The 72,089-nt window shown below is 44.4% G+C and overlaps 3 protein-coding genes across 6 annotated transcripts; all 3 read right to left on the bottom strand.

Annotated features, from left to right (window-relative positions):
* Positions 1 to 638: 638 nt before the first annotated feature.
* Positions 639 to 9,297, bottom strand: LOC139412846 (POU domain, class 2, transcription factor 1-like). Of its 3 annotated transcripts, none has more exons than XM_071159593.1 (13): positions 9,232 to 9,297; positions 6,269 to 6,331; positions 5,903 to 5,985; positions 5,070 to 5,261; positions 4,850 to 4,958; positions 4,671 to 4,759; positions 4,365 to 4,541; positions 3,924 to 4,065; positions 3,622 to 3,776; positions 3,198 to 3,444; positions 1,955 to 2,189; positions 1,798 to 1,856; positions 639 to 1,568 (listed from the first exon to the last, which is right to left on the bottom strand). In XM_071159593.1, exons 1-13 carry the CDS (start codon positions 9,275 to 9,277, stop codon positions 1,300 to 1,302), a joined length of 1,866 nt encoding a protein of 621 aa, XP_071015694.1. In that variant the 5' UTR covers positions 9,278 to 9,297; the 3' UTR covers positions 639 to 1,299. The 3 variants fall into 3 exon arrangements, with proteins under 3 accessions (XP_071015694.1, XP_071015693.1, XP_071015692.1); XM_071159592.1 differs by having other exon boundaries at positions 4,832 to 4,958; positions 9,232 to 9,282; XM_071159591.1 differs by having other exon boundaries at positions 1,786 to 1,856; positions 4,832 to 4,958; positions 9,232 to 9,282.
* Positions 9,298 to 10,032: 735 nt separating this feature from the next.
* On the bottom strand, positions 10,033 to 22,106 carry LOC139412850 (serine/threonine/tyrosine-interacting-like protein 2). Of its 2 annotated transcripts, none has more exons than XM_071159597.1 (6): positions 21,982 to 22,106; positions 20,526 to 20,692; positions 17,913 to 18,031; positions 15,316 to 15,547; positions 14,426 to 14,643; positions 10,033 to 13,336 (listed from the first exon to the last, which is right to left on the bottom strand). In XM_071159597.1, exons 2-6 carry the CDS (start codon positions 20,636 to 20,638, stop codon positions 10,581 to 10,583), a joined length of 3,438 nt encoding a protein of 1,145 aa, XP_071015698.1. In that variant the 5' UTR covers positions 20,639 to 20,692; positions 21,982 to 22,106; the 3' UTR covers positions 10,033 to 10,580. The 2 variants fall into 2 exon arrangements, with proteins under 2 accessions (XP_071015698.1, XP_071015699.1); XM_071159598.1 differs by having other exon boundaries at positions 20,526 to 20,663; positions 21,982 to 22,055.
* Positions 22,107 to 36,583: 14,477 nt separating this feature from the next.
* Positions 36,584 to 60,135, bottom strand: LOC139414074 (prolactin receptor-like). Its single transcript, XM_071161957.1, has 8 exons — positions 60,026 to 60,135; positions 48,150 to 48,291; positions 45,016 to 45,185; positions 42,599 to 42,777; positions 41,673 to 41,826; positions 41,440 to 41,527; positions 41,123 to 41,192; positions 36,584 to 39,139 (listed from the first exon to the last, which is right to left on the bottom strand). Exons 1-8 carry the CDS (start codon positions 60,114 to 60,116, stop codon positions 38,414 to 38,416), a joined length of 1,620 nt encoding a protein of 539 aa, XP_071018058.1. The 5' UTR covers positions 60,117 to 60,135; the 3' UTR covers positions 36,584 to 38,413.
* Positions 60,136 to 72,089: the final 11,954 nt, after the last annotated feature.

Raw genomic sequence — 72,089 nt, forward strand, 5'->3', positions numbered from 1 at the left:
ATATGATTCTCTGCTGTCGTCACCATTTCAAACGTACAGCAAAGCAACAAAAAGACAGGTCAACATTTCTACATTCTTAGAATTTATGGTTTCAGTTTTGCTTGACTATATTGTTTTCTTGCTGCTGAGGTATTTCAATATATTATGTTGAGTCAGTACTGAATGCAGTACCCGGGGCTCTAGTGGCAGCATATTTGGTCTTACGAGAAAGAATAAGCTTAGAGAAGGCCAGACCTGGACAATCTTCTTTAACTTGTACATGCAGTGACTCACTGGGAAATGGCTGTCCTGAGAATTACCTCAAGATCATTACTCTTGTAAATACCTTCTTGAACTCATGTAATCCAAGGCAGATTCACTATGGGCCATGCAACCCCACTATACTACTGACACCTTACCCTACCTTCTCCAGACGCTCTTTTTGGTATCCTGCCTGTCTTCTATAGACCTCGGCATAAGGGAGGAGAATATCAGAGAGAAACATCTTTGTTAGTCTTTGGAAAGTCCCCTTCAAAATATTGCATTAATCTCTCCCGCTCTGGAGAGGTCCATTAGATAAATCCCTATGCTACATTACACTAGGGTGATGATAATATAGAGCTAAGTCTAGTACACTAATATTTTTTGGTTGGATAAAAGGTTGGATAAAGGACATTCCAAGTTCTCTTGAAGTCCGCTGTTTGTAACTCTTCCCAGAGACTGCAGTAAAGCTCTTCCATAGCAAGTCTGCACCCAGGCTCTCTCACGGCCTAGTGATTCTTTTAAAGAGTTGGTACTATGTTGAAAAACATGTTAAAGCAACAAAACTTTTAATAAAAGTTTTGAAAAATGTACAAACGGCAAATATCAGAGCACACAACTAACCGCACAAAGAACATTTTAGGTCACATGGAAAAACAAGCAGAGAAATCTAATCTTTAGTTGTAAATCTGATGTCAACGGTCCAGGCCTGTACAACATGCCCTCAAGTAAAACTTTAAATTAGAGAACCTAACACACAGATCATCATGAAATCCCTCTAGAAGTTAAACCATGTCAGTTTCATTCAATACTCAGCAAAATAAAATCAAACGCACATTTTTGGTTTTAGAAGCAGTTCTGAGGAAAAAGAGATTCTATTGCCAAATCTCAATCAATCTTTGAAAGGACCGTTAGGACCCCTTGTGGCAGAGATAGGGAGGAAAACATCTTAAGAATATTTTTCCAACAACAACTTTTTGGTGGTAGCAAAAAGAACAAAGATTAAATAACAACCAATGAAGAGGAAGAAATGGGGAGCGACCCGCCCCGCGAGTTCATTCATTGGGCCTTAGAGGCTCTGACGATGGTATTGACTGGTGTAGTTGCCGTGGTGATGGTGTTGGTGCCAGCGGTGAGTTGCAGGCTGAGGGCACTGGCAGGGATAAAGCTGACAGGGTTACTACCCAATAAGGACAGGCTCTGGGGGTTCAGGAAGAGCGGCGTGTTCACCATGCTGGGGGCGGAGCCAGACATGCTGGTGTTGGCAAATAGCAGATTCCCGTTCCCGTCCAGGGTGGTGATGGGGAAGGACCCGCTGGAGGCCAGAGCTGTGAGGAAGGAGGAAGAGGGAAGGTTAGACTAGCATAGTGACTGGGGATCATTTCTCCCTGATAAGACAAGAGAAAGCAAGGGTTCCACATCCCTTCTTGTAACCAAAACAACCCTATTTCAGAGCTCTAGTGACTTTTAAACAAGCCAGAAAAGACACATTAAATGCATATTTAAGTATGTATATAAAGGTGCATAGTAGCAGGGTGTACTTGCCACTCAACACACCTTGGATGGTGGCTAGCGCTCCTCCAAAACTTGCAGTAGTTAGGTTCAGTAAGGCCCCCCTGGAGGAGCAATGAGTCACTTATGTGATAATGGACAACACATCTTTTTCACTTAGATACCGAGTGGAAACAGCACTTTGTGTCTGTGTGAGCCTCACCCTGTGTTGAACTGCGACGAGGGCATGAGACCCGGGCTGATTCCCGCCGCTGCAGCCGCCATTGCAGCCAGACCCCCGCCGTTGCTGTAGAGCATTTGCCCCGCCTGCGTCATGGTAACGGCTGGCTGTGACATGGTTGTCACGGAGGAAGAGGGTGTAAGGGACATAGTGGGGACTGTAGGGGTGCTGGAGATGACCGATGCTGTGTTGCCGGTGGCTGGCACCAGGGTCCTGTCTAGAACACAGGATGGTCAACATTACACCGTATAAATAATATACTATCAACATCAAATAAATAGCTACAGGACAAAAGACAAGTCTGCATCACCTTCGGTGATGAGGGGAAAAAACTATCAATAGTTAGTCTGGATATTATTTTTGACGGCACATCGTATTGTTTTGATAATATATTTTTTGCGCTAGTTTGCTCTACCAGCACGATTTTTCCTTCATAGCTTCAAATCAAATTGTGTTTGTCACATACACATGTTTAATAGATGTTGTGAAATGCTTGTTCTCCATCTTCTATTTAAATAGGAAGCCAATTTGTTTTCAGCACTTTTATTTCCCTGACTGATACAGCGGTTCTCATGTCTCTCCCTCATCCCTCTGCAGCAGACATATGGTGAGCAACATGTTTGGAACATCGAAATCGCAATAAAAATCATAGTATCAAATCGCAATACATTGAGAAACGCAATACATATGCTATGTATGGTGATAATATGGTATCGTGAGGTCCCTGGCAATTCCCACGATCTTAGTCTGGATAAACTAATGCGGAACTGCTACTACCCATCAGTGTTGGGATTAGTTACTTGAAAAAGTAATATTACTCATTACATTTAACAAAAGTAACGGTTTATATTACTTTGCATTACTTTCATGAAAAATATCTCAAAAGCTCAGTTTGACTGTGGGAGAGAGGAAGGCGAGCAGCTCGCTCTACTTACTACCTCGGCTTTGATCACTAGTTTCTCCTTTCATCCGTGGCGCTGCCTTCCTGTGTCAGTCTAAAAGTGCTGCACTATACAGTATATGGGCTGCTTAATTAGCCATATATAATGTAAGCCAAACATCAGCTATCAGTTGTGGTTATAGCCTGCACGTATATGGACCCATAGAGATGCAGAGGACACACTTCCACTAGATGGTGAAGCCCTCTTTGGGCTTTGCCATCACAGAAACTATCAAATGGAAAGATCAGACGAGTACACCCAAGACTAGAAAATGACACACGTACCTGTGAGGCTGAAGCTGGTGACAGGCAGAGAGGGGGTGACAGTCACAGTGGTCTGGGGTACAGTGTTCACCAGGCTGGCAGTAGTAGGGGATGAGAAGATGGACTTCTGGAAAGCTGAGCAGCTGGGAGGGTTGATCCTCTTCTCCTTCTGCCGGCGGTTACAGAACCACACCCGGATCACCTCCTTCTCCATGTTCAGCTGGTCTGCTATCAGGGAGATCTCGTCTGACGACGGCTTCTGGTTTTGCTGCAAGGGGACAAAGAGCACCAGATTCAGTGAGGGAAAGTAGACACCTAGTGCTGGCTGTGGTCTGTAGACACCCCGACTACAGTCAAACATCCCTTATTTGGGTCGAGCTCTTCTAAAAGGCATCTAAATCTCGCCTGAACAGGTACAATCTTCTTTGTTAGAACCAGGTCTTACCTGGAGGAAGCTCTTCTCCAGGGCCACACGGATGTTGGTGTCGATGCTGGTCCTCTTCTTGCGGCGCCGGCTATTGAGGTCAGACGCCAGGCTGGGTGACCCGTGACCAGAGCCCAGGGGACTGAGGCTGGGGCTGGACTCTGAGCTCACATTCTCTGCAGCCAGGGGGACAAGGAGAGTGGGTCAGAAAACACAGAGGGAGAAAAACTCGCAGATACACTACCCAAATATAAAAATGTACACAATGACAGCATTTAAAAATGTAAACAAATAACACACACACCTCCCTTATGAGGACCTACCTGCGTCGTTGAGCCACTTCTCCAGCAGCGGTTTCAGCTTACACATGTTCTTGAAGCTCAGGTTGAGTGCTTCAAAGCGGGAGATGGTGGTCTGGCTGAAGTCATTACCATACAGCTTCCCCATGGCCAGCCCCACGTCACCCTAGAGGGAGAAGAGAGGGGGCAGGGAAAGTAAGACTGACATCAACCAGGTTGGTAGTATATAGGGTGAGTTCCCTTCTTTAAAAATGTAGTTTGAAGCACTGAGTATTTAGGAAAAAAAGCTCAAGTACAATATAAATGCAATCCCTGGAACTCTTTCATATCTTGTTTCTATGGCAAAATAATGGAGGGAAGAAAATCAGTTTTGCATTAAATAATTTATCACAAACACAAAAAATAAAATGGAATCTATTATGAGCGTATTACAGCGGAAACCAGTCCAGAGTCCCTGGGCCATACCTGTGTGAAGCCCAGTCTGATCCTCCTCTGTTTGAAGGCCTTGGAGAAAATCTCCAGCTCCTCCAGATCATTGGCATCCTCCAGAGTGGGCGTGCCCAGACCCTTAGGGGGCGGGGTCTGGCTGTGGATGAGGAGCTGGCCAGGGGTGGCAGTTACGGTCCGCGTGGGAGCGGCCGGCTGTGTGCGATAGGAGAGAAAGATAGAGGGAGGAAGATTAGAGAGATGTGCATGGTCTGTGTTCCTGTCCTGAAACAACCCACAGCCACTAACAATTAGGCTATTGTGAAAAAGTGTGTTTCCCCTGACCTGTGGGGCAATTGTGATAGTTGGAGTCTGTAGGAGGTTGGCTTGGCTCTGAGGTAGTTGAGTGAGAAGATTTTGGGCTTGCAAAAGATCTGTCAAATGAGAGATGGTTTAGTGAAAGGTCCTGAAACATGAAACTACTTCAGTGCTGGTGTATAGCTTACTATGATACTGAAACATACTGGGCTGTCCCTGTGGAGTCTGGGAGATGAAGAACTGAGGCTGTAGCTGGGTGGCCATGGAATGACCTGGCTGGACCAACACAAACTGCTGCAGGCCCTGCTGCTGGAGCTGAGAGAGAGACAGAGAGACAGAGAGAGAGAGAGAGAGAGGAGCCTGTGTTAGACAAGTATGGAGTCACTGTGTGTGAGTGAGTATATAACACTACAGTAGATCTCTTACAGGAGTGATGTGTATAGGCTGGGACAGTGGTAGTTGGGTGGTGATGGGGGTGGCTGCGGAGGCAGAGATGGCGGCCCCCGTGGTGCTGCTGTTCTGGGCCTGGCTGGCGGAGTGCTGCTGAACGGCTGCTGCAAGGAGCTGGGCCTGAGCCTGCTGGAGAAACAGCTGCTGCTGCGCTGGAGACAAGGTCAACTACACAAACAAACACAAACAGGGTGAGAGACAAGAGAAGAGATTGAAGGAGAGAGTGTGTGTGTGAGTAAGATAGATAAAAGGGGGCATGTACGTGTGTATCAGAGATTTAATCTGTGGCTTAAACCCTACTACTTTTAAATTATAAAAAGCCAGTGCAACCTATGGGGATATGACTGCAGAGAGAAGGTGGGAGTATTATAATCAAAGACTGGTTATGAGGCACATGTAAATTGGCATACATTTGCATATCCACCCCCACCTGTTTCTAAGCGACAGTTGGAGTGGGCTAATTAGCATGCAGCAGACAGCGCGCTGGTTTTTTGTTTCAGCGAGAGGAGGCATGCCAGGCAGCAGGCTGCTGTACTTCCATTTTAACGGCTAGTTCCAAGCTGGCGCCAGGGTAGCGGGCTAAAGGCGTCACCATGGCAACACTGGACGCAATGAATGGACCCCTTGAGTAGCCAAGGGGACGGGATCTTATCCGTCTTGCCTTGGTGTTAGCATCATGTTGGCTATGGAGCTAACTGACTGATGGCTTGTAGAGTATTAGAGACTAAAAGTATGCAAATTAGCATTTCTGGCTTTTGTTAAAAAATAAGAAGAAGAATATGAGTAATGCGTGGGAGTGTGTGTGTTACCTGTTGCAGCAGAGCCGGTGACTGTGCGTTGGTGAGGGACATGACCGTCTGCTTCTGAGAGTCCCGGCCATTGGTCAGCACGCCTAGAGACAGTCAGTCAGTCAGAACAACACAGTCAAAATCCTCCAACATACATCTTTACATTGGACCAAATATACAGACTCAAAGTTGTTACTACTCTGTTACCACAGTACAGCACCGAGGACAACACCATCAAACCTCAAGTCAGTTCAGGACTACATTTTCTGTGATGGAAATTAAACAGGCCATAATATATAAAGACGGCCAAGCTCAATCCAAGAAACACATATTCCATGACATACTAAAGGCTCTAGTTGTAGTCAAAGAAAGGCTGTAGAAACTCACCTTTGACCATGTCCCCGTTCTCCATGGTGCTTTTACTGGACACTGACAGGTTGATTATCGCGTCTGAAACAGAGAGGAAAATAGAAGCTTGTAAACCAGACAGCTCGGAAACAACACATGACAATTCAATTTATGCCTTCAGAAAACAAAAGAAAATGGCAAATTCAAAGGATCAACAAGTGTAGAATTCCACAAACCATCACAGGTGTTCTGGAATACTCTATTGTCATGACACGCGGTCCAATACCCATACTACTAGCATACCAATTGAATAGCACTGTATCCAAACCCAAAACATTGCTTCATTCAAGTGGTATGTGGTATGTTAGTGTGGATATTGGAACAGATCTCTCACACTGCTCTGCTCACCGGCTATTGCAGAGTCCACAGTCTGTGGCATCACCGGCGTGCCATCCAGGCCAGCTGGCACTGACCACGCTCAGTTGGGCCCACTGACCAGGAGCAATCAGAACCCAGAAGACTGGCACAGCCAGGTGTGTTAAACAGAACACAACAGGAGGAGATCCGTCTAGTGTTCTCTCTCGCTCACTGTAACAACTAGCTGCTCGGCACACCGCCTCTCTCACTGTAACAACTAGCTGCTCAGCACACCGCCTATCTCACTGTAACAACTAGCTGCTCAGCACACCGCCTCTCTCACTGTAACAACTAGCTGCTCAGCACACCGCCTCTCTCACTGTAACAACTAGCTGCTCAGCACACCGCCTCTCTCACTGAAACAAATCAACAAGAGTGTGGCAAAACAGTATTCCTGTCTTTTTCTCCTCATTTTCTCTCTCGCTCTCTCCCTCCCTGTGGAATGGAACAGAAACAAAGAGTGCAGCTGGCAGCGTAGCGCCCATAACGAAGCAGCGTAATCAGTATTCAGCTGATTAGAGCCGTATGCAAATTCAGCCCCCCGTTTCTCATTAAGCCAAGGCGTGTGCTTTGAAGTTGCGGAGAGCAATTCATTTCACACAGAGCTCCGAAAGCTTTCTGCATAATTCAAAAAATCTCTATAAATATTTATTAGCTAATTTGCATATTAATTGGATAGCTTTTAAGGAGTACGTGGCATGTGCCAAATAAGTTCACTCTTGTGCGCACTCTCTCCCTCGCAACTCTTATAATTTGAGGGCGAGGGGGATAAATTACTTCCAAGCTGTAGGCCCCACTTTGCCATTTGATAGCAAACTGATAGTAAACTTTGTTTCCAAATCCAAGACATGAAGGCGTGAGTGAGTGTAGGACTACGCAAACCCTTATCATGGCCTTCTCTTCAACGGCAAATCTCCAAAACAAAACATATGACATTGAATTTGTATACGAGACTGATGGTTGTAGGCCTACACGGAAAATGTTTGAGCTTCAGCAGACAGTTGTGGATAAGAGCTTTGAGTTCCATAAACCTAATTGGCACACAATGCATTATGCAAATCATTCAATTAATAGAATTTCAGATTAGCAATGAATTATGCTTTCATGTTATTGAAAGCCCAAATGCATAATGCAAAGTAGATAAGGGAGAGAGAGCGCACAGGAGAGACGGGGCAGAGAGAGGAGATGGCAGAGAAAATGAAAATTCAACGTATTCAAATAACAGACATCCAAAATATGCAAAACATCGATCATATTCTGTCAAATTGGAGCTGAAAAATACTGCATAAGATTCCTCCTGACCATTGGAGGCCTTGACGCAGGGCTTTACGACACTGTAACATTCTATCAGAAGTCGTTTACCTTCAGGTAGACAACTACAGGACTAGACGGTAGTAAAAGGAAAAATGTGAAAGGAATAGGCTAAGTCAAAAATGTGATTGTTTTCAAAGAGACTAACTGATGGATAGCCTATGTGAGGAGTAGTCTACATGAGATCCACAGAAGACCTTGTGCTTCCATCAACCTCTAGTACTACTAGTACACCGTGGGGTGGCTAGGGAGGGGTCTCTTTACCCAACTGTGTCACATTTACTCTTCAGAAAACATAGGCTGAGCTAGTACAACTATAAAAGTTATTCCACTGGCATGCCTAGCGGGGAAGACACAAACAATGACAAACTTGGCCATTTCAATTTCAGTCTGCTTTCACTAGCAAACAGAACAAACCAGTTGGGAACAGTAGCCCTCTTTGCACAAAAAGTATTCAACCTGATAGCTAGTCTGTGACCTTGGCCTGGAACAGGTACGTGGCAAACTCCACTCCAAGCTGTTTAACATTTTATCAAAACGTTTTCATTCAAATGTCGAAGAGAAGTTAGGAGAACTACGCAATAAAGATGTCAACGTTTCCATGGATTTTTTTCGTTGGTGCGATCTCATTGATACAGTACCCATAACGTTGACTGTGTTCATTGCTACAGTCAAGTTACTGTAGCCAGCTAGTAATGAAAATAAGTGATCTCCTCCTAGCGGTAACCCCCCCACTGCATTGCAAATAATAGATTTACTATTATTAGATTTACTGCAATTGTTGTATCAAATCCTCGCTAGATTCTTTCAAATTAATTCTAAACATACTTCTGAGATAAATGAATATGCAAAATGTAGCTAGCTGCTAGTTAGCACGAAGAAACACTAGCTATTTGCTAGCTAGTGTCCATGCAAGCGAAGCTAGCTCGTTAACTATTGCCTTTTTTTCTGTAGCTATGTTCCATTACAATTTTTATTAAAGGAGTTAAATAGCTAGAGCAAACAACTCAACAGCGTTGCCGATTACAGATAAAATATGTTAAATCGCTGTGACTTTTGGCTATGAATATGGAACGCGCACCACACAAAGGAGGGAATGTCTTCTCCTCGAACGACAACAACAATCCTGGTCAGCTTTTTTCCTCCTACACGCGCCGGGTAAGATTGTAAACTAGAGCAACCATATGGTGCTGGTCTTTTCGTTTATTTGTCACGGAGTCAGACCTAATAAAATATAATCTGCAAATGAATATGTAAAATGTAGTAATGATTACCTGGTCCTGAACTTTCATATTGGCTCATTACTCCTCCGTCAGCCATATTGAATATTTAAAACAAATGCATTCAGTCAACTATAGAAGCCCTCCCACCCAGGTCGTCACTATTTGACCACGCTAGAACCGACGGAAGTAGGCCTACAGCGCTTCAAAAACCTCAAACACGATTTTAAACACTTAGACCCGACTAACCACATAATCCTACAATTAGTTTTAGAACAGATATCGTCTGTTCTAGCTCAGTTCTGCATATACTTTTTAAAAACTTTTGCCCGTCTAGCATGTTCATCTAGTCACTAGCCTAACACTCACCTGGCATCAATTGAGACAATAACACCACTACAAATAAACCATGGCAGAGAGTAGTAATGACATGTTTTTCTTTCGCAAAGTGGAATAGTAGCATTGACTATGTTATTTGCGGGCGTGTATGTCTTCTGGCTTGAACTGTGCGAGTGCATACAGTACATGCCCATACTTGTAGGGCTAGACATACGCTCAATAGGATATTGACTGCCGTGTCAAAGTGTAGTCTTCTATCCATAATATAACAAGTAGATAGTATGTATGGGGTAAAATATTGTGATAAAAAGCACCCAGTTCAGTAGAGATGAATATGTTGAGTTCCCCTTACAATGTTAAGTGCTATGCGATTTGATTATCATAATTCCTTTTATTCTGTCTTCTATTCTTCTAACTCTGTCTCATGTTTTCGTTAAAGATGTGATCAACTAGAATCCAGGTCAGTGTCCTTAGGCATGAGGAATGAGATAAAAAATAAAATAAAACAACCAGATAATTGCTTTAACATTTATTGCAATTATAAATGCTTTGAAATGGATTGCGTTTGTGCTCCAAAAATTGTACAGCATAAATATTTTGTCTTGAACAGTAATCTAGTTTAGATTGTTTTGTAGGTTAGTTGTTGCATTTTACAATCAATGCAACAAACAGCAGACGTGTGTTACTCTACTTGCACTGCACAAGCAATGCAGTTAGGCTGAGGCAATATTTAAATATTCATATTTTGCGTCCATTTGATTATAAAATTGACTATGAGAAATAAACTCGTTTGAGTTTAGAAAGCAACGTGCACCCCCTTTTCCATTATAATAAAGCTTAGATATTTGATTTAGATGAGTATTTACATGTCAGAATGATCTATGACAACTACCTATAGAATTATAAAGGTCACCCCACTTCTGAAAATAAAAAGACCACAAGCGATGTTCTAAGAAAGGCGGCTTGTGTAGCAAGTGTGCAATTTTAATTTATTAGCTGAAGAAACATATTAACATTGGATTGAGTTTCTTTCCTACTGTAAGTGTGACACTGTCTTTGATTGGTTAAGAGTCACTGCTTCTGTAACCATTTGACTTGGATTCTTGTTGTGCCCTCCAAGCTGCAACGATGTCATCGTCCTGCATTTCTGCCTCAGCCCGAGCCCGAGACCTCTGCCTAAGATCGCTGAGGAATCTGTCGACATCTTCTTCCTCTTCCTTTTCTTCCTTCCTTTCTATCCTCCCCTCCGTCTCCCCTCCACTCTCATATTGTGAGTGATGAGTAAACTTCCTCTTCGATGTATAACTCTCCTCATCTTCCTCCTCTTCCTCAGTGGCTGTGTAGGATCTTCTAGTCCTGTAGCTGCTGGAATCCACGCTGTTGGAAGAGAATTTGCCAAGTACACGTGACTCTGTGTCTGCCTGGAATCTGGAGCGATATCTGGATGCGACTTCATACTCCTCCTCTTCTTCTTCCTCCTCAGACGAGTCCCTCTGACCCCCGAAGTTATACACAGAGGCAGATGGCCCTGGATCAGTCTCGTCTTCTGCACTATAGGACGCTGGTTTCCTTGAAGGAGGCATGACGTTGGTTAGCCAATCATCAACACTGGTGTTCTTTTCTTTCTCCAGAGCGGTGGAGAGATTTAGGCAGCCCGAAAGGCCATAGCTTCGCGTCGGTGCTTTCTTTTTCTCTGGTGCAGGTGGGAGAGACGTCTTTATCTTTCCTGTTAAATAGTCATCCTCCTTCTCTTCCTCCTCTTCGCCCTCGTCCTTGGGCTTCTTCTTCTTGTAGAGTGTGCTGCGCTTGTTATCTTCGACAATCTTCTTCACCCCGTAGCAGGCCATCTTGTTCCTCATCTCCGACTGCATCTGCTTGTCCATGGAGTCCAGCTTCTGTAGGTTGACCTGGTCCGCAAAAAGGCTGTAGAGGGGCACGCTGGTGGTGGTGATCTTGCTCCTGCGGGAGCCCAGACCGGAGATGCTGGAGAGATTACTGGTAGAAGAAGCAGCACTTCTACCAGAGAGCACAGACTCGGCCCTGCCAGCACTGACACCGTGATGAGCCAGCGAGCTCGAATAGGACGCTCCACTCAGCATAGAAGCCTTGTCATCGTCCAAGCCACGTCTTGCTGGCCCTAACACACTAGATGTCCCACCGAAACTTAGCACCGATCCAGCCTGGGACGGGGGGAGGCTCATCTCACGCTCCTTCTGGATGAGGGTCTCGGACACCACATTGGCGATCCAGTTCTGAATGCTGGACAGGTTGACCATGGGCTCCCCACCAGGTCCCTGCATTGTGGGCACAGGGATCATGGGGACTTGGGGAATGCCCTGTGGAATTCCTGAGCCCATAGAGGCCTGAGATCTGGTGCTGCGGGCTTGGGATACAGAAGACCTGCCACTCAGCATGGACATGTTGTCATCATTGGCAACACGTCCGGCTTGTGAGCCGTCAGGCTGGGCGAAGAAGGCAGAGAGCGGCAGGGTGCTTCCGCTCATGGAGCTCTCCGTCTCCCAGCCACACATGGACTGACTCTCCTCCAGTGTCTTCCGCGAGCGCTCCAGGAGCTCCTCCCGCCTCTGTCTCCTCTTGGCTGTGGCCGAGTCCTCGCCACGGCTCATCTCCACAATGTCATCTTTTGTTGCCTTGTTGTCCTCTCCAAGCCGCTTTGCCTGTTTCATCTTCCAGGTCTGGTAGGCTGTCAGGTTGACGTCCTCCAGTGCCGGAGTGTGGGCCTCAGCATCGCCATCTCCCTGCTCCCCACTGCCCCATACACCCCCGGCTCTTTTCTCCCCATCCCTCCCTTCATCATTCTTATTCCAGCCAAACTGGATCCTCTTCACCCTCCAGCGCTCCAGGGGAGTTAGGTTCTCCTTGTTCCTCTTACAGAAGTTGTACATGGAGCTGGTGTCAGAGAGCACGCTCTCCACGTCGTCCTTGATTGTCTGCTTCTTATTTTGTATCCCCTCCATCGCCGTGCTCTCACTGTTGTTGTCGTCGTCCTTCTTGCGGTAGCGCGCTGCCGCCTGCTCCTCGATCTCCTTCAGACGCTGCTTCCACAGGTCAGAGTAGCTGCTGCAACTGGCCGTGGACACTGACTCTGAGGGGGAGTGCCGCGGGCGCCGCTTCAGGCGCTCTTTCATGGCCTGGACGTCCTCACTGGTCACGCTCTCCAGGTCTTCTGTTGCCCCAGGACCCCGCATGCCCCCCAGGAGAGACTCCTCGTCCCCAGCCTCGCTCATCAGCTGTTGCTCCCACCACTCTTCGCTCTGGTACTTCTCATTCCTCCTCTGCCACTCGCGGATCATGCTCATGCCATCTTCATCCCCATCCTCTGCATCCTCCCCACCGTCGCCAGCGTCTTTTCCAGGCAGGGCCAGGCCCTCTGTCGTCTCTGCCCGTTCCAGGCCCATCCGCAGCCCTCCAAAAACACCGTCCCTGAGGGCGGCGGCTGCCGCAGACGAGGCCACGCTACTCATCACGCTTTGGCTGTCCTCCTCCTCCTCCATCATGATGGAGTGGGCCTTCACGCCCATCATGCTCTCTTCGTCGTCAAACAGGTGGGCGCGAGTGTGGGCGTCGATGACGGAGCATTGGCTGAGGGTGTCGTCATCATCGTCATCACGCTCCTCTAGTAGCGTCTCGTTAAGCTGACGCAGCTGTTTTAGGAAGCCCTCATTGGGGTTGATGGGTCGCTTCTTCCTCAGAGTGGTCAGTGCCTCCATGATGGTCATGTGTTGGAAAATCATGAGGTAGGCAGCCACCAGCACAGCGGATCGGCTCTCGCCCATCATAGAGGACACCAGGACCTTACCTGCAGGAGAAGAAGACAAAAACACACTTCCCATTGGTTACACTTGACATAAGAAATAACTATTTTTCAGTGTTTATATGTAGTTAATTAAAGATACATTTGCAACGTAAGGGATAAGCAAATGACAATACTGATTTCATGAATCTGAAAGTATTAGGTACCAGTTTGATGATAACAGCTGTAGCTGTAGGAGGCTAATACATTTCATGTGCAGGTAGAACTGTCTGCTCTGCAAGGACACTCTATAACCAGCAGAGGGCTGTATTCCCTTCCAGTTGTGACTGTATCACTCCTAAACACTGTACCCCCCCAGGTATAAACTCTGACATCATAACCCATGATATGATAACCCCCAAGGTGCCAGGTTTGAAATGTGATACGTTGCCTACTCCCTCCCTGTAGCGGAAAGGACCGCGAGGCCCCGCAGACCCAAACCTATGACATGAATACTAGTTACTCCTGCCTGACATTTAACCTGATTCTTAACAAATATGTGTTTATTTAACTCAAGCGGTCAGTGGATCTAATCTATTTGGGGTTTAATTAGAGTTGGGGGGGGTGAAAAGCTTTAGAAGATGATTCACCCGCCTAAACAGAGTCCAGATATAACTAGGCTATCCCTGTCCATTGGCTCTGAATGACCTCCCTAAAATAAGACTGACGGCCACCCCTGGTTATGATGAGTAATTAGGAGTAGTCTATAGATTAGTCTAGAATCTAGATGGAACTCCAAGTAGTCTCTGGATTGGTCTAGAGATTGAATTCCAAGCCTCATCGTCACTGAGTCCAGTTAAGCCAAAGCAAACAATACAGAGATTGGTTCTACTATGTCCAGGTTAGCCCAGACTCAAGGTCCATGGAAATGGGAGAAAAACACGAGATCACACAAGAAGACGTTCATATCGTATCCATTAAATATCCTGGTAATAGCTCGCTGTCAGGTAGGATAGGTGGAAGTTTCACCATATTACTTTCATCAATCAAATCCAGGTAGATCTACAAATGCATAGGCTGTAGGGTCTGAGGTGGGTCCATTGAGAATTGGGCCTTGATCCACCAATAAGAACACACAAAAGAACACTGACTCACCCTTGTGTGTCAACAGGGCCTCATCCAGGAACTCAGCGCAGGTTCTGAAGTGAGGGGAGATGTCAGACTCTGCAAAGTCATCTACCTCGATACCCATGTAGCCGATGTTCATGCCAGCGTAGAAGGCCTCCCCTGTGTAGACCCCGGTACCATGGGCAGCGTTCAGGATGTGGGTGATACCCATGCGCTTCAGACGAGCTTTATTGACAGCCACGGATCTGCAAAACAGAGGAAGGAACAAGCAACGCTGTTGTTGTTGTGGTCATAGAGTCACGGTTATGAAATGGCTGGTAAGGACATGGAGTATCCATGACAAGTACACTGACCCGAAATAGACTCGTTTACAAAGTATTATAAACTGGGTGGTTCGAGGGATGAATGCTGACTGGCTGACAGCCGTGGTATATCAGACCGTATAACACGGGTACGACAAAACATGTATTTTTACTGCTCTAATTACGTTGATAACCAGTTTATAATAGCAATAAGGCACCTCTGGGATTTGTGGTATATAGCCAATATACCACGGCTAAGGGCTGTATCCAGGCACTCTGCGTTGTGTTGTGCATAAGAACAGCCCCTAACCATGGTATATTGACCATATACCACACCCACTCGGGCCTTGTTGCTTAATTATACCATAGGAGGTGAACAGCTATCTATCTGTCATTCTATTGACACTCAGTGAAGTTGTCTATGGTGAAAGTGAGGTGGGGGTAAATCTGGCTGGAATGATGTTCCATGAGCTATGCATATAACACTGTATTTTGAAGGGCGGAGCATGTGTGTGTGTGTGTGTGTGTGTGTGTGTGTGTGTGTGCTTGTGTGTGATGGGTGTATGGGGATATGTAATGCATACAGTAACTTCCACGGCACAGTGAGTGACTCACTTCTCAGCGATGAATATGTTGTTCCACACCTCGTCCACGGGATTGTTGGGGGCCTCCAGGCGGTCCTGTACCATGGCCCGCTGGATGTCCATCACACAGGGGGTGTTATAGGGGCTGCGGTCATCGATCATGTCCTTCACCCGGTTGTAGAGGTCCTCCACCATCAGCTGTTCCGCTGTCTCCAACATGCTGTCTGGGGTACTCTCTGTCCTGATACCCCGTTTTGGGAGCTCTGAGGAAAGGAAAGAGCAGACTATTCAGATACACACACACACACACACACACACACACACACACACACACACACACCCTACTGCCTAATCCACAATATTACATAATTCATTGCATCTAAACGTGTAAGTAGGCTACAGACAGTGGCTAGATTGAAGGAAATAACTTTGTGCTGCAAAACTCCCCATCCTCTGTGTCAGTCTTTACAAACCATACCAGGAGCATGTCACATTTGCAGACAGCATCCGTTAAGGATAGACAGCTGCTGCAGGGACACACTGTTAGAAAGCAAAGTAACCTATTCAAAGTTAGTTAGGAGCATAATTGTGGTGTGTTGGCGAACGCATTACCCCAATCAGACAGTCTAGCTGTGGATAATGGCTTGGACGTCTCTAGCTGGATATTGCCGTAATGAACACATTGTATTCTCAGGTAAGAGACAGAGGTGATTACTCCAACGCTACAGTATAATCAAATTAAACTTTATTTGTCACATGCACCAAATACAACAAGTGTAGACTTTACCATGAAATGCTTACTTACAAGCCCTTAAAACCTCATAAGGATCCGCCCCTTTTTTAAAAACATTTTTGTCTAAAATGACATAACCAAATCTAAATGCCTGTAGCTGAGGCCCTGAAGCAAGGATAGGGCTATTCTTGATATCATTTGAAAGGAAACACTTTGAAGTTTGTGGAAATGTGAAAGGAATGTAGGAGAATATAACACATTAGATCTGGTAATGCAAGAGAAAGGCAATAATGTATTATTCCAGCACAGGTTCCATTTAGATTTTGGCCACTAGATGACAGCAGTGTATGTGCAAAGTTTTAGACTGATCCAATGAACCATTGAATTTCTGTTCAAAATGTTGAATGAAAACTGCCCAAATGTGCCTAATTTGTTTATTAATAACTTTTCAAGTTCAAAACTGTGCACTCTCCTCAAACAATAGCATGGTATTCTTTCACTGTAATTGCTACTGTAAATTGGACAGTGCAGTTAGATTAACAAGAATTTAAGCTCTCTGCCAATATCAGATATGTCTATGTCCTGAGAAACTTTCTCGCTACTTACAACCTCATGCTAATCGCATTAGCCTACGTTAGCTCAAACGTCCCTTGTGGGACCCACTGATCCAAAAGTGCAGTTCAAGAAGAGTTAAGAAAATATTTTCCAAATAAACTATAGTAAAAATGTTTTTTAAAGTAACACAATAAAATAACAATAACGAGGCTATATACAGGGGGTACCGAGTCAGTGTGCAGGGGTACAGGTTAGTTGACGTAATTTGTACATGTAGGTAGGGGTGAAGTGACTATGCATAGATAATAAACAGCGAGTAGCAGCAGTGTACAAAACAAATGGAGGGTGGGGGGGTTGTCATTGTAAATAGTCCTGTGGCCATTTGATTAATTGTTCAGCAGTCTTATGGCTTGGTGGTAGAAGCTATTAAGACTTGGTGCTCCGATACTGCTTGCCGTGCTGCTAGTCTATGACTTGGGTGACTGGAGTCTGACAATTGTATGGGCTTTCCTCTGACACCGCCTATTGGATAATAGAGCATTGATTATTTAACTGCTTTTTAAGCTAAATTGGCCATTCGGGGACAAACCACAGCTTTATCTCTATGGGACAAATACAATATGTATGTGGAGCCAGGCACACGCAATGTGCTTGGCACCAGTACAGTATTTTTTTTTAACTAGGCAAGTCAGTTAAGAGCAAATTCTTATTTACAATGACAGCCTACCAGGGAACAGGGGGTTATTTTTACCTTGTCAGCTCTGGGATTTGATCCAGCAACCTTTCGGTTACTGGCCCAACACTCTAACCACTAGGCATGGCCAAGCTGATCTGTATAAGGTGAACCTGCAAACAGGACTAGTGGTGGCTGTTTTTCCCCGGCTTTCTTTGTGGTTCCACCCTTCAACTTTCTTTAACCTATCGAGAGCTTGGGACTATAAGGTTCTATCTGTATTTTAGTCAACATGTAGTTATTGAAACAGCCTTGTTCTGTTCAATGTTATCTACCTATACAGTAGTCTAAATACCTACATTCATGTTAAGTTCAAAAGAATACAAGATAAAAGTAGTTCAAACTACTCATTCAAACCAATGAGGGTTCAGAACTTCAAAGCCAATTATCTCAGAATCATCTTTTTCTAGATAGAACCTTATAGTCACAAGCACTCACTTTGTCGACAGCCATGCTTCTCTAGGTGAACAGCATTTATAAAATTGTATTCTGCCAATATGAAAGCTTTCATTTAGATGTTTTAAATCATAACGTTCAGATCCACTCACCAAGGCAAAAAAACAGCATGTGAGTTATGTGTGGTTGGTGGAATGAATCTGTGTCTCACCCTCGTTGATGATTTGTTTGGCAGCTATAGCTGAGGACAGGTGAATGGGCTCCATATAGATGCTCTCGGCATCCGACCCTGATATCATGGAGAATCTGGACTCAGAGATCACGGAGAAACTGCAAAAGTATAGAGACATAGTCATAACCATATGAATATAATTACTAAGCAAACCGGGGGGGGCAAATATATGTAATGTCAAATACTGGAGGTGTGATTGATTTAGCCTGACATGCAGGGTGGGTGGAGTTGGCACTTTTGGGACATTTAAACAGCTTGGAAAATTCCAGAAAATTATGTCATGGCTTTAGATGCTTCTGACAGGCTAACTGACATCATTTGAGTCATTGGGAGGTGTACCTGTGGATATATTTCAAGGCCTACCTTCAAACTCAGTGCCTCTTCACTTGACATCATGGGAAAATCAAAAGGAATCAGCCAAGACCTCAGAAAAAAATTGTAGACCTCCACATGTCTCGTTCACCCTTGAGAGCAATTTCCAAACGCCTGAAGGTACCACATTCATCTGTACAAACAATAGTACGCAAGTATAAACACCATTGGACCACACAGCCGCCATACCGCTCAGGAAGGAGACACGTTCTGTCTCCTAGAGATGAACGTACTTTGGTGCGAAAAGTGCAAATCAATCCCAGAACAACAGCAAAGGACCCTGTGAAGATGCTGGAGGAAACAGGTACATAAATATCTATATCCACAGTAAAACGAGTCCTATAAAGACAAAACCTGAAAGGCCGCTCAGCAAGGAAGAAACCACCTGCCAAAACCATCATAAAAAAGACAGACTACGGTTTGCAACTGCACATGGGGACAAAGATCATACTTTTTGGAGAAATGTCCTCTGGTCTGATGAAACAAAAATAGAACTGTTTGGCCATAATGACCATCGTTATGTTTGGAAGAAAAAGGGGGACGCTTGCAAGCCGAAGAACACCATCCCAACCGTGAAGCATGGGGGTGGCAGCATCATGTTGTGGAGGTGCTTTGCTGCAGGAGGGCCTGGCGCACTTCCCAAAATAGATGGCATCATGAGGGAGGAAATTTATGTGGATATATTGAAGCAACATCTCAAGACATCAGTCAGGACGTTAAAGCTTGGTCGCAAATGGGTCTTCCTGTAAGGGGCGTGTGACTGGCTGCAGGGAAGTCAGGCGCAGGAGAGCAGAACTGGGTAATAACCGGAGCAGTTTAATAAGCAAAACCAATGGTACCCAGAACAACAAAATATGGGTACAAAATATCCGGTCGCGAACCAGTCAGAGTGCACAAGCACTATACATCAAACAATTTCACACACAGACATGGGGGAACCAGGTGTGTGGAAAAACAAGACAAAACAAATGGAAAATCAAAGGTGGATTGGCGATGGCTAGAAGACCGGTGACGTCGTCCGCCGAATGCCGCCCGAACAAGGAGAGGAACCGACTTTGGCGGAAGTCGTGACACTTCCAAATGGACAATGACCCCAAGCATACTTCCAAAGTTGTGGCAAAATGGCTTAAGGACAACAAAGTCAAGGTATTGGAGTAGCCATCACAAATCCCTGACCTCAATCCTATAGAAAATGTGTGGGCAGAACTGAAAAAGCACGTGCGAGCAAGGAGGCCTACAAACCTGACTCCGTTACACCAGCTCTGTCAGGAGGAATGGGCCAAAATTCACACAACTTATTGTGAGACGCTTGTGGAAGGCTACCCAAAATGTTTGACCCAAGTTAAACCATTTAAAGGCAATGCTACCAAATACTAATTTAGTGTATGTAAACTTCTGACCCACTGGGAATGTGATGAAAGAAATAAAAGTTGATATAAGTCATTCTCTCTACTATTTTTCTGACATTTCACATTCTTCAAATAAAGTGGTGATCCTAACTGACCTAAGACAGGGAATTTTACTAGGATTAAATGTCAGGAATTGTGGAAAACGGAGTTTAAATGTTTTTGGTTAAGGTGTATGTAAACTTCCGACTTCAACTGTATGTATTTGATCCAGGTCTAGAGTGCATCATAGTGTGTGACAGTAGTAATCAGTTCTTGTGAGCACTTCTGATGGAAGACGTTCTATATGCTATAAAATTGACATGGCTATACTCTCTACAAATTGACCAAATTGTGCTTGGAAGCTGAATTGAAGTTGGACAATACATTTATTTAACACACTATTAGAGCCCTTGTCACGCCCTGACCTTAGAGTTCCTTTTTATGTCTCTATTTTGGTTTGGTCAGGGCGTGAGTTGGAGTGGGCATTCTATGTTTTGTGTTTCTATGATTTTCTACTTCTATGTTTTGGCCGGGTATGGTTCTCAATCAGGGACAGCTGTCTATCTTTGTCTCTGATTGGGAACCATACTTAGGTACCCTTTTTCCCACCTGTGTTTGTGGGAAGTTAACTTTGTTAATGGCACATAGCCTGAAGCTTCACGGTTTGTTTTGCATTGTTTATTGTTTTGTTTGGCGTCATTTCGAATAAAAGAGAAAATGTACGCTCACCACGCTGCACCTTGGTCCAGTTCTTTCAACAGCCGTGACAGCCCTGGGTGGGTCATTTCCCATTACAGAACTACAAGAACAGTGGGTCTCCACGTATGCTTACCTGCTGGGGGAGGGACAGCGGAGATAGTGGGACTGAATAGATTTGACCTTAGTCGCCTCCTTTTCTCTCTCTCCATCAGGCACCGTCTGATCGCCCTCGCTCGGTGACGCCATGGCAACGCAATACTTCCTTTCTTGTCTTCAAGGATGTGGGAAACAGAAAATCCTCTGATTCACAGAGGAAATTCATTGGTGAAACAAGCTCAGATTAGAATTCAAGGATTGTACTAATGGACAAAACACAAACTATTGCAGACACAAATACACACAGAATATGGTTGATAGTTACTGTGTTTTCACTGGATTCCCAAACACAATTATGTGTGTTATGAAAGCAGACATTACTCTTTCAAAAAAAATCTAGTTCTTGATCCTGGAAAGATGTTCCAGGAAACCTGAATGTCTCTGTCATTACTATAACATTAAGGAAACCTGAATGTCTCTGTCATTACCATAACATTAAAGCCTGAATGTCTCTATCATTACCATAACATTAAGGAAACCTGAATGTCGCTGTCATTACCATAACATTAAAGCCTGAATGTCTCTATCATTACTATAACATTAAGGAAACATGAATGTCGCTGTCATTACCATAACATTAAAGCCTGAATGTCTCTATCATTACCATAACATTAAAACCTGAATGTCTCTGTCATTACCATAACATTAAAGCCTGAATGTCTCTATCATTACCATAACATTAAGGAAACCTGAATGTCGCTGTCATTACTATAACATTAAAAACCTGAATGTCTCTGTCATTACCATAACATTAAGGAAACCTGAATGTCTCTGTCATTACCATAACATTAAAGCCTGAATGTCTCTATCATTACCATAACATTAAAACCTGAATGTCTCTGTCATTACCATAACATTAAAACCTGAATGTCTCTGTCATTACCATAACATTAAGGAAACCTGAATGTCTCTGTCATTACCATAACATTAAGTGCTAACCTTGCCTCATAAGAAGTGCATCATTCTAACATATTGCTATTTCTTCACAGCCACATAAACATCTAAGACACACAGCCTCCATTTGTGGATCATGACAGACTAGAGAGATGAAAAGGGCTGTATCAACTGTTCATCACATAAACCCAATAAATATGATGAGGTACGTATGCTTCATCACTCTTAACCCTACTGATAGTCAACAGGCAGTCACTTACTGTCACATCTGAAAAACTGCAATCATCTGAGATTATACTGAAAGCATGAATGTGTGTATGTGTTTTGTGTGTGTATGTGTTTTGTGTGTGTGTGTGTGTGTATGTCAGCCTGAGTATTTATTTTTAGCAACAAGGACAGCTGCACAGAGCCTTCAGGCCCAGTGGTGTGACAGAGCAGTGAAAAGAGGGTGAAGATACCACAATTCTGTCCCGTAACCACCCCTCCCCCCACAAAGGTGAACCTAACCTCGACCCCTAACCTCAGACGTTGTCTCTTACCTGAGCTGGTTATAGCTGTGGTCCGCCTTTCACTGTTGGGACGTTGGGACTGTGGGATTGTAGGGGGCCGAGAGAGAGACCTAAACCAAACTTATAAGAGAGTCCCCAACCCTATCTGCCACCCCCTCCCCCACCCTTACCCCTTTGTGGACACTCCCCCTGACACCTTACACCCCTGTGACATCACCACAGCTTCTCTCAGAGGAACATTATTAATCCTGTGAGCCTGGGGTCCAGCCAAGTCCAGATACAAAGGTGCAGCAATTGGTTAAACACACACAAATATCTGTTTATTTAGATGGACAATGGATGCACTTCTGATTCGTCTTATAAATCTGTTATTATTTGTGTGTGTGTGTGTGTGTGTGTGTGTGTGTGTGTGTTTGATTGTCATTCTATTTAGGGGGTCTGCAGTCTGTGTTATCTCCAGCTGACAATGTGTCTGGCTCTAAATATATATATATAGAGAGAGAATGCAGGCTAGTCACTGGGTCGGGCTCTTACACCTACCTAAGGACACACAGAGACACACACTGAGACACACACATAGACACACACACACTGAGACACACAAGGACACGCACACACACACAGAGAGATACACACAGAAACACACACACACAGAGACACTAACACACACCAAGACACACACACATACAGTACCAGTCAAAGGTTTGGACACACCTACTCATTCAAGGGTTTTTCTTTATTTGTACTATTGTAGAATGATAGTGAAGACATCAAAACTATGAAATAACACATTTGGAATCATGTCGTATCCAAAAAAAGTGTTAAAAGAATCAAAATATATTCTATATTTGAGATTCTTCAAAGTAGCCACCCTTTGCCTTGATGACAGCTTTGCACATTCTTGGCATTCTCTCAACCAGCTTCACCTGGAATGATTTTCCAACAGTCTTACATTTTTTTTTATATACTTTGTTTTTATTGTAGGAACACAACGGAAGTACAAATAAAGTAAAACAAAAGCACAACAAAAAGGATCTGGCAGTTACAGTGCACGTCATACCTTCATCATATTAGTTACATTGACATCTTTGAATGTTTTGAACTTTTTCATGTACGAAACGCATTTTCCCAGTATTCCTGACCTCTCTCCTCTTGTGTTCAAAGGTCATATGCTCCATGTGGTGTATTTCTTCTACAATGTCTATCCATTGTGTCACTGTATGAGGGTCTTTTTGTAGCCATTTAGTAGTGATAGGCTTTTTACTGGCTGCCAGTAGGACCTTCAAGAGGTACTTTTCTCAATTGTGTAAGTTATCAGGTATTTCACCCAAGTACAAAGAAATGAATGTTTGTTCTATGTCAAATCCCATTATTTTTTCCAATGATAGATCTTATTTCTCCCCAGTAAGTTTCGATTGCGGGGCAAGTCCAACAGATATGAGAGTGGTCCACCCTCGATAGGCCGCATTCTCTCCAACAAGGATGTAGGGAACCAGTCTGTTTTGATTTCAGTTTAGATGTTATGAAGAAACGTATAACATTCTTCCAACAGAATTTTCTCCATGACCTTGAGTTGGTGGAGCTTTGTTGAGTCTCTAATATGTTCAACCATGTTTCATTAGTTATTTCAATTTTAAGTTCCTCCTCCCATTTATTTTTATTATAGTAGAATGTTTCTTTGAGGTTTGAAAACCAAAGTAGAGATTTGAGAGTTTTTTTGTTACTCCCCAAGTTGTATGCGTTAGTGAATACTTGGATTAATTTTGGAAGTGCTCGAGGGTCAGTCACTTTTATCTCCCTTGAGAAATAGTGTCGAACTTGTAGGTATCTGTAAAAATCTTGTTTATCCGAGTCATGTTTTTTACTTAGGTCCTGGAAGTTATCTAGGTCCCCATTCCTTATAATTGTACTGAATGATGTGATGCCTTTCTGCGTCCATTGTTTAAATCTGCTGTCCTGAGTTGCAGGGATGAAGCTGGGGTCGTATGCGGGCCAACTCAGCAGTTTGATCTCTCTGTCTAAATTATTTTGCTTAACTACCCTAAACCATGTCTTCAGAGAGAAATGAATCCACTGATTTTGTCTACTGTATATTTTATTATCATGTCCTTATTTCCCTAAACTGACTGTATGGGTATCTCTGTCAAAGTAGTCTCCATGTCTTTCCATTTGGATTCGTATTCTGAATTGCGCCAACACACCAGAGGTCTCAATGGGCTGACACATAATCATCTTTTAGGTTTGGTAAGGCCATACCCCCACAGTTGTTTGGTAATTGTAATGTTGCATATCTAGTTCTTGGTCTCTTACTGTTCCAGATTAACCTTGATATCCGTTTATACCTCAACTGTTTAGGCAGGATTTCTATGGGCAGTGATTGGAAGAAATACAGGAACCTCAGCAGGATGTTCATTTTGATTGTTTCAATTCTACTACTAAGATCTAAGGGAAGTGAATTCCACCTGTCTAGGTCGTCATATATTTTCTTGTTGATGTGATGGTAATTCATGTCAAAGTTTGGGAGTATCTTTTGGTAGACATACTCCCAGATATTTAATGGATGAGGAGGTCCAGGTGAAGTTATACCTGCTCCTCAGCTCTTCCTGTGGGGTATAATTATATACTAGGGCTTGGGTCTTGTGTACGTTAAGCACATAACCTGAATATGTTCCAAATGTTTGTAAAACATCCATCAATCCAGGTACACTTGAGCCTGGGTCTTTAAGGAATAACAGAACGTCATCAGCATACATGCATATCTTATGTTCACTGCCTCTTATTGTTATTCCCTCTAAAGTTGGGTCCTGTCTTATTGCCTGTGCTAATGGTTCGAGGTACAAGGAGAAGAGTGTGGGTGAAAGATTACAGCCTCGTCTTGCCCCTCGCTCTAATTTTATCGTTCGTGACAAATGTCAATTTTTTCTAGCGGTCAGACGCGAATATAGTGTTTTGATGCACTGTGTCACTTCTTTGTTGAAACCCAATCTTTCCATAACTTGGAATAGGTAATCCCATCCCACTGAATCAAATGCTTTTTCTGCATCTAGACTGATTAATATTGCACTTGTCTTATTCTGAGTAATGTGGTCCATGACATGTACAGTGCCTTGCGAAAGTATTCGGCCCCCTTGAACTTTGCGACCTTTTGCCACATTTCAGGCTTCAAACATAAAGATATAAAACTGTATTTTTTTTGTGAAGAATCAACAACAAGTGGGACACAATCATGAAGTGGAACGACATTTATTGGATATTTCAAACTTTTTTAACAAATCAAAAACTGAAAAATTGGGCGTGCAAAATTATTCAGCCCCCTTAAGTTAATACTTTGTAGCCACCTTTTGCTGCGATTACAGCTGTAAGTCGCTTGGGGTATGTCTCTATCAGTTTTGCACATCGAGAGACTGAATTTTTTTCCCATTCCTCCTTGCAAAACAGCTCGAGCTCAGTGAGGTTGGATGGAGAGAATTTGTGAACAGCAGTTTTCAGTTCTTTCCACAGATTCTCGATTGGATTCAGGTCTGGACTTTGACTTGGCCATTCTAACACCTGGATATGTTTATTTTTGAACCATTCCATTGTAGATTTTGCTTTATGTTTTGGATCATTGTCTTGTTGGAAGACAAATCTCCGTCCCAGTCTCAGGTCTTTTGCAGACTACATCCGGTTTTCTTCCAGAATGGTCCTGTATTTGGCTCCATCCATCTTCCCATCAATTTTAACCATCTTCCCTGTCCCTGCTGAAGAAAAGCAGGCCCAAACCATGATGCTGCCACCACCATGTTTGACAGTGGGCATGGTGTGTTCAGGGTGATGAGCTGTGTTGCTTTTACGCCAAACATAACGTTTTGCATTGTTGCCAAAAAGTTCAATTTTGGTTTCATCTGACCAGAGCACCTTCTTCCACATGTTTGGTGTGTCTCCCAGGTGGCTTGTGGCAAACTTTAAACGACACTTTTTATGGATATCTTTAAGAAATGGCTTTCTTCTTGCCACTCTTCCATAAAGGCCAGATTTGTGCAATATACGACTGATTGTTGTCCTATGGACAGAGTCTCCCACCTCAGCTGTAGATCTCTGCAGTTCATCCAGAGTGATCATGGGCCTCTTGGCTGCATCTCTGATCAGTCTTCTCCTTGTATGAGCTGAAAGTTTAGAGGGACGGCCAGGTCTTGGTAGATTTGCAGTGGTCTGATACTCCTTCCATTTCAATATTATCGCTTGCACAGTGCTCCTTGGGATGTTTAAAGCTTGGGAAATCTTTTTGTATCCAAATCCGGCTTTAAACTTCTTCACAACAGTATCTCGGACCTGCCTGGTGTGTTCCTTGTTCTTCATGATGCTCTCTGCGCTTTTAACGGACCTCTGAGACTATCACAGTGCAGGTGCATTTATACGGAGACTTGATTACACACAGGTGGATTGTATTTATCATCATTAGTCATTTAGGTCAACATTGGATCATTCAGAGATCCTCACTGAACTTCTGGAGAGAGTTTGCTGCACTGAAAGTAAAGGGGCTGAATAATTTTGCACGCCCAATTTTTCAGTTTTTGATTTGTTAAAAAAGTTTGAAATATCCAATAAATGTCGTTCCACTTCATGATTGTGTCCCACTTGTTGTTGATTCTTCACAAAAAAATACAGTTTTATATCTTTATGTTTGAAGCCTGAAATGTGGCAAAAGGTCGCAAAGTTCAAGGGGGCCGAATACTTTCGCAAGGCACTGTAGTGTTCTCCTTATATTGTCCTGTGTCTGCCTATTTTGTATGAAACCAGTTTGATCTCCATCAATCAATTCTGGGATTATGTTCTCCATTCTTTTGGCTACTATTGATGCATATAGTTTATAATCCGTGTTAAGATTTGCGATAGGTCTATATGAACTGCATTCCTTCTTATCTTTACCCTCTTTTGGGATTACAGATATGATGGCCTCTCTCCAAGACAGTGGGAGACCCCCCTCCCGCAGAGTCCAGTTAAAACAGGCCTTAAGTAGAGGTGTTAGTTGTTCTCTGAAGATCTTGAACCATTCTGAAGGGAAGCCATCAGGGCCTTAAGTAGAGGTGTTAGTTGTTCTCTGAAGGTCTTGAATCATTCTGAAGGGAAGCCATCAGGGCCTTAAGTAAAGGTGTTAGTTGTTCTCTGAAGGTCTTGAACCATTCTGAAGGGAAGCCATCAGGGCCTGGAGACTTGTTTACTTTTAGTTGAGATATTGTTTATTAATTTCTTCGGTGGATATTTCAAAAGGTAGTCCATCATGTTGATCTGCCCCAATTAAGGGGAGATCAAGTGAGTTCAAAAAATGCTCTATTGTCTGTGCATCTGCCTTCTCTGGCTGCTTGTACAGATGTGTTATATGATTCAAATGCATTCTGTATTTCTTCTAATTTGCATGTGGTTTTCTTTGTTTTGGGGTCTTTTATTTTGAAAATGGTATTCTGTGCTTGTTGTTTCCTGAGTCCCCATGCTAGTCATTTGGTTGCTTTTGAGCCTGCTTCATAACATCGTTGTTTCAGGAACCTGAGCTTTTTCTCTACTTCTTCTCTATAAATCTGGTCAATTTCCTGTTTTACCTTTTGAATCTCTCATAATATAAAAGGGTCTTTGTATTGACTATGAGATCGTTCTAAGTTTCTTAGAACAGGGTTTCCTGTAATTTCAGCAGTTTCTGTGCTTTAATCATTTTCTTGAGAGATGATGTGGCTATGATCTTTCCTCTAATAACCGCCTCAGCTGCATCCCACAATATAGCAGGAGATACTTCCCCATTATAATTATTCTCCAGATAGATGTTAAATTCTGACTCTATTGATTCCTTGAATGCTGGATCATTTAGCATGCTTGTATTAAGTCTCCATAGAGTATTTCTTGGTTTGCTATCAAGGTGTAGAGTAAGGTAAACTCTATTATGATCTGATAAGTCGCTCTGCCTGATCCTACAATCCTTAAGCCTGTGTCTATCTGCACTGTACATGAAAAAGTAGTCTAACCTGGAGTATTCAGTGTGGCAGGCTGAGTAAAAAGTATATTCCTTATCGGTCTTGTGGGTGTCACGCCATACATTAAGCAGTCCTAGATCCTGCAGTATCCTATTGATCTTTTTAGCAACTAGACTCATTTTCCTATTTTGATTTGTGCTGTCCAATTTTGAGTTTAAAATTGTGTTAAAATCCCCTCCACAGATAAGAGTGCCAGAGGTTTCTGTGGCAATTAAATCAAACACCTTCCTGTAGAAGACCATGTCACTCCCTGGGGGCACGTTTACATTAAATAATGTAACTTCCTTGTTATCCAGTTTACATTTAACAAGTATAAATCTACCCTCCTTGTCTTTTATTTCTGACATAAACTCTAAATTAACTGAATTTGTTGTCAAGAGTTCAACTCCCCTTCTACCCATTTTGTAAGAAGAAAAAAAGTGTTCCTATTTCCCATTTTCTTGAGTTTCTCGTGTTCAGGTGTGGATAAGTGAGTTTCCTGACAGAATAGTATGTCACTTCTCTCCCGTTTCATCTTTGCTATGACCTTACTTCTCTTGATGTCACTCCAAAGTCTGTTTACATTGAGACTTATGACCTTACTTCTCTTGATGGCACTCCCCAGTCTGTTTACATTGAGACTTATGACCTTACTTCTCTTGATGTCACTCCCCAGTCTGTTTACATTGAGACTTATGACCTTACTTCTCTTGATGGCACTCCCCAGTCTGTTTACATTGAGACTGATGACCTTACTTCTCTTGATGGCACTCCCCAGTCTGTTTACATTGAGACTTATGACCTTACTTCTCTTGATGGCACTCCAAAGTCTGTTTACATTGAGACTTATGACCTTACTTCTCTTGATGGCACTCCCCAGTCCGTTTACATTGAGACTTATGACATTACTTCTCTTGATGGCACTCCCCAGTCTGTTTACATTGAGACTTATGACCTTACTTCTCTTGATGTCACTCCCCAGTCCGTTTACATTGAGACTTATGACCTTACTTCTCTTGATGTCACTCCCCAGTCTGTTTGAGACTTATGACCTTACTTCTCTTGATGTCACTCCCCAGTCCGTTTACATTGAGACTTATTATGAGCTTAAATTCCCCATGATACATCGATATAAATTTAAAAAAACCTGTGCACCATATCTGCCTGCTTATCTTGAGCCTAAAAATGAACTAAAATTCAAGAACGATAATAAAGTAAACCAAAGTAGTAAAATATTTTGGTATTTGGACTCCCATGTCAGAGGACTGTCTCTTGTCTCTGGGGTTTGAGGGTATGAGCCTGTCCGCAGGAGGGACCCCTCACTCAGATATGAAAATGTTTGACGTAGTCACAAACAAGACCTGGTGGAACCAAAAATAATAAGGGCGCCTATTTCGTCGCTTATACACATCGGTTAATTACAAGTGAAAATCGGTCATGCTTGCATATCATGAATCCTCCCCTCGATATGCCCTTCTGTCGCCCCGTTGTCAATGTGTCATTAATCCTTAGTTCAAATATATGTTATTAACGTGATGCTACTTAGTGTGTTCATAAAGAACACACTTTTGGCTACTCACCCTTGTTCAGCATTGGGGGGAAAATAGGGGAGATATTATACCTATTGCCATGTCAACCGTAACAACCCAACATCTTAACAGCTCGCGGTAACTATTAATTCGGTTAAATCCGATTCAGCGTCTTCCACCTTCCCGTTGGAAATGCCTGAGTCTCTCTCGGATGTGAACGTCCTCTCTCCGAGGTGGTTTCCCTCTTTCGCCATGACTCTGCTTGTCAACAACGATCCATAGGAGAGCCTGCTCGAGTCTTTCCGCCGGTGATGTCGCCTTTCTCCTGGCGGTATACTCCACTGGGATGCCCCTCGACTTCAGATCCTCAGCCGCCTCGTCTGCATGCTTGTATGTAACCGGGCCATTTTCCAGAAATACCCGCATTTTTGCCGGGAATGGTGTTTGGAAGCGTATACCCTTCTTTTTAAGTGCTTTCTTAATGGGGTGTAATCTTTCCTTCTTTTCAGTATCTCTCCCGCTTAGTCATGATCAAAGAACACTCGATGGCCTTGGAAGCTAACAGGCTTTTTCCAGGTTGCATGTAAGACTTTCTCTTTGACTGAGAATTTTAGGAACCGTACTATTATGGGTCTTGGTGGGGCGCTGCTGAGAGGGTTTGGGGCCAGAGCTCGGTGTGCTCTCTCAATTCCCAGTGTCGTCAGTGTCGTCTTCAATTATGTCTTTGAATCGACCATCCACGAATTTGGGCATAGAGTATTTTTCTGCACCCTCTACTACATTATAAAGTCTAATGTTGTTTCGATGTGAGAAATCCTTGAGTTCTGTCACTTTTACCTGTAGTGCGTGTTGGTTTTCAGTGACTGTTCAAGTATTTCCTTGACTGCAGAGTTCCATGTGTCTGTTTGCCCAATGCGCTGTTCTGTGTCCCCCATTGTTAGTATAATTTCATTATTCCAATATGTTTTCATTAATTTAATTCACTTAGTCTATTTTATGAGAATTTGTAAGATTTTTATTTGTATAAAATAGACAGAGACCAGTCTTATCAAAAATAGATAATAGTATTTATTCTCGGAGCGCGCTGCCATGTAACCACGAACAACAGTTTATATACAAAATATGACGTCATAGGTATTCTTTCTCCCAAGTTCAAAAGTTCATTCGAGATAAACCTTCCGAAGTTTTCATCCATCACCATTCAGCAGACAGTTCCAGCTAATGGAAAACCTAAGAAAACACATACTGCCTTATCTGAACATTCCAGAGCTAAGTTGAGTCGGTTCAACCATAGGTTAATTACCCTTTCTGCTTACTTAAAAAAAAACAATTCCAATCTTCTCCAACCTGGCTGGAATGGTATTTATTTAATGTAATTACCCCCTGTTTCAGGCTCCACAATCCCTCACTTATGAATTCATATTGTTAATCAGATATAATAAAACAGAGTATAAGTTTACTTAGTTACAGTTCTATTTAAAATGGGGATATTGTTTAGTCATTATTCATAAAATTCCTAACACCCATTCTTGTAGATATGCTGTGAAGTTCTTCTTTGTTTTCTCCAAGTTTCTGGTTAATGTCCTTCTTGAACTCATTTAGTTATTTTCTTACATCTTCTCGAAGTTCCTCTCGTAAGCCTGTGAGCGCCTCGCGCAATTCCTCCTTTATCACCTCACGAAATGAGGGTTCTTTTGCTGCTGCTATCTTATTTGCGCTGGCATTAGCCATCTCGGGTTCATCAACGATTATATCTTCTGCTGTCTTGTTACGGGCTGTTGTTGAAGCTCTGCAACCTTTTCCTATTTTCCCCTTTCCATTTTGCGTAAGTTATTACAATGCTCAGAGTAAGTACTTGAATTTAGGGGGGGTAATACCCAACCGATGTGCAGTGTGAAAAACTAGGCAGCTATTCCTAAGTTGTGTCACCGGAACCCCCTTTTCCAACAGTCTTGAAGGAGTTCCCACATATGCTGAGCACTTGTTGGCTGCTTTTCCCTCACTCTGCGGTCCAACTCATCTCACACCATCTCAATTGGGTTGTGGTCGGGTGATTGTGGAGGCCAGGTCATCTGATGCAGCACTCCATCACTCTCCGTCTTGGTCAAATAGCTTTTACACAGCCTGGAGGTGTGTTTGGGTTATTGTCCTGTTGAAAAACAAATTATATTCTCAGTAAGCGCAAACCAGATGGGATGGCATATCGCTGCAGAATGCTGTGGTAGCCATGCTGGTTAAGTGTGCCTTGAATTCTAAATAAATCACAGACAGTGTCACTTGCAAAGCACCTCCACACCATCACACCTCCTTCACCATGCTTTACGGTGAGAACCACACATGTACTGTGCATCTCACAAAGACAGCGGTTGGAACCAAAAATCTCAAATTTGGATTCATCAGACCAAAGGTCAAATTTCCACCGGTCTAATGTCCATTGCTCGTGTTTCTTAACCCAAGCAAGTCTCTTCACCTTTTGGTGTCCTTTGGTAGTGGTTTCTTTGCAGCAATTCGACCATGAAGGCCTGATTCACAGTCTTCTCTGGCTGCATTTTCTGAGGCTGGTAACTCTAAGGAATTTTTCCTCTGCAGCAGGTCTTCCATTCCTGTGGCAGTCCTCATCATAGCACTTGATGTATTTTGCGACTGCACTGAACTTGATATTTTCCGTATTGACTGACCTTCATGTCTTAAAGTAATGATAGACTATACTTTTTCTTTGCTTATTTGAGCTGTTCTTGCCATAATTTGGACTTGGTCTTTTACCAAATAGGGCTGTCTTCTGTATACCACCCCTACCTTGTCCCAACACAACTGATTGGCTCAAATGCTTTAAGAAGGAAATAAATTTAACAAGGCACACCTGTTAATTGAAATGCATTCCAGGTGACTAACTCATGAAGCTGGTTGAGAGAATGCCAAGAGTGTGCAAAGCTGTCATCAAGGCAAAGGGTGGCTACTTTGAAGAATCTAAAATCTATTTGTATTTGTTTAGTATGCACAGCTGTCATCAAGGCAAAGGGTGGCTACTTTGAAGAATCTAAAATCTAAAATAAATATTTTGATTTGTTTATCACTTTTTTGGTTACTACATGATTCCATATGTGTTATTTCATAGTTTTGATGTGTTCACTATTATTCTATAATGTAGAAAATAGCACAAATAGAGAAAAACCCTGGAATGAGGTGTGTAGGTGAGTCCAAACTTTGGTTCTGTACTTTACACCTTTTCTGCCTCACCCTATGAAGAACCATCAACATATCTATTATCAGGTCTGGGTGTGCCTTTAACTTCCCTTCTTTCAGTGCAACCAGGCTGGCAGCAGAGTCTGAACACAAAATTACTCTTTTAGGCCCCACTTCTTCCACCCATCCCAATGTCCACACTAGTGCTAGCATTTCAGCAGAGAAGACTGAAACTCCATCAGACAGCCACCTCCCCTAGTATATCCGAAACAAATCCTGCTCTCCCACTGCCTGGATCCTTTGATCCATCTGTGAAGATACCCAAGTAAGGATTCCAGGCCCACCGCAGATGGGCCACAACCTCACGGAGACCAAATGCATTCCAGGTGACTACCTCATGAAGTTGGTTGAGAGTATGCCTAGTGTGCAAAGCTGTCATCAAGGCAAAGGGTGGTTACTTTGTAGAATCTCAAATATATTTGGATTTGTTTAACACTTTTTTGGTTACTACATGATTCCATATGTATTATTTCATTGTTTTGATGTCTATTATTCTACAATGTAGAAATTAGTAAAAATAAAGAAAAACCCTTGAATGAGTAGGTGTGTCCAAACTTTTGACTAGTACAGTACACACACACGCACACAAATACAGAGAGAGACACACAGACACACATACAGTTTTCTGTCGACAGGTTGGCATTTCACTGACATTTTCATTGGATAATGACGTGGAATCACATCTGCCCTTTAAATATTTGAATCCCAGCTGCGATAGATTATGGTTATTTTAGCTTTCAGTGAAGTGCAACACTCGCTACTAGGGAATTCCTGCCAGAGTCGATCAGAGGTAGTGGTGTGTCCGTGTGTGAGAGTGTTCAGGAGAATGGACGAGGCTGAAGTGGAGACAGGTCAGCAGTAGGCTTTATTCACTGCATGGGAAAGATCTTGCAGCAGGGGACATAGCTTCCAAAACAAACAACATAACTCACCCACCCCACCGTATCCCATGTACAGAACAGAAACAATTTGACCTGACTGCTTCTACGTGTCCTATATGGCCTTCACAAATACCGCTGTTGTCTGTGTTATCGTGTGTCTGTGTGTGTGTGTGTGTGTGTGTGTGTGTGTGTGTGTGTGTGTGTGTGTGTGTGTGTGTGTGTGTGTGTGTGTGTGTGTGTGTGTGTGTGTGTGTGTGTCTGTGTCTGTGTGTGTGTGTGTGTGTGTGTGTGTGTGTGTGTGTGTCTATGTGTGTGTGTCTATGTGTGTGTGTCTATGTGTGTGTGTGTGTGTGTGTGTGTGTGTGTCTGTCTATCTCCGTCTATCGCGCTAGAAAAATATATAATTTCAGTCTACCAGTGTGAGCACTTATAAGGACAGGAGAGTTCCACACAGTCAAGTCAAGGCACAAACTTGAAGCGGCACAGCAGAGTACAACAGTGAACAGAACAGTATGACAACACAGAGAAAAGCACTGTACAGGACTACTGATGGTAGAGAAACCACCTGACTTCATAGAGAGGGGGGGAGCGAGAAAAACCAAGAGAGAGACATTAAAAACATCATTTAAACCTTAAAAATGTACCAACACGTAAAACAGACTGACCAAGGTCCATCCACAGGGCCAGTGTTTCAGACTAACCAAGATCCATCCACAGGGCCAGTGTAACAGACTAACCAAGGTCCATCCACAGGGCCAGTGTTTCAGACTAACCAAGGTCCATCCACAGGGCCAGTGTTTCAGACTAACCAAGGTCCATCCACAGGGCCAGTGTTTCAGACTAACCAAGGTCCATCCACAGGGCCAGTGTTTCAGACTAACCAAGGTCCATCCACAGGGCCAGTGTTTCAGACTAACCAAGATCCATCCACAGGGCCAGTGTAACAGACTAACCAAGGTCCATCCACAGGGCCAGTGTTTCAGACTAACCAAGGTCCATCCACAGGGCCAGTGTTTCAGACTAACCAAGGTCCATCCACAGGGCCAGTGTAACAGACTAACCAAGGTCCATCCACAGAGCCAGTGTTTCAGACTAACCAAGGTCCATCCACAGGGCCAGTGTTTCAGACTAACCAAGGTCCATCCACAGGGCCAGTGTTTCAGACTAACCAAGGTCCATCCACAGGGCCAGTGTAACAGACTAACCAAGGTCCATCCACAGGGCCAGTGTTTCAGACTAACCAAGGTCCATCCACAGGGCCAGTGTTTCAGACTAACCAAGGTCCATCCACAGGGCCAGTGTTTCAGACTAACCAAGGTCCATCCATAGGGCCAGTGTAACAGACTAACCAAGATCCATCCACAGGGCCAGTGTAACAGACTAACCAAGGTCCATCCACAGGGCCAGTGTAACAGACTAACCAAGGTCCATCCACAGGGCCAGCGTAACAGACTAACCAAGGTCCATCCACAGGGCCAGTGTAACAGACTAACCAAGGTCCATCCACAGGGCCAGTGTAACAGACTAACCAAGGTCCATCCACAGGGCCAGTGTAACAGACTAACCAAGGTCCATCCACAGGGCCAGTGTAACAGACTAACCAAGGTCCATCCACAGGGCCAGTGTAACAGACTAACCAAGGTCCATCCACAGGGCCAGTGTAACAGACTAACCAAGGTCCATCCACAGGGCCAGTGTAACAGACTAACCAAGATCCATCCACAGGGCCAGTGTAACAGACTAACCAAGGTCCATCCACAGGGCCAGTGTAACAGACTAACCAAGGTCCATCCACAGGGCCAGTGTAACAGACTAACCAAGGTCCATCCACAGGGCCAGTGTAACAGACTAACCAAGGTCCATCCACAGGGCCAGTGTAACAGACTAACCAAGGTCCATCCACAGGGCCAGTGTAACAGACTAACCAAGGTCCATCCACAGGGCCAGTGTAACAGACTAACCAAGGTCCATCCACAGGGCCAGTGTAACAGACTAACCAAGGTCCATCCACAGGGCCAGTGTAACAGACTAACCAAGGTCCATCCACGGGGCCAGTGTGTGTAACAGACTAACCAAGGTCCATCCACAGGGCCAGTGTAACAGACTAACCAAGGTCCATCCACAGGGCCAGTGTAACAGACTAACCAAGGTCCATCCACAGGGCCAGTGTAACAGACTAACCAAGGTCCATCCACAGGGCCAGTGTAACAGACTAACCAAGGTCCATCCACAGGGCCAGTGTAACAGACTAACCAAGGTCCATCCACAGGGCCAGTGTAACAGACTAACCAAGGTCCATCCACAGGGCCAGTGTAACAGACTAACCAAGGTCCATCCACAGGGCCAGTGTAACAGACTAACCAAGGTCCATCCACAGGGCCAGTGTAACAGGCTAACCAAGGTCCATCCACAGGGCCAGTGTAACAGACTAACCAAGGTCCATCCACAGGACCAGTGTAACAGACTAACCAAGGTCCATCCACAGGGCCAGTGTAACAGACTAACCAAGGTCCATCCACAGGGCCAGTGTAACAGACTAACCAAGGTCCATCCACAGGGCCAGTGTAACAGACTAACCAAGGTCCATCCACAGGGCCAGTGTAACAGACTAACCAAGGTCCATCCACAGGGCCAGTGTAACAGACTAACCAAGGTCCATCCACAGGGCCAGTGTAACAGACTAACCAAGGTCCATCCACAGGGCCAGTGTAACAGACTAACCAAGGTCCATCCACAGGGCCAGTGTAACAGACTAACCAAGGTCCATCCACAGGGCCAGTGTAACAGACTAACCAAGGTCCATCCACAGGGCCAGTGTAACAGACTAACCAAGGTCCATCCACAGGGCCAGTGTAATAGGAACACAGTGTTTTAGTACAAAGTATTTAAGCTACTCGTTGCATCATATCGTACTGTGTGTGTTATCATCGTTATCCAGTGTGTTAAATGGCTAATGAACTGCTTCCGATGTTATTAAACTGTACCCCGACATTTCAAATGCTCTGAGACTGGTTTATTTCACAGGTGATGTATATTATTTGTTTCTCCATGTTTCTTTCAGAAAACAATGCATATATTTAGTGTAAAAATCCTCTGAAAATATTAGACTGCCATCCACACACCTTCAAGGTTATCTTCCTAGCATCTGGGAGCGTCTTACTTTTGTCATTATAAAAGCCTCCATTGTCTAAATAGCACACATGCCCTCCTATTCACCAGGAAAGCTTGTCAAAGAAGATTTTATGAAGAAATCACTGTGAAAAACACATCTACTCAAGTATGTGTGTGTGGTGAAAATGTCTTGTTCCTGTACATAACATTAGACGCTTTAACCATTGTTTGTCCACTTCAGAAGATGTGTTTTCTCCCTACTCGTCTGGTCGCCTCATTTTCTATGTAAAAATCAATCAAATGATCACAGTGCTCTTTTCTTTAGCCTCCTGTCTTTTCTCCCCTGAGAGAGCTGCATGTGTTATGTTCTGGTAAATAAGTGCTTTCAAATCCAGCATGTAGTTAATAGTCAGAGCACATGTAGCACTGCATAGTGAAGGCTGTTTTACAGACCGAAAATTATAAATTTTACCAAAAATGACCATCACTTGTTTTGAATACAGTGCAATCTGTAGTTTCATTTCTGACCAAAAATTCAAGAAAAGGAAAACAAGTTTTGAGTGTATGCATGTTTGTGCCGTCACACGGGACTGAAAGTAGACTGCACCTTTACTGGGTTGACTTCCTACTGTATGTTTGGTTGAGTTCCTGAGTATGTTATACAGTTAAATCTGGGATTTAGTTCATGGATTGAACCCAGACAGTTCACTTTCTAAGTGTACTTTACTGTTATCATTATTATTATTATAACATTGCCTCGTTATATTTCTCGTCAATAGTGCATTTGATATATTAACGTATTTAATAATTACAATAATTTCTCTCTAAAAATACATTTATATTTGAAGAAGTGTACTGCTCTCTTGGTCTGGGTGTTCAGATCTTTGGTGTGCTCCACTGTTCTCTAAATGCAGGCTAACTTCTGCCAGGGCCTCAGAACGGCTATGACTGGTCTCAGTGAAGTACAACTGATATTCTTGCATTCGTCAAACTTTTCACCTAAATCCAATTAAATGAGTTCACAGAGCCCTAAAACCTGACTGTTAAAAATCGAAGCGTCTTTCACAGAGTGGTTGGTCATTAATTCTACATCCAACAACAAGAGAGTTCGCAGGCATTATTATCTAACAAGATTGGACCGAAGAACAGGTGAGTATATTGACCTTTCAGTGACTCAGTCCACACAACAACAGTTGTAGTTCTACAGAGAATCTATTGTTATTGTTCAATTCACTTTGCAAGTTTATGTTTTTTTTCATCTTGTCAGATTTTCTGCGTCAAAAGGAATCCATCTTGTATCCCGACCTCGGTTCTGCTCTGAAAGAAAACCTCACAGTCAAATGCTGCATCTCTGATTCCCCGCAGAGAGAATGTAGTCTGAACATGGTCCCTGCCATATCAGCAGTGAATAGAGGTGGCAGCAGTGTCTGTCCAGCAGTGTCACTGTCATTTGGCAGGCAAGGGGGAGGGGGGGGATAGACACAGAGGACTCATGTCCCAGGCCGGTGCACTCACAAAAACACATCATTATGTTAGTATATTAAGTAAGTATATTCAAAGGTCCATCCATGAGTTAACATCCTCATTTTAGCCTGGAGTAATTCCTGTTGCTGTGTGTGTGTGTGTGTGTGTGTGTGTGTGTGTGTGTGTGTGTGTGTGTGTGTGTGTGTGTGTGTGTGTGTGTGTGTGTGTGTGTGTGTGTGTGTGTGCTAACTGGTCACACCCTGTTGCCCTGTGTGCCTGTGGTTCCAGGCAGTAAAGGCACAGCCACTTCACTCTGCTCCACACTCTCTGTCTCCACCTCTGTCTCTACCACTGTCTCTCCCGGAGCACTCCCGTTGGCTACTGCCTCCATCTTCTTAGCCAGGTAGTCATCTAACTGGCTGCTCTTCTCCAGCCCTCCTTCCTCTAGCTCCTCCTCCAGCTGTACATAGGGGCTGTGTTTCAGGTGGTTGGGCAGGCATGGCACCAGATGCACTTGTCCTTTGTCACCCAGCACGTTCACGCACGTGTAGAAGTCCTGGGTGGATGATGGGGGCGGGGCCTGCTGGTCCGTAGGCGGGACGGGGGTGGGATCCACCATCATGCTGTAGTCAGTGCCCGGGAAGACCAGAAGCTCCGGTTGGTCGGGGTTTGCTCTTGGCCATTCCCACGCGGTCGGGAAGGCTTCCATTGGAGCCTGGCAGTAAGGGGCGGGGACTGGGGTGTAAGAGGCGGGGACTGGTGTATAAGGGGCGTGGCTGGAGGTTGTCTGGACCAGTAGTTGGCTGTGGATGGCCATATCATAATCCTCCTTCCAGACTGCTAGGGCCCCCGGGGGAGCCTGGAGAGATTGGTTGCTGTCCATGGTGACAGGATCCCAGACATCCTCCTCGCTGTAGCTTGGGGGCTTATAGCCATGGAAGGAGATGAAATGACGGTTGATCTCATCAAAGCCCCCTTTCTGAGAGAGAAGGAAGGAGGAGAAAGATGAGAAGGAGGGAGGAGAAAAGGAGAAAGGAAGGTGAGTGGATAGAGAAGATGGGAAGAGGAGGGGTTAGAGAAGATAGGAAGGGGAGGGGATAGAGAAGATAGGAAGGGTAGGGGATAGAGAAGATAGGAAGAGTAGGGGTTAGAGAAGATAGGAAGGGGAGGGGATAGAGAAGATAGGAAGGGGAGGGGATAGAGAAGATAGGAAGGGGAGGGGTTAGAGAAGATAGGAAGGGGAGGGGATAGAGAAGATAGGAAGGGGAGGGGATAGAGAAGATAGGAAGGGGAGGGGTTAGAGAAGATAGGAAGGGGAGGGGTTAGAGAAGATAGGAAGGGGAGGGGATAGAGAAGATAGGAAGTGGAGGGGATAGAGAAGATAGGAAGGGGAGGGGTTAGAGAAGATAGGAAGGGGACAGAGAAGATAGGAAGGGGAGGGGATAGAGAAGATAGGAAGGGGACAGAGAAGATAGGAAGGGGAGGGGTTAGAGAAGATAGGAAGGGGGGGTTAGAGAAGATAGAAAGGGGAGGGGATAGAGAAGATAGGAAGGGGACAGAGAAGATAGGAAGGGGAGGGATTAGAGAAGATAGGAAGGGGACAGAGAAGATCGGAAAGGGAGGGGTTAGAAAAGATAGGAAGTGGAGGGTTTAGTGAAGATAGGAAGGGGAGGGGTTAGAGAAGATAGGAAGGGGAGGGGACAGAGAAGATAGGAAGGGGAGGGATTAGAGAAAATAGGAAGGGGACAGAGAAGATAGGAAGAGGGGGGGGGGAAGAGAAGATAGGAAGGGGAGGGGACAGAGAAGATAGGACGGGGAGGGATTAGAGAAGATAGGAAGGGGACAGAGAAGATATGAAGGGGAGGGGTTAGAGAAGATAGGAAGGGGAGGGGATAGAGAATATAGGAAGGGGAGGGGTTAGAGAAGATAGGAAGGGGACAGAGAAGATAGGAAGGGGAGGGGATAGAGAAGATAGGAAGGGGAGGGGACAGAGATAATAGGACGGGGAGGGATTAGAGAAGATAGGAAGGGGACAGAGAAGATTGGAAGGGGAGGGGTTAGAGAAGATAGGAAGGGGAGGGGTTAGAGAAGATAGGAAGGGGAGGGGTTAGAGAAGATAGGAAGGGGATGGGATAGAGAAGATAGGAAGGGGAGGGGTTAGTGAAGATAGGGGATAGAGAAAGAGTGGATAGAGAAGATATGAAGGGGAGGGGATAGAGAAGATAGGGGATAGAGAAGATAGGAAGGGGAGGGGATAGAGAAGATAGGGATGGAGAAGGAGTGGATAGAGAAGATAGGAAGGGGAGGGGTTAGAGAAGATAGGAAGGGGAGGGGATAGAGAAGATAGGGGATAGAGGAGTGGATAGAGAAGATAGGAAGGAGAGGGGATAAAGAAGATAGGGGATAGAGAAGGAGTGGATAGAGAAGATAGGAAGGGGAGGGGATAGAGAAGATAGGGGATAGAGAAGGAGTGAATAGAGAAGATAGGAAGGGGAGGGGATAGAGAAGATAGGGATGGAGAAGGAGTGGATAGAGAAGATAGGAAGGGGAGGGGTTAGAGAAGATAGGAAGGGGAGGGGATAGAGAAGATAGGGGATAGAGGAGTGGATAGAGAAGATAGGAAGGGGAGGGGATAAAGAAGATAGGGGATAGAGGAGTGGATAGAGAAGATAGGAAGGGGAGGGGATAAAGAAGATAGGAAGGGGAGGGCTTAGAGAAGATAGGAAGGGGAGGGGATAGAGAAAATAGGGGATAGAGAAGGAGTGGATAGAGAAGATAGGAAGGGGAGGGGATAAAGAAGGTAGGAAGGGGAGGGCTTAGAGAAGATAGGAAGGGGATTGATGGATAGAAAAAAATAGAAAAACAAATGACTCAGTGAAGCTTGACAATGAGTTATAAGTCATCAGGTTGGTGTGTGTGTGTGCGTGTGTGTGTGTGTGTGTGTGTGTATGTGTGTATTTACCTTCAGAAGCAGGGGATTGATGCCTCTGATGCGTGGTTTGGGAATTGGAGGCAGAAGGAATGCTTTTATCCTACAGCGAAAGAGAGAACCATCAATACACTTTCTACATTTATATTTCATGATATTACAGCCTATGTAGCATGTGTCTGTAATATAGAAGGGTTTATATATCAATACAAGATCACTCCTGCACACATTTATCTCTAAACCTGTCCTTTATGTAAAGAATAAAACGCTGTGTCTTAAGTATTTGAAAGAAATCAAACATGTATTTGATGTTTATATAGTTGTTTACGTGTGTGTGTGTGCTTCCCTACCTCTTGCCCTGTAGGATAATTCCAAAGCCGATGACTAGCAACAACATGACCCCAACACCGGTCACCAAAAGCAGAGCCAGCAGCTTATCTGTAAGGGACAAAGACAGCACACGTCTAGATCATTCCGTATGCCAACACAGTAATATGGGTCATACAACAGTGCTTCAGATTAGGAGTTGACTGTGGGTAGGTGCAGACAGTAACTGAATCATCAGACAGTTAAGAGTCCCTACCGGGGGTAGATTTGACTGGGACACAGAGTAGGACAGGGGTGCTCCACTTGCTCCAGAGGCCGTTGTTGCGGGAACGGCATCTCACCCTGACAATGTACTCTCCTACCGGCAGATCCAGCAGCTCCAGCCAAGGCTCTCTCAGCAAGCCCTTCACCTGCAGACACACAGGGGGCGATAGTGAGCTGTCAGTAGCAGTTACAGTACACATACATCATTTAGTAGATGCTCTTATCCAGAGCAATTTACAGTAGTGAGTGCATACTTTTTCATACATTTTTCATACATTTTTCATACTGGTCCCCCATGGGAATCAAACCCACAACCCTGGCGTTGCAAGCGCCATGCTCTACCAACTGAGCTACACGTGATAGAGGTGACAGAAGGTGATAGAGTAGTATGATACTGGTTAAAGTGACAGTTTATATCTGATACTGTTGAAATAATATATACTGTTAATATATAATATATACTGTTTAAAAAAGATCCTTCACCGTTCAGCCAGACTAAACCAACTAAACCTGCGTTTCTGTTTGTTTCTGTTCTTTCTCTTCTCTCATCTGACAAAGAGGCAGGATCATCGGTCGTAACGTGGGTAACAGACAAACTCCCGGTTTAACTGTGAAATAAGCACATCTTGCTCTTAAAGAATCAATCATGGACATGACATGCTTCCCACGTCACACGCTTAACACCCTCAAATGGTGTTGATAAACACTGCAACTACACCCCTTCCTCTCTCTCCCCCTCTCTCTTTCTACCTATCTTTCCCACTCTCCCTCTTTCTCTCACGCGCTCTCTCTCTCTCTCGCTCTCTCTCTCACTCTCTCTCTATCTCTCTCCCTCTCTCTCTCTCTCCCTCTCTCTCTCTCTCTCCCTCTCTCTCTCTCGCTCTCTCTCTCTCTCTCTCTCTCTCTCTCTCTCTCTACCTTCCAGTTGTTGGGCTCGGCGATGCGTCGGTACTGCAGCTCGAAGACCAGGGTGATCCAACCGTACTGGATGTGGGAGGGATTGGGGTAAACCCAGGACACCATGGCGGTGCGGCCAGCTTCCTCCTCCGTCTCGTTCAACAGGGTATAGGTCAAGTTAACCGGAGCCTCTGTCTCCACTGCAGACAGACAGACAGACAGACAGACAGACAGCGGAGAGAGCGTTAGGACATGGACAGAGAGGGAAGAAGTGAAGCCAAGAAAACTGCATGGCGTGGGCTTGTTATGGTTGTATGCTTCACAGGGAGCAAAGAAGAGCTAGAACGTAAGGTGAAAGGAAAAGGCCTAGGCTGGCAGTCAGGGGGAGGGGAGAATACACAATGAACAGCAAACAGGATGTGGAGGGACAACAGAGGAGACAACAAGCAACATGCTGAGGTAATGGTACGTGAATGGGGTTATCTTTTATAATGAACATGGAGAAAGGCCAGTTGGAAGGGGTATCAGAGTAAGAAGGGGAAGTTGAATAGGTTCTGAATGACACATCTCTATTGTTACCGTGAGAAAAAGCCAAGAGCCTGGAGAGGAACCCTTCTATTTTCCTTCACATGCGTTACTATTCTCTGTGCATACGGAAGCACAATGTAGACATGAGTGGTGACTGTTTGCAATGCGCATACAGTATTGAACATTCACATGCACATGCACGTGTACACAAACACACACACACAAATCAGGGTGCTCTTTCCATCGGCTTTGGGAGTGCACTCACTGATGGAGAAGTAAGGGGAACAGAATGTCTCTGATGGGATCAGATGTGCCCTGCTGGGAGGGGACTAACTCCCATTGGACTGGGTTGAAATGAGGAAGAGCTGACGTCACACACACAGGGAGAGGAGGCGTGGCCGACGCCAGACACACAGGAAGAGACATCACAAATATCAGACACAACAGTGGGTTAACACAACAGTCATAGGTTGAGCCGAAATAGCACCCTATTCCATATACTACAGTGTACTGAAATAGCACCCTATTCCCCTTAGGTTCTGGTCAAAAGTAGCACACTATCTAGGGCAACTAGAAAGGCAACTAGATTCAGCTGTGGGACGACTTTTGTTGGAGCTAATGGTTGGGGGGCTGGAAAATAATTATAATAATTTGTACACTGCAAATTGACCACAACTATGCCCCAAAAGAGATTGTATTTGAAAATAACAGTAATAATAATTTCATACCTTGATTACATTGAGACAACATCACGTATTTCTCTTTTTATTTACATTTGTGTGAATACTTGGGAACAGATTTCCTAAATTAAACTCAATTTTAGATGAATTGTTGCTGATTTTACAGTTTTTTTTTTGGGGGGGGGGGGGGGGGGGGGTAAGAGAAATCGTTAGCCAGATGGTTTTAGATCTCGGGAACAGGATGCCGTTCCAGACTGAGTGGAGCCCCCAGGTGGTCTATATCAGGGGTTCCCAAACTTTTCCACTTGGGGCCCCCATTGCAGCATTGGGGAACAGCCTGCGCCCCCCCCACACATGCGCCATGTCTATTTCTATGGGCACAAGCTCTGTTCATGACACAAACTGTTCACACCCTTAGTTTAGCAGGTTTCTGTAATTCTACACATTTTGTCATGGGGTGAAAATAACATTTATCAGTTTTAAAGCTAATTTTATTGCAATTCTATTCATTTTGCCATGTCCAATGTGTATGTATACATGTTATATTTGAGTGACTAAAAACTTCCAACAATATCTATGGGCAAAAAACATATATAAATACACTTTAGCTGACATGGGCTAGTTGAGCTGGACATTTCTGACAAGTTATAAATAGCTCTCTAAGTTATGTAATGACTGACATGACAAGAGGAACTGATGATGTACTACCCAATTTTGACCCAGTTTGACCGTGGTCTATATCACCCTGTTCCTATATCATCCACATCCAGGCAGGGGTCTATATCACCCTGTACCTATATCATCCACATCCAGGCAGTGGTCTATATCACCCTGTACCTATATCAGCCACATCCAGACAGTGGTCTATATCTCGCTGTACCTATATCAGCCACGTCCAGACAGTGGTCTATATCACCCTGTACCTATATCATCCACATCCAGACAGTGGTCTATATCACCCTGTACCTATATCATTCACATCCAGACAGTGGCCTATATCACCCTGTACCTATATCATCCACATCCAGACAGTGGTCTATATCACCCTGTACCTATATCAGCCACACCCAGACAGTGATTTATCTCTCCCTGTACCTATATCAGCCACGTCCAGACAGTGGTCTATATCACCCTGTACCTATATCATCAGCCACACCCAGACAGTGATTTATATCTCCCTGTACCTATATCATCAGCCACACCCAGACAGTGATTTATCTCTCCCTGTACCTATATCAGCCACGTCCAGACAGTGGTCCTTGGAGCTGAACACTCCGTGGGAGGTCCTGGCCATCACGTTCATGCAGTATATGGTCCAGATTGACGTGTGGCCGCTGTCAAAGTGACAACTGTTGGGGCCGCCCGTTACATAGTCTGGACACTCACGCCTCGGCCCCTTTCTGTGACAAACAAGAAAGGAATGATATGGTCAATTCAATTCAACTCAACTCATTTCTTTGAATGAAGACAGTCTCTTAGGATACATTGTTCCTACACGATTAGATAGAATGAAAATACCTGCATTTATTGGGGGAAAAAGCCTTGAAATTAAAAATTAATCTTAGAGTAATTCAAGGCGTTTTTTTATGAATGCAGGATTTTATCCTCTACCAATCCTGCAACAAGGAGAGTACAAGGTGTGTACTGTGTATATATACAGTATACAGTACATGGTGTGTACATATACAGTATATTGTTCCTGGTGTGTGTATATACAGTGCCTTCGGAAAGTATTCAGACCCCTTGTCTTTTTCCACATTTTGTTACGTTACAGCCTTGTTCTAAAATTTATTAAATAAAATAAAAAACTCAGCAATCTACACACAATACACCATAATCACATATCCGGTTTATTTACATTTTTGCACATTCATAAAAAACAAAACAGAAATACCTTATTTACATAAGTATTCAGACCCTTTGCTACGAGACTCGAAATTGAGCTCAGGTGCATCCTGTTTCCATTGATCGTTCTTGAAATGTTTCTACAACTTGATTGGAGTCCACCTGTGGTAAATTCAATTGATTGGACATGATTAGGGGCGGCAGGGTAGCCTAGTGGTTAGAGCGTTGGACTAGTAACCGGAAGGTTGCAAGTTCTAACCTCTGTGCTGACAAGGTACAAATCTGTCATTCTGAACAGGCAGTTAACCCACTGTTCCTAGGCTGTCATTGAAAATAAGAATTTGTTCTTAACTGACTTGCCTAGTTAAATAATGGTAGAATATATACTTTTTTTTTTAAAGGTCCCACAGTTGCCAGTGCACGTCAGTGCAAAAGCCATGATGTCTAAGGAATTGTCTGTAGAGCTTCGAGACAGGATTGCATCGAGGCACAGATCTGGGGAAGGGTACCAAAACATTTATGCAGCATTGAAGGTCCCCAAGAACACAGTGGCCTCCATCGTTCTGAAATGGAAGAAGTATGGAACCACAAAGACTTTTCCTAGAGCTGGCCGCCCAGCCAAACTGAGCAATCGTGGGAGAAGGGCCTTGGTCTGGGAGGTGACCAAGAACCCAATGGTTACTCTGAAAGAGCTCCAGAGTTCCTCTGTGGAGATCGGAGAACCTTCCAGAAGGACAACCATCTCTGCAGCACTCCAGAAATCAGGCCTTTATGGTAGAGTGGCCAGACGGAAGTCTTTCCACAGTAAAAGGCACATGACAGCCCGCTTGGAGTTTGCCAAAAGGAACCTAAAGGACTCTCAGACCATGAGAAACAAGATTCTCTGGTCTGATGAAACCAAGATTGAACTCTTTGGCCTGAATGCCAAGCATCACGTCTGGAGGAAACCTGGCACCACTCCTACGGTGAAGCATGATCTGGTTAGACTGACTGTAAAGTCTCCTTCCAGACCCATATCAAACATCTCCAATCCAAAGTTGGAATTGGCTAGAATTGGCTTTTGCAACAAAGCATCCTTCACTCATGCTGCCAAACATACCCTCGTAAAACTGACCATCCAACCAATCCTCGACTTTGGCGATGTCATTTACAAAATAGCCTCCAATACCCTACTCAACAAATTGGATGCAGTCTATCACAGTGCCATCCGTTTTGTCACCAAAGCCCCATATACTACCCACCATTGCGACCTGTACGCTCTCGTTGGCTGGCCCTCGCTTCATACTCGTCGCCAAACCCACTGGCTCCATGTCATCTACAAGACCCTGCTAGGTAAAGTCCCCCCTTATCTCAGCTCGCTGGTCACCATAGCATCTCCCACCTGTAGCACACGCTCCAGCAGGTATATCTCTCTAGACACCCCCAAAACCAATTCTTTCTTTGGCCGCCTCTCCTTCCAGTTCTCTGCTGCCAATGACTGGAACGAACTACAAAAATCTCTGAAACTGGAAACACTTATCTCCCTCACTAGCTTTAAGCACCAACTGTCAGAGCAGCTCACAGATTACTGCACCTGTACATAGCCCACCTATAATTTAGCCCAAACAACTACCTCTTTCCCTACTGTATTTAGTTTATTTTATTTATTTATTTATTTTGCTCCTTTGCACCCCATTATTTGTATTTCTACTTTGCACATTCTTCCATTGAAAATCTACCATTCCAGTGTTTTACTTGCTATATTGTATTTACTTTGCCACCATGGCCTTTTTTTGCCTTTACCTCCCTTCTCACCTCATTTGCTCACATCGTATATAGACTTGTTTATACTGTATTATTGACTGTATGTTTGTTTTACTCCATGTGTAACTCTGTGTCGTTGTATCTGTCGAACTGCTTTGCTTTATCTTGGCCAGGTCGCAATTGTAAATGAGAACTTGTTCTCAACTTGCCTACCTGGTTAAATAAAGGTGTTCTCAACTTGCCTACCTGGTTAAATAAAGGTGTTCTCAACTGGCCTACCTGGTTAAATAAAGGTGTTCTCAACTGGCCTACCTGGTTAAATAAAGGTGAAATAAAAATAAAAATAAATGATGGTGGCAGGGATGTTTTTCAGCGGCAGCGACTGGGAGAATAGTCAGGATTGAGGGAAAGATGAACAGAGCAAAGTACAGAGAGATCCTTGATGAAAACCTGCTCCAGAGCACTCAGGACCTCAAACTGGGACAAAGGTTCACCTTCCAACAAGACAACAACCCTAAGCACAACGCAGGAGTGGCTTCGGGGTCAAGTCTCTGAATGTCCTTTAGAGGCCCAGCCAGATCCCGGACCTGAACCCGATCTAACATCTCTGGAGAGACCTGAAAATAGCTGTGTTTTCACTTTGTCATTATGGGGTATTGTGTGTAGATTGAGGAGGACATATTTTTATTTCATCCATTTTAGAATAAGGCTGTAACTTAATAAAATGTGGATCAAGGGGTCTGAATACAAATGCACTGTACAGTAATAGTACGTACTCTAAGGAGTAGGTGAGGCTGTAGGTGACGTTGTCGTCACTCTCGGAGTTGTTGTCAAGGGGATGCCACCAGCAGGTGAAGACCTCCATGTTGGGCGAGCGGCAGTAGTAGATGTGGGGCCGGGTCGTCACGGCAACAGCACCTGGGGGATAAAACGAGAGGTTAATGACTCTAACCATCTCTATGGATATCTGCATTCACTGTCGGCTTTTTTCTAACAGACTGATATATTTTCCTATACACTGTTCTGGTGAATACACGGATCAACAATTTATAAACATGAAGAAATACATGCCAAAATCATTCAGCTATCAAAATAATCCATATTATAAAACATCAGCCTCTTAACATTTCACCGGGCCTCTCAGGTGCCCTGGTTGTCAGGGAAACTCAAATCCAGGTTCATGACATTTGGACTAACGCAAAAAACTGTTAATCCAAGTTTATGACATTTGGGTTAATGCTAATAACTGTTAATCCGTTAACCAGTATAGAAGCTCACAAAGGGTGAGGTGAGTTTGTCTGGATGGCGATGCGGGAACAACCCCATGTGATACAAACTAAGGAAGTTTGAAGTGTTTTGTGAAGTTATTTTCTTCTTATGTCATTGAACTGGAAACAGAGATCTCATATGTTTGAAAACAAACAAAAGCATAGCACACACACTGAAGGGGGGGTCTAGTTGCACCAAAAACAAGTTGACGCTAATATACAGGTTGGTCTTACGACTCTTGTTGAGAGCAGCAGCTGGTAGGAAACTGAACTGAACCCCAAATCAAACAGCAGGACCTCGTGAGAAGGATTACATCTCCAACAGTGACACTCAGGCTGACTGGAACAAACAGTTACTGTTTAAATCCATTTATTTCCCTGAAGAAGCACATTATGTAACTTACAGTGACGTGGATACTTGTATAGACAGTACATTTTTCTTTAATGATTAACCCATGATATGTTTTATGAGGCTATTAAACCATGACAAGTTTTATGAGGCTAATGAACATGACCGTCTTGAATGAGACTGTTCAATTGACAGTTAATGTTCTATGTACAGTATTTCCCATGTCAGGAAATACAGTGTTTTTGAGGCAGTACGGCAGTGACAGACTGACTTGTGTCACACACACACGCACGAACGCACACGCACGCAAATACACACACACACGCACACATATACACACACACACATACACACACACACACTCCCTGCTGTGGAGGTGCATCCAGGTAACATCTGTTGAGAGACTTATAATGAGGTGAGGTCACTAGAGAGAACAGGCCTTGACCTACCCATTGTCTAATGACTGACTGAGATTACTGGTCCATTGAGAAGTATTACTACATACTGTACTTCTTAATGGACCAGTAATCTCAGTCAGTCAGCAAATTAAACAAAAGCAAAGAACCTTGCCAATGGATTTTTTCTGAATCACAAATCCTACTAGGAAAACAGGACCACTCTGGAAACTGGCCTTATAGACTACATGTGACAGGCATATATAACAGTACAGACACTGTGCTGTACTTTAGATAGATATGACATTGGCAGTTTCCTATTCATAGTGTGTGCACGTGTGTGTGCATGTGTGTGTGTGTGTACATGTGGGTGTGTGCAACTAACACTGTTACTGTAGTGAATAGCCATTACCCTCTGGCTAATCCCAGCTGCAGATATCAGTAAACAGGAAGTAGAGGAAACTAGATTTAGAAAAAGGACGACAATGCCTCTGAAGATGTTCCTCCTCTCTACGTTTTCTACCATTCATGTGATCTGGATTTTCTCCCTTCCTTCCCTCCTGGGCAGTGCAGTAATCACCTTACTGTGACATGTATTTCCCATTCCAGTCTCAACTATACCCTGTCTGGGTTGGTTCAATACCATGGTTCTCCCTCCAGCACCAACCTATCCTACACACAGTCCTACGTCAACTCAGCTGTCAGTACCACTAAAGCAGACAGCAACAACTTCCTTCTGTGGTTTGATGGTTCAGCTAGTTCACTACCGGGGCTGTGAGAGCTTACCTCCTCAACTAGCTGAGAGCTCCACTACATATTAGACTATGAACAACCAGCTGAGGGCTTACCTCCACTACATATTAAGACTATGAACAACCAGCTGAGAGCTCCACTACATATTAGACTATGAACAACCAGCTGAGAGCTCCACTACGTATTAGACTATGAACAACCAGCTGAGAGCTGACCTCCACTACGTATTAGACTATGAACAACCAGCTGAGAGCTTACCTCCGCTATGTATTAGACTATGAACAACCAGCTGAGAGCTCCACTACATATTAGACTATGAACAACCAGCTGAGAGCTCCACTACATATTAGACTATGAACAACCAGCTGAGAGCTTACCTCCACTACATATTAGACTATGAACAACCAGCTGAGAGCTCCACTACGTATTAGACTATGAACAACCAGCTGAGAGCTGACCTCCACTACGTATTAGACTATGAACAACTAGCTGAGAGCTCCACTACATATTAGACTATGAACAACCAGCTGAGAGCTTACCTCCACTACATATTAGACTATGAACAACCAGCTGAGAGCTGACCTCCGCTACATATTAGACTATGAACAACCAGCTGAGAGCTTACCTCCACTACGTATTAGACTATGAACAACCAGCTGAGAGCTTACCTCCACTACATATTAGACTATGAACAACCAGCTGAGAGCTTACCTCCGCTATGTATTAGACTATGAACAACCAGCTGAGAGCTCCACTACATATTAGACTATGAACAACCAGCTGAGAGCTCCACTACATATTAGACTATGAACAACCAGCTGAGAGCTCCACTACATATTAGACTATGAACAACCAGCTGAGAGCTCCACTACATATTAGACTGTGAACAACCAGCTGAGAGCTTACCTCCACTACATATTAGACTATGAACAACTAGCTGAGAGCTCCACTACATATTAGACTATGAACAACTAGCTGAGAGCTCCACTACATATTAGACTGTGAACAACCAGCTGAGAGCTTACCTCCACTACATATTAGACTATGAACAACTAGCTGAGAGCTTACCTCCACTACATATTAGACTATGAACAACCAGCTGAGAGCTTACCTCCACTACATATTAGACTATGAACAACCAGCTGAGAGCTCCACTACATATTAGACTGTGAACAACCAGCTGAGAGCTGACCTCCGCTACATATTAGACTATGAACAACCAGCTGAGAGCTGACCTCCGCTATGTATTAGACTATGAACAACCAGCTGAGAGCTTACCTCCGCTACGTATTAGACTATGAACAACCAGCTGAGAGCTTACCTCCGCTACATATTAGACTATGAACAACCAGCTGAGAGCTTACCTCCACTACATATTAAGACTATGAACAACCAGCTGAGAGCTCCACTACATATTAGACTATGAACAACTAGCTGAGAGCTTACCTCCGCTACATATTAGACTATGAACAACCAGCTGAGAGCTCCACTACATATTAGACTATGAACAACTAGCTGAGAGCTTACCTCCGCTACATATTAGACTATGAACAACTAGCTGAGAGCTTACCTCCGCTACATATTAGACTATGAACAACCAGCTGAGAGCTGACCTCCGCTACATATTAGACTATGAACAACCAGCTGAGAGCTTACCTCCACTACATATTAGACTATGAACAACCAGCTGAGAGCTGACCTCCGCTACATATTAGACTATGAACAACTAGCTGAGAGCTTACCTCCGCTACATATTAGACTATGAACAACTAGCTAAGAGGTCCACTACATATTAGACTATGAACAACTAGCTGAGAGCTTACCTCCGCTACATATTAGACTATGAACAACTAGCTGAGAGCTTACCTCCACTACATATTAGACTATGAACAACCAGCTGAGAGCTTACCTCCGCTACATATTAGACTATGAACAACCAGCTGAGAGCTTACCTCCGCTATGTATTAGACTATGAACAACCAGCTGAGAGCTTACCTCCACTACATATTAGACTATGAACAACCAGCTGAGAGCTTACCTCCACTACATATTAGACTATGAACAACCAGCTGAGAGCTTACCTCCACTACATATTAGACTATGAACAACCAGCTGAGAGCTTACCTCCGCTACATATTAGACTATGAACAACCAGCTGAGAGCTCCACTACATATTAGACTATGAACAACCAGCTGAGAGCTTACCTCCGCTACGTATTAGACTATGAACAACCAGCTGAGAGCTTACCTCCACTACATATTAGACTATGAACAACCAGCTGAGAGCTCCACTACATATTAGACTATGAACAACTAGCTGAGAGCTTACCTCCGCTACATATTAGACTATGAACAACCAGCTGAGAGCTCCACTACATATTAGACTATGAACAACCAGCTGAGAGCTTACCTCCGCTACATATTAGACTATGAACAACCAGCTGAGAGCTCCACTACATATTAGACTATGAACAACCAGCTGAGAGCTTACCTCCACTACATATTAGACTATGAACAACCAGCTGAGAGCTGACCTCCACTACATATTAGACTATGAACAACCAGCTGAGAGCTTACCTCCACTACATATTAGACTATGAACAACTAGCTTACTGTACCCCCACTGTATTAGTGCTATGACTGTGGTAATAGAGGGGCTGTGCTGTGAGAGCTTACCTCCACTGCATTCGCACCATTAGGTGCAGTAGTCATAACACTAGTTATAGATGGTGAGTGCTTAATTGAGTAGGATACAGAATACCTGAGACAAATTAGACGGGTCCAGTCAGAGTAAGGTCCTTGTTTATGTGACCTGTTCACCAGATAAGCATCACTGACTTCAGTAGTAGTGTTGCAACATATACTGTAGGCAACCCATCAACATACTTACTGTAACTACACCATATACAGCAGGCAACCCATCATAATACTTACTGTAACTACACCATATACCGTAGGCAACCCATCAACATACTTACCGTAACTACACCATATACAGTAGGCAACCCATCATAATACTTACTGTAACTACACCATATACTGTAGGCAACACATCATAATACTTACTGTAACTACAACATATACAGCAGGCAACCCATCATAATACTTACTGTAACTGCACCATATACAGTAGGCAACCCATCAACATACTTACTGTAACTACACCATATACCGTAGGCAACCCACCATAATACTTACTGTAACTACAACATATACAGCAGGCAACCCATCATAATACTTACTGTAACTACACCATATACAGTAGGCAACCCATCATAATACTTACTGTAACTACAACATATACATAATTTATACATACATACATACATACATACATACAGTACCAGTCAAAAGTTTGGACACACCTACTCATTCAAGGGTTTTTCTTTATTTTTTCTATTTTCTACATTGTAGAATAGTGAAGACATTAAAACTATGAAATAACACATATGGAATCATGTAATAACCAAAAAAGTGTTAAACAAATCAAAATATATTTTAGATTCTTCAAAGTAGCCACCCATTGCCTTGGTGACAGCTTTGCTTACTCTTGGCATTATCTCAACCAGCTTCATGAGGAATGCTTTTCCAACAGGCTTGAAGGAGTTCCCATATACGCCGAGCTGGTTGACAGAATGCCAAGAGTGTGCAAAGCTGTCATCAAGGCAAAGGGTGGCTACTTTGAAGAATCTAAAATATATATATTTGTTTAACACTTTTTTGGTTACTACATGATTCCATGTGTTATTTCATAGTTAGGATGTCTTCACTATTATTCTACAATGTAGGAAATAGTCAAAATAAAGAAAAACCAATGAATGAGTAGGTGTGTCCAAACTTTTGACTGCTACTGTACATACATACATACATACATACATACGTAAGTAAGTAAGTACGTACAAACATACATACATACATACATACATACAGTGGGGCAAAAAACTATTTAGTCAGCCACCAATTGTGCAAGTTCTCCCACTTAAAAAGATGAGAGAGGCCTGTAATTTTCATCATAGGTACACTTCAACTATGACAGACGAAATGAGAAAAAAAATCCAGAAAATCACATTGTAGAATTTTTAATGAATTTATTTGCAAATTATCATGGAAAATAAGTATTTGGTCAGCTACAAACAAGCAAGATTTCTGGCTCTCACAGACCTGTAACTTCTTCTTTAAGAGGCTCCTCTGTCCTCCACTCGTTACCTGTATTAATGGCACCTGTTTGAACTTGTTATCAGTATAAAAGACACCTGTCCACAACCTCAAACAGTCACACTCCAAACTCCGCTATGGCCAAGATCAAAGAGCTGTCAAAGGACACCAGAAACAAAATTGTAGACCTGCCCCAGGCTGGGAAGACTGAATCTGCAATAGGTAAGCAGCTTGGTTTGAAGAAATCAACTGTGGGAGCAATTATTAGGAAATGGAAGACATACAAGACCACTGATAATCTCCCTCGATCTGGGGCTCCACGCAAGATCTCACCCCGTGGGGTCAAAATGATCACAAGAACGGTGAGCAAAAATCCCAGAACCCCACGGGGGGACCTAGTGAATGACCTGCAGAGAGCTGGGACCAAAGTAACAAAGCCCACCATCAGTAACACACTACGCCGCCAGGGACTCAAATCCTGCAGTGCCAGACGTGTCCCCCTGCTTAAGCCAGTACATGTCCGGGCCCGTCTGAAGTTTGCTAGAGAGCATTTGGATGATCCAGAAGAAGATTGGGAGAATGTCATATGGTCAGATGAAACCAAAATATTACTTTTTGGTAAAAACTCAACTCGTCGTGTTTGGAGGTCAAAGAATGCTGAGTTGCATACAAAGAACACCATACCTACTGTGAAACATGGGGGTGGAAACATCATGCTTTGGGGCTGTTTTTCTGCAAAGGGACCAGGACGACTGATCCGTGTAAAGGAAAGAATGAATGGGGTCATGTATCGTGAGATTTTGAGTGAAAACCTCCTTCCATCAGCAAAGGCATTGAAGATGAAACGTGGCTGGGTCTTTCAGCATGACAATGATCCCAAACACACTGCCCGGGCAACGAAGGAGTGGCTTCGTAAGAAGCATTTCAAGGTCCTGGAGTGGCCTAGCCAGTCTCCAGATCTCAACCCCATAGAAAATCTTTGGAGGGAGTTGAAAGTCCGTGTTGCCCAGCAACAGCCCCAAAACATCACTGCTCTAGAGGAGATCTGCATGGAGGAATGGGCCAAAATACCAGCAACAGTGTGTGAAAACCTTGTGAAGACTTACAGAAAACGTTTGACCTCTGTCATTGCCAACAAAGAGTATATAACAAAGTATTGAGATAAACTTTTGTTATTGACCAAATACTTATTTTCCACCATAATTTGCATTCATTAAAAATCCTACAATGTGATTTTCTGGATTTTTTTCTCTCATTTTGTCTGTCATAGTTCAAGTGTACCTATGATGAAAATTACAGGCCTCTCTCATCTTTTTAAGTGGGAGAACTTGCACAATTGGTGGCTGACTAAATAATGTTTGCCCCACTGTACATACATACATATATATATAAAGTAAGTCTTAAGATTGGTTTCTTGACTGCATAATGTTTTATCCAAAGTGCAACAACAACACTAGCATTTTTAGCACCGGAAAATTGAATATTCATCTTACTAAATGAAGCACACTGAAAATGTCACTCATTTGTTCCCTTCTGTCCTTGATCAAGCTTCTGTTCTGTCAAAAGGGAATGTATTGTACTGTACTGTACTGTACTGGCCACATTGTCCATGATGAGTCTCCCACTGTGAGTTCTGAAGAGCTGCAGGGTACACAGACCAGACAGTGTAGGACGTAGTAGAATAGACTTCATGTCCTTCTCTCCACCCTATTCTCCCTGAATGAGTTTACATGCAGATACATTATCTGACGATGATAAACTCATGTAAGGGGAAGATGATGGAAATAGTCTAATACACTGTTACCTTAGCTCAACAACTGCTGCCTTACTTTAACAATTAGCACACTAAGCAGATGGCTTAACCAGGAACAAACTGGTACCTCAGCAGCTCAGCTAAGTATATGATTATTCAGTCGCTTCCATAAACCGATATCAAGGTTTAACCAGACCAACTGTCTTCCTCCCTCTGTAGAGGCAGCGTTGCTATGTCCGTGGAGGCTGGCAGGCAGGTAGGCCTGATATATAATTCACAACTCATGTTCTGTTTTATTCACTGAACAAGCAGCGAAGAGCAGGGTATCACACAAATGACAAGCTGACAACCAGGTTCCACAATGAGAGGATTGCTGCCTGCCCCACATCTGTTACTCAGACTGGAGGGGGAACGAGACAACAGAATTAGGAGCACTGCCTACTTTTGTTTCAGTTAAATGTTTTCCACAGGAAGGATGAAAATGCTGAGTAATAAACCCAAGTGACTGAATAAGAAAATCTCTTCAGTCCTGGTCGACAAGGGTGTGGACTGTGGAGGCATTTTTACATCCTAGAATAAACACAATTTATTATAAATTTAACTAGTTATCTAATTATTGATTTACCTAATCAGCAAGCCTGTGATTAGTTTAATCAGGTGGTGATACACTGACTGTAACTAAAACCTGGGTACCACCTGGACTGAAGAACACTGTTGTAAAGTATTCCACACTACAAAAGAACAAACAACATCGGAAGTCCCTGGACCGTTTCTAAAGAGAGAGCCACCAGCAAGGCATTTGGTCTTAAGCATGGCAGTGGCTGATTCAATGGGGCACACTGGGCTCTCTGTGTCCACTTCTGAGAATTTAGACATTTTTCTCTTGAACTGAACGCTGCTCAACAAACAACAAATGGGTGCCATACAGACTGAACCCATGGAAGGACAGGAATTACCTCCTTTGCCCAAACAAAGTGGAACGGGAGGCACCAGAAATAGAATCCAATGTCAATTGGACCGCAATGTTGCGACTACTGCACAGAGAGACACACAGAGACACAGATACAGCCAAAGAGATACACAGAGACACCCACAGAGATACACAGAGACACCTACAGAGATACACAGAGACACCCACAGAGATACGCAGAGACACCCACAGAGATACACAGAGACACCTACAGAGATACACAGAGACACCCACAGAGATACACAGAGACACCCACAGAGATACACAGAGACACCCACAGAGATACCCACAGAGATACACAGAGACTCACAGAGACACCTACAGAGATACACAGACTCCCACAGAGATACACAGAGACACCCACAGAGATACACAGAGACTCACAGAGACACCCACAGAGATACACAGACTCCCACAGAGATACACAGAGACACCCACAGAGATACACAGATATACACAGAGACACCCAAAGAGATATACAGAGACACTCACAGAGATACACAGAGATTCACAGAGACACCCACAGAGATACACAGACTCCCACAGAGATACACAGAGACACCCACAGAGATACACAGAGACACCCACAGAGATACGCAGAGATACACAGAGACACCCACAGAGATACACAGAGACACCCACAGAGATAAACAGGCAGCCAAAGAGATACACAGAGACACCCACAAAGATACACAGAGACACCCACAGAGATACACAGGGATACACAGAGACACCCACAGAGATACACAGACACCCACAGAGATACACAGAGATTCACAGAGACACCCACAGAGATACACATACTCCCACAGAGATACACAGAGACACCCACAGAGATACACAGAGATACACAGAGACACCCACAGAGATACACAGAGACACCCACAGAGATAAACAGGCAGCCAAAGAGATACATAGAGACACCCATAAGGATACACAGACACCCAGAGATACACAGAGATACACAGACTCCCACAGAGATACACAGAGACACCCACAGAGATACACAGATATACACAGAGACACCCAAAGAGATACACAGAGACACTCACAGATATACACAGAGATTCACAGAGACACCCACAGAGATACACAGACTCCCACAGAGATACACAGAGACACCCACAGAGATACACAGAGACACCCACAGAGATATGCAGAGATACACAGAGACACCCACAGAGATACACAGAGACACCCACAGAGATAAACAGGCAGCCAAAGAGATACACAGAGACACCCACAAAGATACACAGAGACACCCACAGAGATACACAGGGATACACAGAGACACCCACAGAGATACACAGACACCCACAGAGATACACAGAGATTCACAGAGACACCCACAGAGATACACATACTCCCACAGAGATACACAGAGACACCCACAGAGATACACAGAGATACACAGAGACACCCACAGAGATACACAGAGACACCCACAGAGATAAACAGGCAGCCAAAGAGATACATAGAGACACCCATAAGGATACACAGACACCCAGAGATACACAGAGATACACAGAGACACCCACAGAGATACACAGAGACACCTACAGAGATACACAGAGACACCCACAGAGATACACAGAGACACCCACAGAGAAACACAGAGACACCCACAGAGACACCCACAGAGATACACAGAGACACCCACAAAGATACACAGAGACACCCACAGAGATACACAGAGACACCCACAGAGATACACAAAGACACCCACAGAGATACACAGAGATACACAGAGACACCCAAAGAGATACACAGAGACACCCACAGAGATACACAGAGACTCACAGAGACACCCACAGAGATACACAGACTCCCACAGAGATACACAGAGACACCCACAGAGATACACAGATATACACAGAGACACCCAAAGAGATACACAGAAACACTCACAGAGATACACAGAGATTCACAGAGACACCCACAGAGATACACAGACTCCCACAGAGATACACAGAGACACCCACAGAGATACACAGAGACACCCACAGAGATACGCAGAGATACACAGAGACACCCACAGAGATACACAGAGACACCCACAGAGATAAACAGGCAGCCAAAGAGATACACAGAGACACCCACAAAGATACACAGAGACACCCACAGAGATACACAGGGATACACAGAGACACCCACAGAGATACACAGACACCCACAGAGATACACAGAGATTCACAGAGACACCCACAGAGATACACATACTCCCACAGAGATACACAGAGACACCCACAGAGATACACAGAGATACACAGAGACACCCACAGAGATACACAGAGACACCCACAGAGATAAACAGGCAGCCAAAGAGATACATAGAGACACCCATAAGGATACACAGACACCCAGAGATACACAGAGATACACAGAGACACCCACAGAGATACACAGAGACAGCCACAGAGATACACAGACACCCGCAGAGATACACAGAGACACCCACAGAGATACGCAGGCACCGAAAGAGAGACACAGAGACACCCATAGAGATACACAGACACCCACAGAGATACACAGAGATACACAGAGACACCCACAGAGATACACAGAGACACCCACAGAGATACACAGAGACACCCACAGAGATACACAGAGACACACACAGAGATACACACAGAGATACACAGAGATACACAGAGACACCCACAGAGATACACAGAGACACACACAGAGATACACAGAGACACCCACAGAAATACACAGGCAGCCAAAGAGATACATAGAGACACCCATACGGATACACAGACACCCAGAGATACACAGAGATACACAGAGGCACCTACAGAGATACACAGACACCCACAGAGATACACAGAGGCACCCACAGAGACACACACAGAGATACACAGAGACACCCACAGAGATACACTGAGGCACCCACAGAGACACCCACAGAGATACACAGAGGCACCCAAAGAGGCACCCACAGAGACACATAGAGACAGTCTATCTAGTAGACTTTGAGGTCAGTGTGTAGTGGGATGTGTGACTCACCGTCTCTGTGGTCATTGTCTGGCTGTAGAAGGTTCTGGGTCAGGGCACTGCATGCTACCCCGGGCAGGACAAGGACCAGCAGCCACAGCATCACACAGCTGTTCTCCAACGATCTGCCAACACACACGCACGCACGCACGCACGCACGCACGCACGCACGCACGCACGCACGCACGCACACACACACACACACACACACACACACACACACACACACACACACACACACACACACACACACACACACACACAGGATACAGTTACACATCTGACTGGGGGCCTACTGTGTATTTATAAAGTCATCAACATCTGGGTTCATCCCCTGATTCAAATCCCCCTGGGAACAGATGGACTTGTGTGTGTGTGGGTGTGTGTGTTCCTGTGCCTGTGTATAATTCCCTGGGTCAAGTCTGACAAGCCCAAGCCAGTGCCTCTCATCTCAAGACTATTCATGATGTCAGACTGGGAGTTAAATAGAGCTAGAGAGTAGTAGCGTATTCTACTAATCAAGACTAGTGTACATTTATTCAGTTATAGAAGCCCCTTGGAAAAGACCACAGAGCTCACTCAGTCATGTAGGACCGGCCAGCCACAAAGCCATCATTGTCCAATGTTAGCGCCGAGGGTCAGCGATCAGCTGTAAGTAAAGATAAACACGGTGAATAAAAGCAAAGTAAATGTATTTGTAATATTACTCAAAGGTGCTCATTCTAATTTCCTAAACTTTCACTTTAAGGACAGTTTTTGTGATTCTGAAGTGATTTCAGTGATCCTAGTTTACTGTTTCAGTTGGTGGTGGACTGTTGGGGGTTGTTTGAGGCTGTTTGGAGGGTCATCTGGTGACACAGCAGTCAGAACATGGTGACACGTGTTCCGACAAAGCCCAGTAAAGTGTGAGCATTTGAGCCCTAGATATCAAGCCTTTTAGAACTATACTCTAAAGACAAATACTGCACCAAAAAAGCTTAACAGCTTAAAACGGACATCAAGAAAGATAAGAGATTTGCTCCAAACAACTCCCACCGGTCCCTATGTCATCAGACATTGGGGATAATCGGCTTTTTGATCTGTGGCTGAAGCAAGTCACCTGCCTTTCCTTCTCTATCCCCAGCCCCTGCACCCGGCCTCTAACCCCAGCCCCTTCCCCCGGCCTCTATCCCCAGCCCCTGCCCCCGGCCTCTAACCCCAGCCCCTGCCCTCTATCCCCAGCCCCTGGCCTCTAACCCCAGCCCCTGCCCCCGGCCTCTAACCCCAGCCCCTGCCACCGCCCCCGGCCTCTAACCCCAGCCCCTGCCCCCGGCCTCTGCTCCCGGCCTCTAACCCCAGCCCCTGCCCCCGGCCTCTAACCCCAGCCCCCGGCCTCTATCCCCAGCCCTTGCCCCCGGCCTCTAACCCCAGCCCCTGCCCCCGGCCTCTATCCCCAGCCCCTGCCCCCGGCCTCTGCCCCCGGCCTCTAACCCCAGACCCTGCCTCTCCTCCTCTAACCCCAGCCCCTGTCCCTGGCCTCTATCCCCAGCCCCTGCCCCCGGCCTCTATCCCCAGAGCTACACACTTAGATGAAAGGCTTCCAAAAGGGTTTTTCGGCTGTCCCCATAGAATAAACCTTTTTTGTTCCAAATATAACGCTTTTGGTTTCAGGTAGAATTATTTGGGGTTCTATGTAGAACCCTCTGTTTAAAGTGTTCTAAATGAAACTCAAAAAGGGTTCTTCAAAGGGTTTTCCTATGGGGACAGCCGAAGAACCATTTCAAGAGTGTACGTCACTGCTCAAACCCCTGATCCGCTCAGAGGCTGGTGCTTTTTGCCCCCGCCCACATCCTTCACCAAGCAGCCCCTTCCTTTTCCCCCTCCTTCCAAAGCAGCCCCTTCCTTCTCCCCCTCCTTCCCAAGCAGCCCCTTCCTTCTCCCCCTCCTTGACCAAGCTGCCCCTTCCTTTTCCCCCCTCCTTCCAAAGCAGCCCCTTCCTTTTCCCCCTCCTTCCCAAGCAGCCACTTCCTTCTCCCCCTCCTCCCAAGCAGCCCCTTCCTTCTCCCCCTCCTTCCCAAGCAGCCCCTTCCTTCTCCCCTCCTTCCTAAGCATCCCCTTCCTTCTCCCCCTCCTTCCCAAGCAGCCCCTTCCTTTCCCCCTCCTTCCCAAGCTGCCCCTTCCTTCTCCCCCTCCTTCCCAAGCAGCCCCTTCCTTCTCCCCCTCCTTCCCAAGCAGCCCCTTCCTTCTCCCCCTCCTTTCCAAGCAGCCCCTTCCTTCTCCCCCTCCTTCCCAAGCAGCACCTTCCTTTTCCCCCTCCTTCTCAAGCTGCCCCTTCCTTCTCCCCCTCCTTCCCAAGCTGCCCCTTCCTTTTCCCCCTCCTTCACCAAGCTGCCCCTTCCTTTTCCCCCTCCTTCCCAAGCTGCCCCTTCCTTCTCCCCCTCCTTCCCAAGCAGCCCCTTCCTTCTCCCCCTCCTTCCCAAGCTGCAGCCTCACAGCTTGGGCTGCCCTAGGGAGATGGAGGATAAGAAAGGATCGGCTGTCTCTCATTCTCTCTCTGTACCCGCCTGCCTGACCATTCTGCCTGCCTTGACCACGAGCCTGTCTGCCATTCTGTACCTTCTGGACTCTGTACCCGCCTGCCTGACCATTCTGCCTGCCTTGACCACGAGCCTGTCTGCCATTCTGTACCTTCTGGACTGTACCCGCCTGCCTGACCATTCTGCCTGCCTTGACCACGAGCCTGTCTGCCACTCTGTAACTCCTGGACTCGGTTCCCGCCTCCCTGACCATTCTGCCTGCCTTGACCACGAGCCTGTCTGCCATTCTGTACCTTCTGGACTCTGTACCCGCCTGCCTGACCATTCTGCCTGCCTTGACCATGAGCCTGTCTGCCACTCTGTACCTCCTGAACTCTGTACCCGCCTGCCTGACCATTCTGCCTGCCTTGACCACGAGCCTGTCTGCCATTCTGTACCTTCTGGACTCTGTACCCGCCTGCCTGACCATTCTGCCTGCCTTGACCACGAGCCTGTCTGCCACTCTGTACCTCCTGAACTCTGTACCCGCCTGCCTGACCATTCTGCCTGCCTTGACCACGAGCCTGTCTGCCATTCTGTACCTTCTGGACTCTGTACCCGCCTGCCTGACCATTCTGCCTGCCTTGACCACGAGCCTGTCTGCCATTCTGTACCTTCTGGACTCTGTACCCGCCTGCCTGACCATTCTGCCTGCCTTGACCACAAGCCTGTCTGCCATTCTGTACCTTCTGGACTGTACCCGCCTGCCTGACCATTCTGCCTGCCTTGACCACGAGCCTGTCTGCCACTCTGTACCTCCTGGACTCTGTACCCGCCTCCCTGACCAGTCTGCCTGCCTTGACCACGAGCCTGTCTGCCATTCTGTACCTTCTGGACTGTACCCGCCTGCCTGACCATTCTGCCTGCCTTGACCACGAGCCTGTCTGCCACTCTGTACCTCCTGGACTCTGATCTGGTTTTGACCTTTTTGCCTGTCCATGACCATTCTCTTGCCTAAACCTTTGGATTAATAAACATTGTAAGACTCCAACCATCTGCCTCCTGTGTCTTTATTTGGGTCTCTCCTTGTGCCTTGATAGTTGCCCTTTTCTTGTGGCAACAGGTCACTCATCTTGCTGCTGTGATGGCACACTGTGGTATTTCACCCAATAGATATGGGAGTTTATCAAAATTGTAATTGTTTTCAAATTCTTTGTGGTTCTGAGGGAAATCTGAGGGAAATCTGGTCTCTTTTTCTCTCCCTCTCTTATTCTGTCCCAAGTAGGAGTATCTGGTCACCCTGTAACACCTTATGAGTGACAGCGACCTACAGCTAGTGTTCAGCCAACCACAGGGATGCACAATAACCCACTACCCTGAAAGGGGAATCCTTTTCAAGTGAACCTGTTCATGCCCTCCTCTCCGCCGTGTGCTATGGGCTCTCCATGTCTTTTTGGTCAACTGATCAACTGACCACCTGACCACCTGATCACCTGACTCAACAGACCACCTGACCACCTGATCACCTGACTCAACAGACCAATTAGTAAAGACAACAGTTACACTGTAAAAAAAATCATGTGTCTGAATATTACTGTGCGTTATGACTGATTTATAAATATGTCTACTCATTGGCCACAAAGCCAATGGTCGGTTGAGTTGAACCTTGGAACAGTTGGATTTCATTCAAAAAGCATAGCTCTACCAGACACCAGTGTACTGTATTGTTACTGTATATATGAGTAACTCCACTTGACTGTGGTCCGGAGGGAGGCGCTCACATGAGGTTTGCATGGTGAAGTAGGTTAAAATGATGAACTATGTAGGGACTTAATGTCTGAGACGGCAGAACAGCATCCCAGACAACTGTCACAGGAACAGAACTAGCTCCTTGACCCTGTGCTATACACTGAGGGTACAAAACATTAGGAACAACTTCCTAATATTGAGTTGCACCCCTTTTTGCGCTCAGAACAGCCTCAATTTGTCAGAGCATGGACTCTACAAGGTGTCGAAAGCGGTCCACAGGGATGCTTTTGACTATAATCCTTCCCACTGTTGTGTCAGATTGGCTGGATGTCCTTTGTGTGGTGGACCATTCTTGATACAAACGGGAAACTGTTCAGTGTTAAAAACCCAGCAGCGTGGCAGATCTTGACACACTCAAACCGGTGCGCCTGGCACCGACTACCATTCCCCATTCAAAAGACACATATGTTTTGTCTTGTCCATTCCCCTCTGAATGGCACATGCACAATCCATGTCTCAATTGTCTTAAGGCTTAAAAATCCTCCCCTTCATTTACACTGATTGAAGTGGATTTAAAAAGTGACATCAATAAGGGATCATAGATTTCACCTGGATTCACCTGGTCAGTCTGTCATGGTGTTCCATGAGACATGTGTGAAACGTGTGAAACAGGACAAATAAAAGCACTCACCTATTTATTTTGTATAATTGTTTATTCGAATTCTTTGCGGTAGGGAAGTTCCACAATTTCCTAGAGAGACTGGGTGAACTTTTCTGAGATTGGGTAACCTTTCCAATAGTTGCTTAGCTACTGCAAGTGTTTCAGTCTCCAGCCATCGATCATCGTCATCATATCTGCTAGCCTGCTTTCATGTCTGCCAGAGATTTCCACAGCAAGAAACATGAGCATTCTTCAACTGAATGGTTCACGCCTGATGCCCTCAATTGCCCTTCGTGCCCACTCCCATACCCTATAATTCTGTATTTCTTTCTGACTGTAATGTGTATACAGGTAGGCCAGAAAAGCTACATCACTGATTGAAAGATGAGTGGCAACCCTGATTAGAAGCACCTGCTACTCATCAGTTGCTCACTTGTGTTCCCTGCAAATGTGGTTATCAACTCAAATAAAATTGTACCTACACACTGAAGAAGGCTGCAGAGCCAAAACGTCTGTGTACGCTATCCCAGATGCAGTGAAAATAATAACGAAAAGAAAAGGAAAATGAAGTACGATTTATGGAAGATCTTTTTGCGTGCAGACACATTACACCTTTTGTTTGTCATTCTTCAACTTATGAAATTAGTTTTATTTGATCCCCTCAAAATCAGTCTGATGTTGGCTAGCGGTCCTTACCGCTAGCAGTCGAACTGATGTTGGCTAGCAGTCCTTACCGCCGGTCCTTACCGCTAGCAGTCCAACTGGTGTTGGTTAGCAGTCCTTACCGCCGGTCCTTACCGCTAGCAGTCCAACTGATGTTGGCTAGCGGTCCTTACCGCCGGTCCTTACCGCCAGTCCTTACCGCTAGCAGTCCAACTGGTGTTGGTTAGCAGTCCTTACCGCCGGTCCTTACCGCTAGCAGTCCAACTGATGTTGGCTAGCGGTCCTTACCGCCGGTCCTTACCGCTAGCAGTCCAACTGATGTTGGCTAGCGGTCCTTACCGCCGGTCCTTACCGCTAGCAGTCCAACTGCAACCAGTGGCCGCAACGGCCCTCGAGGAAAAGCTAATCCAGCATTCAGAAGGGTCCCCCTAAAACTGTCACTAGGAATGATCATGTGGCCATTAATGTGGCTATTACATGTAGTGGGAATAGAAAAGTAATTTGCAGTTTGATTATTATTGCTAAACTGCAACAGTTATCCTTACAAAAATGATCTGTTTGATGTTTAACCGTGACATTTTGGAATGTTCAACTGAAATTGTAACTAAGTAACATGTTTGCTGCAAGTAGAACACTTGTTGAACTCACCTCAGGGAACACTGGAACTCTGCCAACATTCCATTAGAGCTCTTTGTCCTCAGACAAATCTCTGATGACATTTTGACCTACTAAAATTCTTTCAATGGCCCTCACAACATCGCCTGAAGACCTCCTCAAAATAGCCTCCTACTCAGAAACCTTTAATCTCTTTTTAGAACCCAGGTAGACAGTCTAGTGATGCAGTACTGTGACCCAAATACGGATCCTAAGGCATAGGGTCATGGCCCAGTGTCCAAGCCAATACACTACATATGTGCAACTGACATTGACATTTTGCTGTGCCATCACATAGGATGCTTAGTACACAGTGTATGTTCGGCCCCCTGGGTTGGAGTCAATTCCATCTTAACTTCTCATCCCCAGTTAACTCTACAAACGGCAGTTGAGGACAGTAATGAAAGACGCCTCATAGAGAATGATTGGCCATTGCCACTGCACTTTAAAACTAACTGGTAAACAGACTTAGCCTTATTCATCATGTCATTCAGCCTCTCTGAATAAGATAGAAGGAGTTTATATTGCCCACAGAGTATTATTTGCCTCTCTTTCACCAGAAGAGTTACTGGACTGTAAAGCTGCTCCACTTTGATGGAACATCTTGTTTTTTTTCATGTCCAGCAGCAAAACAAAAATTAGAAGTGGTCACCTTGGTACCAAGAGAAGGCTCTCCATGGTTACAAATGTAACTCTCTCTTGTGCAGCAACAACAGGGAGCCAACGTGTTCTCTTTTAGAGGTTTTGGCACATGGCTTATCTGATCTGGACAAAAGGCGATTGCTGGGTCACACAATTACACCTGGAGATTAAATCAATGTAACAGATGATTTTCCATGGACTTGGAAACAACTAATCCCCTGTTCTACTTTCTCTCACTTACATAACAAACCAACATATTTTTTCTGAGATTAGTGAGGACTTTCAGATCCAGGGAATGTAATAATAAAGCTGGGAATATGAGCTACAGGGACAATATGGGCTATAGGACAATATGGGATATAGGACAATATGGGGACAATATGGGATATAGGGACAATATGGGATATAGGGACAATATGGGGACAATATGGGATATAGGAACAATATGGGATATAGGAACAATATGGGATATTGGGACAATATGGGATATAGGGACAATATGGGATATTGGGACAATATGGGGACAATATGGGATATAGGAACAATATGGGATATAGGAACAATATGGGATATTGGGACAATATGGAATATAGGACAATATTGGATATATGGACAATATCCTAAAATCACAGACCTGTCATTACGATAATGATGGTCCTTGAGGTTGGAGAAATCACAGACCTGCCATTACTATAATGATGGTCCTTGAGGTTGGAGAAATCACAGACCTGTCATTACTATAATGATGGTCCTTGAGGTTGGAGAAATCCCATTCCTGTCATTACTATAATGATGGTCCTTGAGGTTGGAGAAATCACAGACCTGTCATTACTATAATGATGGTCCTTGAGGGTAGTGAGATCACAGGCCTGTCATTACTATGAAGATTGTTTTTAGTAGAATGGTTCTCATAATGCCTGGGGACCTTTGTAGTCGTCTTACTATCTGTGAATGTGTTATAGAGTTTGCCTGTAATGCTGCTTTGCTACTACTGTCATTGTGCATAATGTGAAGGAGGTCACTGGGCTTGTTTAACGGACATCTTCTTCCCTTACCAGATCACATCTAGACTGGGACTCAGGACCTTTGTCTCACAAACACATGTGACTGCCCCCTTGATGACGTCTTAGACATATACGCCACGATAAACTATTAGGTAGCTTGGCTGGAGACAATTTAAGCTGAGGAGTGATATGGTTAAATGCCCATCTGGAATGCGTCCTGTGTTATGTATTGTGTTAGGCATTTCCCTCTGGACAAGTTATTCAATTCCAATATAATCCAATAATTCAATAAGCATCTTGGAGAAAAACAAAAGGGATAATGTCCACCACTAAGTAAACAAAACATTTAGAAATAATTATCACGGGGCTTATTTTCATATCAAGGCAATCTTGAAGAAAAACAAGAGTGCCTTGATAAGAGAAAAAAAAAAGTCCCACAATACATTTTTCTACATTTTTTTTATTTACTAAGTAGTGGTCATTATCCCCTTTATTTTTCTCCAAGATTCTGAATTAGTGAATTATATTGGAATATAATAATTTATCACGTCATAGACTAGCCAAAGAGCACCTTATAACAAGCCTCAAAGATCTTATAGTTATTATACATTCAAGCGCACCAGCACATTGATTTTCCTCCCCAATAAGTAAATGATTTATCACCAATCAAATCCCGGAACAAGTACCAAGAGCTGGAGCAGCTGACATTACTAAACTGCTATTACAATGTTATTCCATAGTCAGTAAACTAGTCATATTCTGTATCATGATGATAAAGCATTGTGAATCAGCAGTAAGTATCGTGTGCTTTGATTGGTCACTTTGTACAGTACGGGGGGGGGGGGGGGGTTAATACATAGCCTCAGGTGCAATCCACTAGTGCTAATTCTATTAAGCATGAGGGTTACTGGGACAGCATCTGACACGGAAAGCTGCTCAACGTCTTGCACTTGTTTAACCTATAATCCAAAATAAAGATGCACGCACAAACACAGACACAGTCTCTCGTGACAGGCTCGTCTCTCGTGACAGGCTCGTCTCTAGTGACAGGCTCGTCTCTTGTGACAGGCTCGTCTCTCGTGACAGGCTGTTAACATAGCTGGCCAGTGTTTACGTGAGATTTGGCTCTACAAAATTATAGCCTGCAAATGTCCCGTGTTTTGAATGTGTATTTTGCTGCAAGGACTTTTGGTGAAAAGTATTAACTATATACATCAATATACGGTGCATTCGGAAAGTATTCAGACCCCTTCCCTTTTTCCACATTTTGTTACGTTACAGCCTTATTCTAAAGTGGATTAAATAAAACATTTTCCTCATCAATACCCCCTAATGACATAGCGAAAACAGGTTTTTAGAAATGTTTGCAAATGTATTAAACATATAAAACAGAAATACCTAAGTATTCAGACCCTTTGCTATGAGACTCAAAATTGAGCTCAGGTGCATCCTGTTTCCATTAATAATTATTGAGATGTTTCTACAACTTGATTTGAGTCCACATGTGGTAAATTCCATCGATTGGACATGATTTGGAAAGGCAAACACCTGTCTATATAAGGTCCCACAGTTGACAGTGCATGTCAGAGCAAAAACTAAGCCATTATGTCTAAGGAAGTGTCCATAGAGTTACAAGGCGGGATTGTGCCGAGGCACAGAACTGGGGAAGGGTACTAAAATATGTCTGCAGCATTGAATGTCCCAAAGAACAGACTGGCCTCCATCATTCTTAAATGAAAGAAGTATGGAACCACCAAGACTTTTCCTAGAGCTGGCCGCCCGGGCAAACTGAGCAATCGGGGAGGTGACCAAGAACCCAATGGTCACTTTGACAGAGCTCTAGAGTTCCTCTTTGGAGATGGGAGAACCTTCCAGAAGGACAACCATTTCTGAAGCACTCCACCAATCAAACCTTTAAGGTAGAGTGGCCAGACAGAAGCCATTCCTCAGTAAAAGGCACATGACAGCCTGCTAGGAGTTTGCCAAAAGGCACCTAAGGGACTCTCAGACCATGGGAAACAAGGTTCTCTGGTCTGATGAAACCAAGATTGAACTCTGTGGCCTGAATGCCAAGTGTCTGGAGGAAACCTGGCACCATCTCTACGGTGTAGCATGGGTATGGCAACATCAAACTGTGGGGATGTTTTTCAGCGGCAGGGACTGGGAGACTAGTCAGGATTGAGGGAAATATGAATGGAGCAAAGTACAGAGAGATCCCTGATGAAAACCTGCTCCAGAGCACTCAGGACCTTCCAACAGGACAATGACCCTAAGCACACATCCAAAGACAATGCAGGAGTGGCTTCGGGGCAAGTCTCTGAATGTCCTTGAGTGGTCCAGCCAGAGCCGGGACTTGAACCCAATTGAACATCTCTGGAGAGACCTGAAAATAGCTGTGCAGCAGCGTTCCTTATCCAGCCTGACAGAGCTTGAGAGGATCAGCAAAGAAGAATGGGAGAAACTCCCCAAATACAAGCTTGTAGCATCACACCCAAGAAGACTCGAGGCTGTAATCGCTGCCAAAGGTGCTTCAACAAAGTACTGAGTAGGGATGCACGATACATCGGTGAACAAATCGGTGAACATATTGGAATCAACCAATATTAGCTAAAAATGCCAACATCGGTATCGGCCTGATGTCTAGTTTAACGCCAATGTGCAAAACCGATGTCAAAGCTGACTTGCATACCTATATAACGTAGGTCATAACATGACGTAATGACCCCACGTAAAATTTTGCAATACACGTGCAACACAGCATTCCTAACCTAGCCCACAATGTCTGCTGTGTGGATCGAGCAATCAACAAGTTGAGCAGATTTAAAAGAGTAAGAACATTTCAGCGAGACAACTCAAGGTGAAATCCATTAACGGCAAGATTATGGAATTCATTACCCTTGACAATCAACCGTTCTCTGTCATGGGTGATGTTGGCTTTCGCCGAATGGTCGATCGCCGGTACACACTACCAAGAATGCTATTTTTCAGATGTTGCCATACTGGAGTTACACAGTAATAGCATCACTGCTATTAGCTTCACCACATACTATGGAATGCCGTTTGGGTCTTTGCGTGCCAAAAAAGATACACATCAAATAACACAGTTCTATTATAGAATGTTGTGTGTTCTGAATTTGCACGTGCAAGCCAAGCGACACCACTACTATCAGTAGTGCTGTCAAAACTGTACAAAAAGTATGTAAACAAGCAAACACCGGCCACGAACGATGTGTTTACAATACTGCGTTGGTAATAAAGCATTATTTGTTTGACCGCAAATTTTGGGGTACCTAGCAAGCACCAATAAAACCAGCCTGAAACCAATGACCAGTAGAAACTGTAGTCATTTTCATTATTCTTAGCAATGATTTAGGAATCCTTGTGAGTAAGTAATAGCTAGGTAGCCACTTGTTGTTCGCCTATTGAAATTGAACTTCAGTTCATAAAATAAATAGCTAGCCAGCTACTTGCTACAGGTTAACCCTGTTAACCCTTAACCCTAGCTCAAAGCTAACGTTATAAGCAGCCAGTTAGCTTCATCTGGCTCGACCGGACCGGATTATGTGTTGTGAAGCTAGCCACAATAAGGATTGAAACAATAGTGGAATTTGCGGTTTGCCTGCAAAATAAAAGTACCTCTGAAAGTGATGTAGAAGGTTACAATTGGTGGAACCATGCCATATTTAGACTAGATAATGTTAAACAAGGTTAGAATGTGAAAATGAAATGGGGTATCAGTCTATTCGGTGACACCCACAGAACACAACTGTGAAGAGTTTACGCAAATATTAGCGTTGTAGCTCTTATCGCAGGACTGTGACTGTGTGAAATCACATACCCAGTCAGCCTATTGTATGTATTGACATTCATATTGCACTGTACAGCTTTACCTAAGGATTGGGGATCAATGAAATGGGGTATCAGTCTACTCAATAGCCAAGATATTTCTTCCCAACGTCCTCCTCAGAGTTATCAGACTCGAAAACATTCACGCAGTATTGTTTTTCCTCTTGAATAGTGTTCAATACACTTAGGTTGACAATAAATGTGGCTCAATTCACAGTTGTTTCAGAGTCCCGCAATAAGAGCTAATGTTCTCTGGGTGTCACTGAGTAGAGTGATACCCCATCTCATTGATCCACAATCCACAGGTAAGGCTGTACAGTGAAATATGTATGCCCCCAATGCAATTCTAAAGTATAATACTT

The sequence above is a fragment of the Oncorhynchus clarkii genome, chromosome 7 (assembly GCF_045791955.1).
Source record: "Oncorhynchus clarkii lewisi isolate Uvic-CL-2024 chromosome 7, UVic_Ocla_1.0, whole genome shotgun sequence".
In the NCBI taxonomy this organism is placed as follows: domain Eukaryota; kingdom Metazoa; phylum Chordata; class Actinopteri; order Salmoniformes; family Salmonidae; genus Oncorhynchus; species Oncorhynchus clarkii.

Coding starts and splice junctions, on each gene's coding strand:
- LOC139412846 (XM_071159591.1), bottom strand. CDS start 9,277: ATGGCTGACGGAGGAGTAATGAGCCAATATGAAAGTTCAGGACCAG. Junction 4,760..4,831: donor CAGTATGTTTCAGTATCATA/GTAAGCTATACA, acceptor CTCATTTGACAG/ATCTTTTGCAAGCCCAAAAT. Junction 2,190..3,197: donor CACCAGCTTCAGCCTCACAG/GTACGTGTGTCA, acceptor CCTGTGTTCTAG/ACAGGACCCTGGTGCCAGCC.
- LOC139412850 (XM_071159597.1), bottom strand. CDS start 20,638: ATGGCGTCACCGAGCGAGGGCGATCAGACGGTGCCTGATGGAGAGAGA. Junction 18,032..20,525: donor CGCTGTCCCTCCCCCAGCAG/GTAAGCATACGT, acceptor ATACTTTTGCAG/TTTCTCCGTGATCTCTGAGT. Junction 15,548..17,912: donor CAAACAAATCATCAACGAGG/GTGAGACACAGA, acceptor TCCTTTCCTCAG/AGCTCCCAAAACGGGGTATC.
- LOC139414074 (XM_071161957.1), bottom strand. CDS start 60,116: ATGCTGTGGCTGCTGGTCCTTGTCCTGCCCGGGGTAGCATGCAGTGCC. Junction 48,292..60,025: donor AGACAATGACCACAGAGACG/GTGAGTCACACA, acceptor TTTATCCCCCAG/GTGCTGTTGCCGTGACGACC. Junction 39,140..41,122: donor TCAATCCCCTGCTTCTGAAG/GTAAATACACAC, acceptor CTTCTCTCTCAG/AAAGGGGGCTTTGATGAGAT.